The sequence below is a fragment of the Adiantum capillus-veneris genome, chromosome 25 (genome assembly GCF_014529385.1).
Source record: "Adiantum capillus-veneris isolate H3 chromosome 25, ASM1452938v2, whole genome shotgun sequence".
In the NCBI taxonomy this organism is placed as follows: Eukaryota; Viridiplantae; Streptophyta; class Polypodiopsida; order Polypodiales; family Pteridaceae; genus Adiantum; species Adiantum capillus-veneris.
Window position 1 is genome coordinate 1965157 of NC_140955.1, and position 72089 is coordinate 2037245.

General features: G+C 40.5%; 1 protein-coding gene across 1 annotated transcript; it reads left to right on the plus strand.

Moving 5' to 3' along the window:
* The first annotated feature begins 19753 nt into the window (after window positions 1-19753).
* LOC147424322 (uncharacterized) lies at window positions 19754-20221 on the plus strand. Its single transcript, XM_086500693.1, has one exon. It carries the CDS (start codon window positions 19754-19756, stop codon window positions 20219-20221), a length of 468 nt encoding a protein of 155 aa, XP_086356819.1.
* The last annotated feature ends 51868 nt before the right edge of the window (window positions 20222-72089 follow it).

Consider the following 72089-nt stretch of genomic DNA (forward strand, 5'->3'; position numbering starts at 1 on the left):
GGTAGAAACAGTCTGAATAGTGCAATTGAAAACAGTGGAAGCAGTCCAAATGGTGCAATTGGCATTAGCTATGGAAATAATCAACCATTACGTGAAGCTTAGCTGATGCTACAATAAACAAGTCTAGCATTAAAATAATGTTGCAAGAATAGTGTGTGTGTTTGTTTAAGATTGACTATCTAACGATAGTTTGATTTCACAAAATATTGAACCATACAATGGGACTAGAGACCAGTCAACGTGTAAATAACCAAACATAATGTAAGTAACCAAACATTATGTATACATTAGATAACAAGTAGTCTTAAAAATGATAAAGCTAAGACTACAATTGACATTTAGACTTGACATTGACATATAGTGTATCACATGTGAATATTATCAGAGAATCATATACAAGGGTTATCTATCACTAATAAAAATAATCAAACAATGTATGATCTTCTTTTATTGGTGCAGTGGTCATTGTAATTGCAAGGAAATCTCTTACCTGTCACCATCCAAGAAACACAAGTCCATTAGAACTGGCATTAGTTGGGAAGACAGGTGTCAACGACTCCCTCCCCTTGTTATTGGTGTCAAAAATTACAACAAAAACTAACAACATAACATATATCAAATATTATATTTAGAGAATGAGCCATTTATATATGATAATGTTTACATCATTTAGTTCCAAAAAAAATCGAACAGCAACTTCTTTTGTAAATTGGATCAATTCTCAAAAGTCGAGTCTAATGCCATCTCATTCGAGACCCCCCCTTGAGTATTAAGGCTCTTTTAACAATCATTGGACTGATTTCAAAGAAAATTACAACATTTGTTTCAAAAATTATGCATTTATCCACCAAGAAAGGATAGCATCAATAAGCACTTTACAATTGTTAATTCACCACTATATACTTACCTTCATCAAAAGTGAGTTCCTGCATATAAAGATAGAAGCATTAAAACTTTGTGTCCAAGACCAAGTTCATGTAAAGTTATTGTTGTTGGAATTCCAATCAACATTAGGGTGGCATTTAGAATTAAATAAAATTTGTGAAACTTGAGTCCCATATATATCACTATTAAAGCCCCAAAACACTGAAGTTTTATCTACAAGATACCATTGAATCTCAGTTTGAGACTACATCCAGCCAATGTGTACAATTTAAAAGTTAAAAACAATGAAGAATCATCTCAAAAATATGAGATATATATTAGGTATATATCACATGTTTAGTGTCTGTTTTATGGTAAATCATCATAGAATCATATATGTGTGTAAACATTCAAAACCAATACCTTCTCAATGGTAAAGCATTATGTTGATGCAAACAATTAAATATACAAAGTAGGTACAAGAGTACCTAACTGTCCAAACAGTTTCACCTACCTACCATGTTCTTGGGAGCATGGAGGATTGGATAGACTACGTATAGTTAAGAGAGTTGGTTTTTACTAGTATCGACAGTAAGTCATACTGTATCCTTCTTCTACTATGTTACGTCTATGAATACATTCCTTGTATCCTTGAACACAAGATAAAATAGTGCAAATCTAATAAAGTTGGGTATGGTAGCCCTAAAATGAAGTGACGATATCTTCAAGTCAAGCATAAGACGCACGGTTTCCCGCTTTCATCTATTTATGAGATGGTTAACAACCATATATACACTTGTCTATGTATGCAAACCAATGTGTAGAAATTCTGGCATCCATTCCTTAGTATCTTCTCATTATCTTAAAAAAAACCAATCAATGCCATCACCCCTAAGACTCTCACATGAGGTTGTAGGAAACCCAAGTAGTGACAATCATTTCTACAAACAAAGTTAGTTTTTTATGTGCAGTATATCCAGCCTCAAAAAATTAAGAGATATGAATTGGATTGGCATACCAACTTATCCCTATGTAATTGATGTCAATCTCCTGATATATAGCTACGCCAAAAAAGTCAATGTGTAAAAATTTTGTTCATTATGTTGAAAAATATCTAGTCACCTACATCTTGTATGAGACCCTCACATGAGGTTTTAGGAAAATCAAGTGATCATATGTGCCTATCCTCCATCGAGAGTTAACATCAAAGAAAATGATGTATGCTCAACTTGAAAAAAATATGAATCCAATCACAGGACAATATCCAATCCAAAACCGCTTCTAAAAGATATACCATATATAATGTCATTTATATTTATATATAGCTATAGTTGAGATACCCAAAGATAGTACCATATGTCATTGTACAAAGACATGTTTTAGGAACCAAACAACAACACAATTTGATGCTCAACATCGTATATCCAGTGAGTATAAGCCTCTAAGTCAGATTTAGATAATGGTAACAACAGTTGAAAAATATGCCAGTCTAAAGAGGTTACTACTTACATCAAAGAAAACCCTAAAAAGTTAGTCCACAATCAGTCCAAAATCATTGTGAAAGCCCAACATGAAAGCCAGCCAATTTAAGCAAAGAATTTGTGCTTAATTTGTCCATCCAAGGACTGTGCAAGGATCTATCAGAAAACCCTAGGACATGGCTTGAGAAGACAAGTGAGCATTGATTGGCCTGGGTGTATGTGTGCATGATGAATGAATTTACCAGTCCTTATGTATATGAAAAAGCCTAATCATAAGAAGTATAGTAAACAAGCATCATAATCAAGATTACTTTCATCAATTTATGAAGATAAAAAAGGCAAATGTACTTAGTAGATGCATAAGCACCTACTTGTATGCTACTCCAGATGTGGTATAGGCTTGACTTGGTGACGAGATGTTGATTCATGCCATCCAAATTTCAAATTTCATAGGGGGCCAAACACATCATTGAATATGTATCAAAGTTCCTTTGATTCTCAAGGGTTGCATGGTTGATGCCGCATCACTGTTCTCCTTCTGCATTGCGTGTGTGCGCGCGCGCGCGTGTGTGTGTGTGTGTGTGTGTGTGTGTGTGTGTGTGTGTGTGTGTGTGTGTGTGTGTGCCTTGAGCCGATTATGGCAAGTAGAACTGGAAGCTTGTAAAAGCCATGCAGCAGGGTAAGGAAGAGAGCAGGCGAGATGTATTCACACCGATGGAACCTTGCGAATGCAATTTTAGAATCATCCAGCGGGGACCCAACTAACTCTATTAAAGAAAGATCATATCTTCAGAGTGATTGCAAAGGATTGAACCAAGACGATGCCATAGGAAATTATGATACTTCATGTGTGCAGCGGATACTACAAGTCAGAACAAACCAATTAAATGTTCAAAGGATGTCGTTTTTAGAAGCTGGACACACCCTACGGAAACTCACTTCTCGGTAGATTATCATTTTTTTGTAATTATTCATTTATTGAGAAAACTCGACATTTCACCTTGTAAATATTGGGGCTTACAACAGTTTCCAGATTGTATCCCAGTTTTGATACTTAGATTGAGTAGATGGTTGATTTGGAACTTTAGGGCTTGAGAATTGTAAGGTATTTATACCACTTTTTGACCTTAATGAAAAACCTTTTGTCATTTTTAAAAAAAACAAGTTTTGAAGTCTGTGAGTGAGCGCACTGTGTACGAGAGAGAGTGTGAACTTCATCTTGACGCTACGTGTGCACCGGTGGTCGGAATCGAGTGCGGAGAAGTGCAGCGTGTTGTCCCCGATGAGAGCTACGCGCCGATACCTACATTGCGCACGTACGGTCCATTTTTGCAAGCTCCTTCTACGAGCTTTATCTGGTGATTTGGTGAGCATACGTTGTCCGATTTTGCATCGCAGCATATCCACACGTTCACATTGAGTAGAGCTACACCTTAGGCACTTTAGATTTCGGAAACGAAGACTTGAAAATTTCAGCCAGACATCCTACGTGATTTTGCACCGGGTGTTTTGGGTTGGGATTTTGGTTCATAGACCGTAGGAAGAGTGACCTATTGGTGTTAGCAGGGTCTCCTTCAAGCTCTGTGGTGTTTTGAGATTGTTTGATGGGTGTTCGGCTCTAGAAAGCGTTGTAGGAAGTTTCCTCTTATGCACTCTTGAAGGCTGTGACTTAGACATTGGGTAGAGACCTCTATAGGAATTAGTTAGGAGTCAGTCAAGTGTAGGTTGACACCTTATACTTGCTTCCACGTGCCTGCGGGTCGAGCTTCTTCCTTAGCTGACAAATCTTATTAGGTGAGTTCTCCCTGTGCTGACGTCCATCTCGCGGCGTATCCATCCAACATTGGCGCCGCTGCGGGGGACAAAAACCCTAGGTAGGTGACCGAGACTAGTCCTTGAGGATAGGGATTTTTGGCTTGCCAAGATTCTGGTTTTACATTTAGATAGGACCAAAGGGTGGAGGACTCTCTAGGTCTTAGAGGGAATCTAGGAAGTGTGTGTCTGGCCTAGATCCTTCGACTTAGGTAGATTTAGGTACACTAAGATAGTTTTAGGTATTAGTTGAGTTCTTGAGTAGGAGTTGGAGTGGTAGAAGCGGTGAGAGGAGAGCTTGAGAGTCCGGAGAGGCCAGAAAGCAACCAAAACACCATTATCATCATTTCACATGATGAGTAGGAGTAGAGTAAGTAGGACATCATGATTCAGGATCTAGAGCACTTCATGAATGTATACTTGCTTGGTAAATTCATCACAAGTTTGTAAAAGACGCAAAAGTGTGTTTGAAAGCCGAAGTGAAGCCCAGAGTTACTGTGAGTGTTTCTGATAGAGCTGCAGAGCATCAGGAGCATTTCTGTCAGGAAAAAAATTAATTTCAAGCCAGGAGACATCCTACGTGTAGGATGTCTACAGGCTAATCTGGTGGGAATTTTGGAATTTTGAGTTGACCAGTGTGTTCAAAAGGTGGGTTTTACCCTATTTGAATTGGAAAGTGGAAATTTGACCATATCTTGATAGGATAAGGCCAGATAGACTGAAATTGCCAGACATCCTACCCAAATTGTGCCAAAGCATTATTTTAAGACCAAAACTATATGATGGCTGTATGAGCATGATTTGCATGATATATTGAGTGACTGATAGGGGTTTCATCTCATTTGGGTGAGAAAATTTGGGTTCAAAGCAGACTTTAGCACTTTTGACTGAAAAAGGCAAGAACAGCTAAAATTGGGGACTTTTGAAATCCAAACCAAAATCTAAGCATACCACTGGGTTGCTGACATCAAGGGAAGTTGTGGATCAATTATGGGGTCAAACAGGCCAAAAAGACATCCTACGCATAGGATGTCTTTTGTGTGATTTTACACTCCAAACCTAATTTTGAGCATACCAAAGTGATCAGCAACTCAAGGGGAGCCTGTGTTTTGAATTTGAAGTCATTCTGACCAAAAAGACATCCTACGCGTAGGATGTCTAAAGCAAGAAATTAAAGACAGATACTGACAGTGGACATAGCAAGGTGTTGTATAGCCTGAGGCAAGCCCCCTAGTCAATTTTGGTCCAAATTGGAGTTGATTAGACTGATCAAGATCAGCAATAGGCTGTCGGAACAGATTTTGGATCTATTGACCAGCTTATAGGTGTCCAAATCAAAAAGTAAAAACAGATGTGGACTCAGCACAACAAGGGGAATCCATAGTGCAAAAAATCCAGGCAAAACAAAGCAGGAGACATCCTACGCGTAGGATGTCTACTGAGGCCTACTGAAGAGAAAATTTGACTGGGCTTAGACAGTGAGATTCCATTTGGCTTAAAGGTTCCAGAACTTCTTTCAGAAGTGAATTTGGACCTTGTTTGTCCATTTGACGGAGCAAAGACTGAATTCAGACTTTTTCATGTAAATTGAGCAACATCCGAGGGAAGTATAGTTCCAGATTAGCAGACCTAATCCAGAACATCAGCAGTGTATAAAATACAGTAGTGGTTGAGATTAACTCTCCAGTTATACCAATCATTACTAAGATAACCTCTAGCAGATAAATGCTTTGATTCGATTTTGCCAAAATTAAACGCTTGTGTACAGGTATATTCAGCAGCAAAGCAAGAAGTTGTGCAGGGACTGATCCTTTGCCAGGTGAGTGGCTGGATTTGTGGTAAATTGCATTGAAAAGTTTGATGAATTTAAGATCAAGAAGATACATTTTTAGAGACTAGAAGGTGGCAGGTGACCAAGGTAGCTTAGTGTCCACCGAGGAGAGTGTAACTCAAACAAGGCTAGATCCTCTAGCACCGATTATTGAGGAAGGTAGTGATACTGATACTTCGTCAGACAAATCTTTCTTCATGATGGGTAGTCAACAGCTAGGAGGATTCACCTATGATGGACCAATGCCAGGAGGAAGCACCTCCCTAAATCCTTTGAATGATTCCAAGCTCACTGTGATCTTCTTAGAGGGAACAAACTTGAGGGGAGCCCTAGTCTATTCTGACTATCGAGGACGCAAGTGCATTTGTATCGAAGAGAGGCCGGCTCAGAGATTGGAGATAATTCGAGTCTATGATGATGGAGATAGATTCTGAGATGAAAAGGGGAACCACTATCTGATAGTCAGTAACCCTGAAGATTACAACTCTTCTCAATTCTTATTGGATCCGAATTGGACCCTATTTCTCTTCTCAAATGCTATTGGACCCCAATTCTCTTCTTAATTCCTATTGGACCCCAATTTTCTTCTTAGTTCTTATCTCTTAACTTTATCTTTCAATCAAGTTAGTCCCTTTTTCTCTTAGTTCTCGATCTAAATCAGTTCCCACGCGGATTTTGACAAAGAAGTATAAAAATAATCTTAATCTTTTTGGAAAGATATAGGGATGACGTAATTTCTTATCCAAAATATCCTTGTCTTTTCATTTTGGAGTGAAGTCTCGTTGTCCGCATGAATTCTTTGTCGGTCTTGCTTTTTCTAAATTATTTTCTAGGTTGAAAAAGTTCTGAATGGCTCTAGGGTTTAGGGAGGGACCTTACAAAATCCCCAACAAAAAGAAAGAGTTGTGCTCAGCTTGGGACATGCTTTAGAGAATAGTTAGACTCGATCTTCGGTCAACTTATGATTGAATATGGTCAGTAACTTTAGGGTATTTAGATTAAAGGACAGTGAAGCTAGTATGGACCTTGAATAATACATTTCTCTTCCATTTTTAGCGCTGACTCAAAAGTCTTAATCATAAAGAATTTTTAATGACTCGGGGTTACTTTAATTAGTGAGTGTGATCTTACTCAACAAGGTATTTTTCCTTTGGTGTGACCGGATTGTGTTTCTCTTGTTAGGTATGAAGATCATTTCTTCACTTCGCTCTCTATCTAGCCTTAATATGCTTTGTAAAAATCTTACCATTCTTACCTAAACTTTAACTTTTTTCTGTTTTGAGTGTTGACTCATTTCTCTATTGATATCATCCAACTTATACCGTGTTCTTAACAGTTAAGGATTTCATATTGATCTTTCAATTAAATCTTGCAATATCTCCTCCCTTGTCTACCCAATTTATTTCTCCATCCTTATTTCTCTTATATCTATAGCTTACTGTCTCTTTTATTTATGTCTCTTTATTGTTGGTACAAGTAATGGTAACATGAACTTATACAATACGTTTTATGTAGATAGCTCATTAAAGCACAAATTGGCAGTTGAGTCAAGGGAAAAAAAAGCAATACACAAATGGCTCTTCAAAATCTGTTGACCAATGGGATTCAAGAGGATCAAGAACGAGCTTTCTTCTTGAGAAAAATTTCTCTCAAGAGCTTCGAGAAGACTTAGCTTCACAATATGCTCAAGATCTTCTGCATTGCTCTGAGATAAACATACTATGGAAAAAAATTAAGATATAACATATTTCCAAGAGGAAAAAAAGTTTGGAATATCCAAAAGATATTTATTGATGATTTGGTTGATTGGGATGGGAATTTTGAAATTAGTGTTGGAAAAAGAAAAGCTAGGCCTAGTCAAATATTACAAGGTAACCCACCATGGAGGTGACAATATGCCTTTAGCTATAATGAGTCACAGAATGAGTATGCTTGTCCGCCTCATTCTAGAGATACTATTGTGTGTTTGTGATAAGACTTGGGTAGATTCCAACTAAGTTAAGTAAAAATTCACAACAATCTGGTTAGTGTTTGAGTTTGGTTTTGGTACATATGTATACCCCACATATGTATAGTTGTCATGTGCAGTGGAATAATGTTGTCGATAAGGATCTAGCAATCGCATTATTATATCCCTATGAAAACCTTGCCTTTATGTGGTGAATGGGGGGTGAATGATGAATTTGTTGTGTTAATGAATGATTCCTTCTCAAAATGAATGTAGAGAGATGTGGAGAGAGAGAGAGAGAGAGAGAGAGAGAGAGAGAGGGAGAGAGAGAGAAGAAGGACACATCGATGGGGTGCCAAACCCTCCCAAGGGTCCCCCAATCCATTACGAGATTGGTATTTGTACATCATGCATGGACAACAATCACTAAGAATTGACATCGCCTTGATAACTCCTCATTGATAACTCCTCAAAAGAGGTACCTTTAGGGATTATTTGATGTAGCCATTGTAGATCTTTGATTTGGGCTACATATAATCACCGATGGAGATTAATTAGGAGGCCAACAATGTCCTAGATCATAAGGTTACCTTGGCTGAAAATTGTTTGCACAAAAACACAACAGATCTAGGGTTTATTTGCCTCTTGTATATACATCAATGATACCTTTGGAAATGGGCTGAATCTACAACATGTGGAGTCACCATTAGAGCCAAGAATTGGGCTGAAGTCAAAGAGATCCAATGGGCTGAAATATGGCCTAAACTATCGGGGGTAGATTTGAAGTGTTTTGGTGGTGGATGAGAAGTTTATGTTACCTTGGCTGAAAATTGTCCTCACAAAAATGCAGTAGATCTAGGGTTTATTTTCCTCTTGTACATACCAATGATGCCTTTGACAATGGACTGAATCTATAGCACTATGGAGTCACCATCAAAGCCAAGTAATGGGCTGAAGTCAAAGAGAGCCAATGGGATAAAATCTGGCCTAAATTGTTGAGGGCGGATTTGGGGTATTTAGGATGAGAAATCTCTGTTTATTTGGCTGAAAATTGTCCGCATAAAAGCGCAGTATATCTAGGGTTTATTTGCCTCTTGTACACACAATGATGCCTTTGACAATGGGCTGAATCTACAAAAATGTGGAGTCACCATCGGAGCTAGGGAATGGGCTGAAGTCAAAGAGATCCAATGTGTTAAAGTTTGTCCTAAACTGTCAAGGGCGGATTTGGGGTGTTTTGGATGAGAAATTTCTGTTTACTTGGCTGAAAACTGTCCGCACAAAAGCACAGTAGATCTAGGATTTATTTGCCTCTTATATACACCAATGATGCCTTTGATAATGGGCTGAGTCTTCAGCAATGTGGAGTCACCATCGGAGCTAGGGAATGGACAAGTATTTGATGGGGTAAAATTTGGCCTAAACTGTCGAGGGCAGATTTTGAGTGTTTTGGATGAGAGGTTTTTGTTACCTTGGCTGAAAATTGTCTGCACAAAAAAGCAATAGATCTAGGGTTTATTTTCCTCTCGTATACACCAATGATGCCTTTGATAATGGGTTAAATCTACACCAATGTGGAGTCACCATTAGAGCGAAGGAATGGGCTAAAGTCAAAGAGATCCGATGGGATGAAATCTGGCCTATACTATCGGGAAAGATTTGGAATGTTTTGGACATAGTTACCCAAAACGGGAAATTGAAACACAAAAAGAAAACGACAACATGCATGAAATTCCATTACCTATTTTAGATATCCACATCTAAAATATGGAACAAGAAATTGGGATGGAAACGGGACCTGAAAATATTGGCCATTCCCTATAACTATGGTTTTGGATGGGAAGTTTCTGCTACCTCAATTGAAATTTGTCCACACAAAAACGTAGTAGATCTGGGGTTTCTTTGCCTCTTATAAACACCAATAATGCCTTTGACAATGGGCTAAATCTATATCAATGTGGAATGGGTTGAAATTAAAGAAATCTGATGGGCTTATATAAATGTTGAATAATGGAAGGTGATAATGCAAAATTTGATCCCTTCTTTGACAAAAGTGTTTGTGTAGGAGTCACATTTTGCATTATCTTCTACAATGTATGTATGTATATAATATGCTCTATGGTCTTGACAGTAGGTCTACTTGTCAAGAATTGCACGATACAAATTTGTACACCTTGCATAGAGAGAGTCAATGGCAGCTTCTAGAGACATGAAGGTGTATAATGTAGAAAATTCTTGTGAGAATCCATGTAAAGATCCCCAACCCACCTATACCGCGATCGGGATGGGATCCTTGACAGGTGTCTAGGTCTAATAAAAATCACCGTCTCTAAACAAGAAAAATTCAAGGAATAGCCCTTTACCATTGACAATGGCTTGGTTCTATAGCCTTAGAAGAAGACCTAGTCCTGTCTCGCAGGGGAAACGGGACAACATATTAAAAGTCCAAAACTATTTCGGCCCTATAACTTCCACAAGTTGAGCTAAGGTATCCTCAACCAATGCTTTTTTCCCCCTAATAGATATGAGGGCATAGCCGATGGTGGACTCCTCTTCCAAGTGAAGAAGTTTTCTAAAAGGCTTTAGAGCACAGAGATGGATAGTTACCTGACTAATCAGATCCACCTTTCCATGATTGACAACCTTAGTCAATCCCCACTTACCACCCCACACTCACACATGATTCATTTATTTTCTAATTACTATCACATTGTTTTAACATTTAAAATAATGGTTTCTTTTAACGTTCCGTCACAGTAATTCCTTTAATCAAGTATTAAAGACAACATTGAAAGCATTCTTTTTAGAAAACAGACATCTTAAAACTTAAGACATGGTACTGTCGATCAAAACATTGTCCATAATAACCATGACCAGTACTCTTCTTGTCTCAAGATCACCTAAGGGTGAAAAAACAACACCCATTCCTTATTCACAAATCCGGAGTAGATAAACCCCCACCCAAGGTTCTGGGTGCCCATACACCAAACCAGTTTCCCATACAACTGGGCATCTCCCCTAGGATAAAAAATGATATCCTAACTTATGTAGAAACAGCAAGACATGCACGGAGTAGAAACTCATCGTTCATGGGGGTAACCGACTTATCCGTGGTTGGAAAGCCATCATTATCATCAATTTATACCAAGGATCCAGGGGTGTCTTGAGACAAGTTGTCTTAAGGATGATCAATCATATCTTTCCTAATTCAACCAGTTTTAACCCAAACAATTCTTTCCTACATTATAAACAAATGCACGTTGGAATTTACATTCCGTTTTTGGTCAATTATTCATTTTCTGATTCTTACTCACGCCTTACATATGCAATACTAACTTATAAAAGAACTTAAACTATTTAAAAACTTAATTGAATAATGAGAAACCCACCTGGGACTGATCGGCCATCTGCTGCTGTGCTGGCACCTAAAGACTCTCCTCTGTAGGCCTACTACTAGGCCCAGCTTCATCGTCATGCAACGCTCTAGTTATTTTTAGAGCTCTGCCCTCATCATCAAATGTAGAATTGGCTCAGGTCCTTTTAGGTGCCATAACTTCTTATCCATGGATTAACCAACTAGAGTTTTTCTCTCTAGTGATTTTTTAGTAGAGATCCCTCTAGATGAGAGAGAATTTTCCAGGACTTCAAGTCTGTTCAAAATGTGAAGCAAGGGGTCTTATTTATAGGTTTCTGGGCACTCATAAGCTCTTATAGGCTGAAAATGATAGTTTCTTGCAGCTCAAGCAGCCCTACAACTCAAGATGTCACCCCCTACTACTAATTGTGTCCCTGCAGGTCAGTGATGACCCCTCCCATTATCTATCAGCTTTAAAATATCAATTTTGCTATATTTTGATCTATTTTTGCTTAATTGGTAAATATGTGATAAATATCTGGGAGCCTTTAGTAAAGTCTATGCTTAAATGATTACCACAACCATTCAATTTTTCTTAATAATTTAATTTACATTGAATCTTTCGAAAGGACTAGCGGGGTCAGTTTTTGTCCGAATTTAAATCTAAAAATTTATAGCCTGGGGTTTGTTGTACTTAAGATTCCAAAACTACCATTTTTAATTGATTTTGAAATAGTGCTTTACCTGTTTGTAAGTCCAATGCTTTCCCCTAAAAATTTGAGTTCATCCCTCTGCAGCTAGAAAGGTGGAGACCTTACAATCACCCCAAGTTAAGAATTTGAGATGCCCTCATCTCAACCAAAATTAAGAAAGTCTTTGAGAAAAAGAGGTTTCATTTTTCCAAGTGGCATCCTTGGTGGAATAATCTTTCCACTTTACCAAGTGTTCCTGATTACTCTACGAATTCTTTCTAGTTTCAAGGATTCAATCCGGTTGGAGTTCACTTGCTAGTCAAATTTTCCCCAAGAAACTCTCAGTGTTGAGCTCATCTTAAAAACCTTTACAAACCAATTGTATCATCTGAAAAATCAAATTAAATCCATTCTATAAAAGATTCATTTATCCACCTTGTCAACATGAACGCGCTTGATCTAACTGACCATTCAGAGCAATCAACGTTCGACAAGTATCATGTATTCAAGCTTTGCCCATCTGAGTGCTCTCGGCGTGTTCTTGCCATGTTGAGCAATCTGCATTCAGCACAAGCTTCCACTATTGCACTAGAGGTACCCCCTCTGTGCTCTAACGTGGTTGACCAACAATATGTAAAGGGTTTTAAGAAGTATCATACCAAGAGTTCTTTTTGGCTTCCTATTAGTTTCGTACATTAATACTTTCATATCTAGGTCATTTTTCAAGGAAGGCTATCGTGTGCACAAAGAATGTGAGTTGGTTTCTTAAGAACTATATCAAGCTCAAGTCTTTTCATACTATCAAGAACTTCTCTCTTATTTGCTAGATCAACCCTTTATTTCTTGATTGAATACTAACTTAACTTTAGTTTCCTTAAGTAATTTTGGAAAAGAAAATCATGTATACCATTATAATATATAAGTAACTCAAAGTTTTACATTGTTGATTTATAGTGGTTTACAAAGCTCTAGGATTGCTAGCTCTGGCCAAGCAGGTGTGAGGTCCCCACCCCGTCGTCTCAAACGACGGATTTGTTGGTAAACCTGGTGGCCACTAGATCTACAGCGGAAGCAAACAAGTGGTTTATGGTTCATCTAGCGGACGATCTCTCGTCACAAATTGAGTCGAGTTCAAGCCTACTAGCATCGAGATCTAGTTCCACCCCAAAGGGGCAGCGTGATTAATTTATCTAGCGATCCTAAGATCCACCTTCCAAGAGGAGAGAAATCCCAAGTGCCTTTTGCCCCATGTTTCAGAGGCACATACACTTGAGGCTTCGCCGCTCTTGGGGCAATGAGTAATACTAGCGTTGATTTATAACACTATGGGGACGGAGATTTCTCGACCAATCAGGACCATCCTTCTCATAGGCATTGGCAACCCGAGCCAAGCACCCACTTTCCACCCCATACTCACACTTCCTTTGTTACCTAAATACTACCACACATGGTTGTTCAACACATAAGTTCCTTGTTTATTTTCCAATTCACAAGTTCTTTAATACAGCCCTTCAACCAGTATTCCAAAGCGGCACCAAGATAGTAACTCTAGTAAAATTTTTACTCAAAGCTTATTCATTCAAAGAATTCCAATGTTCTGGAGGTACAACATCCCCCCTCCAGCGAGATTTTACTCCTCCCGTTGTCGCCTAGCTACCCATACAAGTAGGTATGTCCACCGCATAGAATGCACGACATGGACATTCCCACCGTATATAACGAAAGACGTGGGTTCCCACTGCAAAGAACGCAAGTCGTGGGTATCCACCGCAAAGAACGCAAGTCGTGGATAGAGGCCCTAAGCTAGTAACTCTAGCTACTGCGAAATCATCGCGAGCCACCCCCTGTGATCAATAGGGGGATCAAGACTAGTTTCAACATTGGAAATAGAAATGAACAGGCCGAGCTAAATTTTTCCTAGCAGACATGCTTTCCTATCTCAAACAGTATATCCAAGAACCATCCTTTCCTACTTAGAATTTAATATGCCTTTCAATTCAAATGTCGAGGTTTCCGTTGGACTTCTCCAACATGTTTAGGGATATGTTCTTTCCTAACTTATCGTATGCAATGTTAAATTAAACAAACTTGAATTAAAATGTGACCTATCTCCACAATTTCCTCGTCATTGCTCCGTGAGTTGCCTGGCCGGTACTTGGTCGACCATGGGAGCCTTTCCCTTCCCATTCGTGTTGCTTGTCCCAGCCTTGCGGTCATGGGAACCACCGAAACGAGTTCTATTTACCGGGGCCATTTTATACTCACTACTTAAATTGACAACTTGGAAAAAAAAAAGATAATTTTTGAGAGTAATATACGACCAAAATGACAGATTAGTTTCAATAAGCAAATCCCTTTATACGAGAGGTTTGATTACTTCAAGATAGCACCTTACTTGTTCTATGGGAATTGGCCCTAAGGTTAATTATTTGGCCTAGATAGTTAAGAATTTCAGGTTTCTTCTCAACCTATTTACTAGAGATGAATTCGGCATGCTTAATCACTTCCTAATGCAAGTAGAGGTTTGCAGATTTACCGTATGCATAGGTGAGAGGGTTTCTCCCTTCTTAGTGATTAATGATGGATTAATTTTACTAATTACATCCTAATCCATGAGCTAATTGATTCTAATTTAGTTGTTTAAACATTGTGTGGCAATAGAAAGCAGTTGACCATCTCTACCTCAATGCCGACTTGTTCTTAATTACAATGGTGACTAGCGGTTGATTTCTTAATCATGCATTAATCTATGATAAGAGAGACTAACTGCTTGCATAATTACTAATTAGATTAAGATGTATGCAATAGATCAATGATACGGAGAATTAGAGAGTATCCATTGAGTAATTTAGCTAGGGTTATGCACAATAGATGCGGGATTAAGAGAATATTGGAGAGAATTGCAACAAGCATGAATTAAATTGGATATTACCGAGATTAGGCTGAATTCCTCTCAAAATTATGATGCAATGGATTCCTCGAGACGAGAAACAGGCAGCAATTTCCTCCTTAGCTCTTCTTCCAAAGACAATGTCTGCCGCCCGGTAGCACCTCCCCAAGGTATGTGTGTGTGTAGTAGTGCGTGTGTCTACTTAGTGTGTGTGCGTGTGTGAGAATGTGTGTGTGTGTGTGTGTGTGTGAGCACACTCTCATATAGGCTCTCCCAAGCTGAAATTCGAACCAGGCTACTAAATACATCTGAGGGAGTACTCACCTTATGCAAGGCAACTTAGTTGCATGCTTACCAAGTGTCCAATTTGCTTGGTTTAACTCACATGCTCTCTCTCTCTCTCTCTCTCTCTCTCTCTCTCTCTCTCTCTCTCTCTCTCTCTCTCTCTCTCTCTTGCATGGGAATATCCCACGAGCCCCTCTTGTGTGTGAGGGCGCCCCCTTGCTGCCAGATTGGGCTCCCAGTGCCCAGGGGTCGGTTCCCACACAGCCTCGAGCCCCGGTGCCTCCTCGCACAACATTAGGAAAATTAATTTTAACCTAAGACGGGCAATTCAAATCAGATTTTAATGCTGAAACTTGTTGTACTAAGCTAGATCTAAGGTGCATAATCCCGAGTACCTGCCATATTTAGCAGCCCTCGGCGTCTGGAAATGCATTTTTCCAAATTTGTGATACGGGTGCAGTTTTTCGAGACGGTTAAAACTAGATGGGTTGGGTGACCAAAAACTTACTATTTTAGGAAAATTTTTACAAAAATTATTTTAATTCACTTTTGTAAGCTTTACGACATTCTAAACATCATGGCACCGACAGGTTTTTGAAAAACTGCTAAAAAAAGTAACTTTTTGCACTAAGGTTATTTTGTGATACAACGGTGCTCTTTAGCTCGGGGTCAGAGATCTTACAACGGGTGGCTCTTTTATCTTCCTCATTCATAAGGTTGGTTTTCCCATGATTGCATAAGATATGGCTCCTCTTGCTCTTCCTTTACCTCGTCCTCCATTTCTACCTCCTCTTATATTATCTCCTTGATTTGGAGGAATGGCTCTAGCAGTAGTTCGAGGGTTTTTCTCTTTTGGACAATTATTTCTATAGTGTCCCATTTGATTACATCCATAGCACCTAGCGTTTGGAAAGGTTTGCTCCAAGTTCACTGCTGCTGCAAGTTCACTACTGCAGCTGCTCCAAGTTGTTGATATCCTTGGTTGAAAGTTTCCCTAGCTCTTCCCCTAAAGTTATTAATTCCATTGCAGTTCCTTGTAGAGTTGTTTCCTTCGGCTCCAAGAGGCTTAGCCCTGAGAAGGGTATCCTGTATTGATGTAGGCCTCATGGCTTCGAGACGTGTACTCAGGGGTTTATTGAGGGCTTAATAGAAACGGGCAATTTGTTGCTCCATGGTCATCTGAGGAGCTTAGCTTCGTAAAGACACAAACTTGGTGTAGTACTCCTCTAATGAAAGTCCTAATTGGCATAGACCAAAGAATTCATTCATGTTGATAGCTTGATGTGCAGGAGGGAGATAGCGTTCTTTAATTGCCTGCTTTATTTTCTCCCAAGATGGACTACTCGTGGGATTATCTCTGCAATGTTGCTTCCACCAAAGTTTGGCATCTCCACTGAGACGGAACATACCCAACATTGTTTGGTTTTTCTGAGCAGTTCCTGCAGTTTTAAAATAGTCATCCATAGCATCTAACCATGCTTCGGCATCTCGCTCTAAATTGGGTCCCTCTCCCTTGAAAGTAGGGAGTTGGAACTTTCTTTAGTAGTCATCTTTTCTCTTGAGCAACAGTGTAAAGGCTATTTACACGAGTATTTTCCTGAGATTAAATTAGTGGAATTTGGTACCAAATGAAATCTCTCTTACTTATGCTTTTAACTTATTTGCACACAGGATAAAGACAATTGCCAAGCCATAAACAAAATTGCTTATAGCATACCCATGAGAACCATAATATGTACAAGAGTTAATACAATCCATGAAGATCCTACTATATACAAGGGTGACGACAATCCTATACTAGAATCTTGTGGACTTTGGGTGGATCAGATATAGAATCAAAATATACAACATCTTTTGGTCCATTAAAACTAGGGCCTACACCTATGGGTTTGATTCCTTTAGACACCTGATCAAACACCACTGATCATCTATTACAAGGGTTTCCTCTGGATTCTCCGTTCCAATGAAAGAGTGTACTTCAATCACTTGAAGATCTTCAGCCCATTTGAGTCTCTTCATACTTAGTTCTAAACCTTCTAACTCTCCCACATCAATGAAGAAAATTCCACCAGATCCTGACCAGCTGATCCTCCAAGTGAAAGGAGCAAATCTCTTATCTAGCCATTTCATCACGCTTTTTTGCATTGAATAGTGTCGGGATAGGCAAGGCTCTCCTAAACCTAATGTTGAAATCCATGATTTGCCGTAGGCCTGATGAAAATCTTCCTGCAAAGATGGGGATAATTCTCTCTCTATCTTTCTCTCCCTCTTTTTAATTAAATATGTCTTTAATTTCAATTTGTCAGAGATCCCTTATTTCAACCTAATACCTTAAACTTTTGTTTAGGTCCTAGACTTTAATTAACACACGCTCCGATACCACTTGTAAAGATCCCCAACCGACCTATACCAAGATCGGGATGGGATCCTTGACAGGTCTCTAGGTTTGATAAAAATCAGAGTCTCTAAACAAGAAAAATCCAAGGAATAGACCTTTACCATTGACAATGGCTTGGGTCTATAGCCTTAGAAGAAGACCTAGTCCTGTCTCGCAGGGGAAACGGGACAACATATTAAAAGTCCAAAACTATTTCGGCCCTATAACTTCCACAAGTTGAGCTAAGGTATCCTCAACCAACGCTTTTTCCCCCCTAACAGATGTAAGGGCACAGCCGCTCGTGGACTCCTCTTTCAAGTGAAGAAGTTTTCTAAATACTTTTAGTGCGCAGAGATGGATAGTTACCTGACTAATCACATCCCCCCGTCCATGATTGACAACCTTAGTCAATCTCCACTTACCACCCCGCACTCACACATGATTCATTTATTTTCTAATTACTATCACATTGTTTTAGCATTTAAAATAATGGTTTCCTTTCACATTCTGTCACAGTAATTCCTTTAATCAAGTATTAAAGACAACATTAAAAGCATTCTTTTAGAAAACATACATCTTTAAACTTAATACATTGTACTGTCAATCAAAACATTGTCCATAATAACCATGACCAGTACTCTTCTTGTCTCAAGATCACCTAAGGGTGAAAAAATGGCACCCATTCCTTATTCACAAATCCGGAGTGGATAAACCTCCACCCAAGGTTCCGGGTGCCTATACACCAAACCACTTGCCCATACAACCACACGGCTCCCCTAGGATAAAAAATGGTATCTTAACTTATGTAGAAACATCAAGACATGACACGGAGTAGAAACTCATCGTTCATGGGGGTAACCGACTTATCCGTGGGCTGGAAAGCCATCCTTATCATCAATTGACACCAAGGAGTCGGAGGTGTCTTGAGACAAGCTGTCTTAAGGATGATCAATCATATCTTTCTTAATTCAACCAGTTTTAACCCAAACAATTCTTTCCTACATTATAAACAAATGCATGTTGGAATTTACATTCCATTTTTAGTCAATTATTTATATTTTGATTCTTATTCACTCCTTACATATGCAATGCTAACTTATAGAAGAACTTAAACTATTTAAAGACTTAATTGAATAATGAAAAACCCACCTGGGACTGATGGGCCATCTGCTGCTGCACTGACGCCTGAAGACTCTCCTCTGTAGGCCTACTACTAGCCCCAGCTTCATCGTCGTGCAACACTCTAGTTCTTTTTAGAGCTCTACCCTCATCATCATATGTAGAATTGGCGCAGGTCCTTTTAGGTGCCATAACTTCTTATCCGTGGATTAACCAACTAGAGTTTTGCTCTCTAGTGATTTTTTAGTAGAGATCCCTCTAGATGAGAGAGAATTTGCCAGGACTCTGAGTCTGTTCAAAATGTGAACCAAGGGGTCTTATTTATAGGTTTCTGGGCACTCATAGGCTGAAAATGGCAGCTTCTTGCAGCTCAAGATGGCACCCCCTGCTGCTAATTGTGTCCCTGGCAGGTCAGTGATGACCCCTCCCATTACCTGTCAGCTTTAAAATATTAATCTGCTATATTTTGACCTATTTTTACTTAATTGGTAAATATCTGGTAAATATCTGGGAGCCTTTAGTAAAGTCTATGCTTAAATGATTAGTGTAGCCATTCAATTTTTCTTAATAATTTAATTTATATTGAATCTTTCGAAAGGACTGTCAGTTTTTGTCCGAAATTCCAATTTCTAGCCCGAGGTTTGTTGTGCTTAAGATTTTAAAAATACCATTTTTAATTTCTTTTGAAATAGTGCTTTACCTGTTTGTAAGTCCAATGCTTTCCCCTAAAAATTTGAGTTCATCCCTCTCCAGCTAGAAAGGTGGAGACCTTACTATCCACTTGGTGTTGTTCGTGTCAAGGGAGAATCAACCTACGACATCATTCAAAAGGAGATCACAGAGGACGAGCTATTTGAAGAAACTTTTCACTTTGTTTTAGAAGGATCTATAGTTATCAATACAAAACAAGAAGACAAGTATCTTGTGGAGAATGGATTGGTTTATCTAAAGCGGAAGGCCATCAAAAGGCGGAGATGAGCAACAAAATGTCCATCCTTTACTGTTACTCCTACTCTTTCAGGAGTAAGGGAAAGCTATAGTGGTTCACAGGATTCCAACCAGTCTTGGAAGTGATCATGGAAGCACTTTCAATGACGGGATGGTTTCTTTCAAAAGTGCTACCTTGCAAAATAATTTGCTTGTCCATAAAGAAGAGCTAGATAAATGTGAGAAAGAGTGTACAAGGGAACATTCAAAGCTAAAGAATATTCCAGTTGCAAGGCATGACAACTTTGAGCTAAAAATTGAGGAGCTCAATGGAAAAGCCATCATACAACTATGGTGCAACGAATGTGGAGAGGCTTATGGTATAGGTTCCTCGGATGGGAAGCTTGTAGCTTACACATGCTTGGAGAACTTCTTACGAACACATATATTTAGCAAGATACATGAGAAAATGTATCATTCAAAGAGGGGTATACTCAAGGTAGCGATTAAAGAAGGAGCAACAACGGAGGATGATGCTAGTTGCATTCTTCATGCATTAGAAGTGATGAAATCCTTCAACAATAAGGAGAATGGTATGTATTTTTGTTTATCATATATTGTTATTGATTGGGGCATGTAAAGTTTCCTCTTGATAACATATTTTTCAAATATATAACATGTTATGTAGGTGTATCTTTTGAGCTTGTCAAAGGGACACTTCTTGGGAGCAAAGATAAGAAGCTTGTAAGAATACAATGCACTTATGATAGCACTTGGCTACCACTATGTACTCCTTGTTCATATCTACATACTATAATGATGGATCGTGCACTATCAAAGACACATACAATGGGCATTAAAAAAGAAGCCGTCCTATAATTCCTGCTCTTATAGGGCTTTGAGGTTGACCCAAAAAAGCTAGTGGAAAAGATGAAAAGTAGAAATCATTGAGTTCCTTCTTGTTCTCAAAATTTATTGATGCAAATGAGGAGAGTTCTTTTTCAAGTCATAATTGTAAGTATGCTCGAGCTACATCATCCTTTCCAATTGATCCTTGACCATATTATGCTGCGGATTTTGGAATGACACAATATGGGGGCTAAGGTGGTGCATGTCAAGTCACTAATTCATTATCATAAAAATGGTAGAGAATGGTTTTGTGAGCCTCAAACTCACACTAGAATCATTCATGGTTCTCAACAGTTTATGGTTAATGGCTGTTTTTTACATGAAAAATGTGAAAGAATATCAAAAGATGGAACCCCATTTCCAAGTTTGATGTGTCATTTTTGCAAGTATATTCCAAAGTGTAATGGATTTTGTTTATGATATTTTAGACAATAATCTTCCTCAATAAAAGAGGAAACAAAGTAACCAAGACTGGAATATGCCTAGACTATCTCACTAAGCAAGAAGTGAAAAAGGAGCACGCATCTACAAATTAAGAAAGAACTAAGGGATAGCTTATGACAACTTTGGTAAACACATAAAAGGATAGCATCATTGTCAGTTAGAGTGAGATCATTGAAGGAGGCTAGCAACGAAATTTTGCAAAGGAAAGATATTTGCTGCTTTTGTAATAATGTTATTGAGGCACATAGGTTTGGAAAGTTTGGAGAAAAACCAGCACAATGGGATTTTTTGCAAGATATTTCTCAAAATCTTGTACGAACAAAATAAGGAAAGAGATTTAAAAATCATCAAAAGCTATGTTTGAAATGGTAAGAATATGGGGAGGGCCAAGGCTACATGAATTTCTAGGCCAAAACCTAGGTGGCCCTTCTATGAGCACTACAAAGCGCAAAGGAAGGAAGGCTTTAAAGTTCTTGCCCGCCGGCGTGCATGAATATATTCTTGAGCATATAGCAAAAATATATGAAAATGAGAAGATATAGCATGGGATTACCTATGAGTACCATTCATTATTGTTGAAGATGAAATTGTTCTTAAGCGTTGCATCATGTATGGATCACATACATGGAATTTTTTGAATAATTTGTATGTAATTACAATCAAAGGGTTAGACTTATGTAAACATGATATCTTTGTGCAGATGGAATGCAAAGAATGATATCCTTTTTGAATTTTGTGGCCCAAAAGGTGATAAGCACCAATGCATAGGAAAGCTCTTAAGCGGATTGACTATATTTGAAACTTTGGCATTTGACATGGTTAATTGGATTTCATACAGAAGATGTTGCTTCATGAAGTAAATTGATATCACTCCAGCCTTAGGAATCCCTTGATGCAATATAATATGGAGGTTTTAAGTGTGATTAGTGTTGAGCAAGAGCTTGGAAGGCAAAGGAGTGCACGCTAGAATTGTAGGAGCACCTAACCTGATGAATAAGATAACCAACGTGCAATAGGTTCAAGCCTATAATTAATAAAGGATGATATACAACTGATGCAATGTGTATAAACAAGAGAGACTACATTTGCCTACAAAATTGATAGGCCACAAGTGTAGATCTTTCCTCCTATGTCATCTTTGTTGGTGAGGCAATAGATGGATATGAAAATATTATCAACGCCTTCCAAAAAAATGAGATTGGTCATTATGGACGAGTTATGTTAGCCAATCCCCTTCATGAACAGCTTCCATGGCTTGCATTGGTTGTGCACTCTACATGCAACAAGTTTGATGCTATCTTTGTAAGGAATCAATGGATAGAAGTATAATGATTTTGGAAAATTTACCTTACAGACAAAATAGGTCCAATTATTGGTCATGCCTCAAATGGTGAAAATCATAGTTGCAAATTGATGATTGAGGTACACATGGTATTTGCTTCAAAATAGATTGGTTTGACCGGAATATATCAAATCAATCAAGATGTTTATGGGCTTCATGATCAAGATTTCATTCATAGTGGAAAGAATCTTGCGAATTCTCTTGATAATGCTAGCCGTTCCTTAACTATTGGTGATGTTTGGATCACCTTGAATCATATCGCATTGGTATAGGGCTCATTTCCTTTGGATAGGCATCATTTAAGAGATAGTGATCTATCACAAGAAGATAGACAAAAGGGTGCCTACTTAAGGATTAGTTTATCTCATGTAACCTCTCTTTATGAGATTTGTAATATTTCATATAATAACTAAAATTTCTAACATTCAGTGAAATTGTATCAATTGATTATGTACATTGTGTTCTTTCAGTATTTGTATATCTTAAGTTATTAAATTTAAACTCCCTAACACAATCATGCACTCCCAGTGTGCAAGGGAACACCGTCGATCAACATTTCCAAAAACAAGCAATAGGGGGACCCTACAACACATATTGCACAACGGCACCCGATGGGGTCAGCCGGCCAGGTCAAAACTGATCCCTATAGTCCGTGGTGCACGGGTTCTTTTTTTTGCACCGGTTGATCCCCCAAAGCATTGTTGTGCAATGTGGGCATCCTTCCACCTCCGTACGGTCCCCTTATTTTGACAAAAGTTTATCCATGGTGTCCCCCTGGCCGGCATGAGTTTTTGTGGTGGCCGTTTCGTGCACACGTTGCAAAAATTAAAAAAATTAGACAATATAAACAAAAAATATATACATTACAAAATGTTGGCAAAATAGAGAAGAAAAGATAAATTATTCTTTATAATTGCTTTGGTAAGTACATCATGGCTGATTAGTTTTTATACAAATTACATCTATGGGTATGAGACAAATGGCTAACCTAACACCAAGGATTTTTACAATTTCTTCTAGGTTTTTTGCCCCTTGACCTAGGCCTAAGGCACAATGGGAGAGGATTGACCCAAGGTGCTTGCCTGTAAAGGCATACAAGGTCGCCTCCCAATCCACCAATATACAATTGTTAGCATTAAGGGTGAGGGAACCCATGGGCACCTTGCAAGAACCTCCAGTTTGCATTGCAAACTTATCAACATGGTATGCGGTCTGCAAAACATTTTAAAGGACTTTAACACTTGTTGTAAGGAAACATAAACAATCGTTTAGGTTTAAAAATATTTACCTCACTTTCCTCATCCATTTCTTCAAGCGTTTTCCTCGTAAGGTCTATGCTAGAGAAATCATCTCCACATACTTGCCACCATTTGCACCAACTTTTTTCATTTTCATTGGGGAGGAAGGAGAGGCTTGCTAGATGACTTTGGTCTTCAAAGTCAATTTGAAATTTGACCATCTCTTCCTTTCCACTTGGATCCTTCACACCTACATAGATAGCAAGCACTAAGAGCGACTCATCTTCTTTGAGTCCTAGTGTTTTAGCAATGTCGTCAAGGATCCATTCAAGACACACTATGGCATATTCTTCCATGTTGGATCCATTCAAGACACACTATGGCATATTCTTCCATGTGTTGCACCATGTAGTCAAGAAATCTTTGGAACACCTCTGCATGCAGATTGGCACTGGCCTACATGTCGATCATTTCCCACTGACTGGTTCATGTGCTCAATTCACAACGCCTACCTTTTCCAATTGTGCAAGAAGTGCATCACAAGATGTTGCCATGAATTGTCTTCAAGAGTCAATGACCTAAAAAAAACTAGATGAGCTTCGCGTGAAAGCTATAGCTTCTATCTACGCTCAGAAAAGAAGAAAAAAAGAGTTTTTTGATAAGCATGTACGCTCAAAAGAGTTTAAAATAGGAGAATATGTCCTTGTCTATACATTGAAACAACATGGAAAAAAATTAAAAAAGTGAGGGATGTGACCCTTGGTGATCACAGATATATCGCCAAGTGGGGTTGTCAAGCTTGCTACATGTATTGGATGGTGAAGAAATGCCTAATTGGACTAGTGGTGCTCGACTTAAAAAGTATCATCTACCACTAACCTGTTAAGTATGGAGCCTGATTTACCCTTGTAATTTTTTGTGGTAAAAGCGCACATTTGTAAGGCCCCCATTATGAGGAGAGGCCATCGTGCGTGAAGGAAAATCACTCACCGGAAACCAAAATTTTCACGGACAAGAATCAGGGGCAACTTTAAAGGCCTCGGGGACGGAGACCCCTGAGACTTTTTTTTTTCGCCGGAATATTATGGCCGGACGGCGGCCGGAAAGTGGTCGAAAAACAACCGGTCGGTTGGCCGGTGGCCGGTAGTAAATGGCCGATGGCCAGTGGTCGGAAGTCAATGGCTGGTGGCCGGTGGTCGGAAGTCAATGGCCGGTGGCCGGTGGCCGAATTCAAAAGCGGACTTGTCTTCTCAAGGGCGGACACACATGGGCGGATTGGAGGGTCCGATTTGGACTTATTCGCACAAGGGCGGCTACACATGGCTGTCTCTCATAAGAGAAGGCAACCCTTTTGGCCTATAAAAGGAGGCCATTTCTACACACATTTCATAGTGTGAAGTTGATGCAACAAGGTGAGTGTGAGGTGGTGAGAGTGAAGCAAGGCGGGAGCTCCATTAAGGGTATAATCCATTTGTAAACTACTTCTTGTTTTGAAGTACTAAAGCCATTGAGTGGCTGCTTTCCCATGGACGTAGCCCACATTGGGTGAACCACGTATATCGTGTGTACTCTCTCTCTCTCTCTACTCTATAATCTCGTGTATATAAATCTGTCTCTCTCCATTAAGTAATCTACTCAATTATCTATTTAGCTACGTCTTATTTCCTAACATAACCCAAAAAATGCGTCAACAAATAGATGCAAAAAAGAAACAATCTCAAGAAAAGCAGTGCATAGTTAAAGAAGCTCAAGACAAAGCCAAGGAGCGCATGGTAAAATGGAAGCTTCTACGACAAAAACAACTGCAAGGACCATCAAAGTGACAGATTTTGATGAGGATAATATGGTAGATCCAACAATAAAAGTCACCAAGCTTGGAGGCAATCAAGTGGAGACCAGTGCAATCCTAAAGGAAATCTTATTTGTACAACCTGTACAAGAAGCTTACACTTGGGAAAGATATTCAACCAACTCAACATGACATTCAAAGTTATTTAGAGCATTCAATCAAGGCAATGGGATGGACGGTGATACATGTGCAAATTAAGCAGTATCTCTATCCGCATAAGTTTTATGTGGTAGAAGATAATCTAGCACAACCTTTATTATTGCTCAGTCAACCATGGGAGAGAAAGTACAATGTACAAATTGGTTGGAGCTTTGATACAATCAACATTCAACCCGCAAAAGAAAACCAAGTGGTTCCATTTGCAGCAAAACAAAAAAACAAACCATTGGTAGTGGACCTAAAAGCTAAAGGCAACAACCCTTCCTTACAACAACAGATCAGCAATGGATTCCAAAGAGCAAAACAAAGGAGATGTGACTATTGTAATGTTGAGCATCGAGGAGAGTCCAAGGGATCTATCCGGAAAACCCCACCAAGCAACAACACCATTACAATCACAAATAGCACTTAAGCAAGTCTGGGCTAAGAAGGTAGAGGTTGCATAATTTAAGCAGACCAAGCTTACAACTACTTCAATAACGACAAATGGTAAACCTTGAAAACACACTCAATGGTATGATTAGGTATGGGTACTAAAGAAGTTGATTTTGCACGAGGTAATCTAATGCAAATCTGGATTCCAAATTGAAACAACAAGGAACTCCCTTCGGTACACAAACCCCTCAGATCCCACCAACACCTAAGCCCTCTTCCCAAAGACAAAACGTGAAGCAGATTTGGGTACCCCAAAAATTAGAGCCAACTTCAAAACGACCAACTCAATCTTGGATACTTAAACAAAGGCCAACAAAAATGACATATGTGGATCTTGGATTCAAACAAGAATGTCAGCAAAAGTGGCAACACAGACCAGGAGTACACAAGCACCCATTGTCAATCAAACAATGAGTGACACAATTAGAACTATTATTATTTCACCGCTCTCCTATTGATGCTGACATAACAAGAAACCTCAACATCAATTGCCAATAAGAAAATTTCTTATACCCTCCTCTCGCACAACATTATATTTTCCCATGCATTGACCGAGCATGCGTATAGGAATGCACTACATGGCCTACATTAGCATAGATTGATACCTATGCACAACACATATCCTAGGGCAATACACTATTGTCCGGGAGGACTCCAACTAGGAGGGGGGAGGCATTCTCAATGCGAACCTGACAAACTAAGAAAGTTCTAAAAAGGCATTGTTTTCTATGTTTTTAAATTTTTTTGCATTTGATTGTAGAAAATTTTTGGTGAACCCAAGTATATATGCCCTTATCTAATGTGATTCTACAGAGATATGAGGACAAACCCCAAAAATGAGTCTCTAGGTGTGTGTATATTGGTATCAATAGAAGTTTTTATGTACAACATTGAGAAAATGGAGCCATACGGACAAAAATATCACAAATGATTTTACATAGAGGTTGCTTTTTATTTATTGGTATTTGTTGGGTTATTTTAGTTATTTCTCTTATATTTTTGTAAATTATCTGGAGAAAAACAAAGAAAAGCAGAAAAATTTAGTGAGATGGAGACGGAATGACAAAAGAAAAATACAAGAGTGATTAGTTAGTCAAGGGCAACGTATAGTGAAGTCTAGGTGCAATTATGGAAAAAGTTGCGAAAAGCCTGATCCGACCAATTTTTGAACTAAATGATAATTTTTTTGGAAATGGGGAAAACGGAGTCCAAATGGAAATTTTTTTGAGCCTAAAGTGCATTTCAAGACAAGATAGGACCACATGTCAAATTTTGTGGCAAGTGGCCCGGGGCCCCCAATATAAGATATTTTGGGCCGCACTTACTACCTCAGGTTAACCCTAGGCTATATGAACACGTCAATTCCCTCCTATGTTGTTTTAGGTTAGCTAGCAAAACCATGACTTCTCGAAGCCTACAGAAGTCAATCTAGAACGTCATCAGATTGGAACCAAACTTCATAAATAGACACTCCTCGAGCTTATCTACAGCCCATGTAATTGCCTCCATGATCAAAATAGGTATCCTACTATATCTACAAGCTTGGGTGATCAAGCTTAAGAAGAATCATCGGGTAAAGTCATCTCCAAAGGCCAAAATATATTTTGGAGGCTGAAATGCCAAAGAGGAAGTTTCTATGCTAAATATTTGACTTTTGAAGATGAAAACTAGCAATTAGGGCTTAGGGCACTAGCACACAATGTCTTTCCCATGCATCAAAACCTAATTTTGGCATTCTAGACATCATACGCATATGATGTTTGGCTGACACTTTTATACATGCAAATGTTATTTTTTCCACAACAGCCTCTTCACCATGCATCATACAGCTAACCTACCAAGTCTCATGCAAATTGAACCACATCAAGCAATAATTTAGCCAAACATATTTGGACCACATCAAGCCACCCTTTAGCCAAAAGCTGCTAATTTGGTGTCCTTGGGAAAAATAGGAACTTATCCATAGGAAAAAGGCTCCAAACTCAAAGAAACTTGACACAAAGCATGTACATAGCATATACATCATACCCTTATGCTCAAATATCGATTTTACAAGATTAGACATCATATGCATATGATGTCTAGACCTTTCATAGAGGGGTTTTTTCAACAATTTGGGTATCCAGAATTATATATCATGGCACACATAGCCTCTGCACCAAGTTTGGGCACCATTGGACATGTTTTGATCATCATACTTCTCATTTTTCTAATCAAAGAGTCAAAAACACCTACTATGGCCTTGGGCACATGACACTTGTCCAAATTCATACTTGCACACATCAGAGTAATGTACACATGATAAGCAAGCTATACATCAAGTTTGAACCAAAAAAGCCAACCTAGACATCATACGCGTATGATGTCTAGACGAGGATTTTATTTTTGTGAGCTTTCATCTTCAAGCTTTTACAATTGTAACTTATTTTTTGAGCTTTTCAATGCTCACATTACAACAATGATATCTTTAAATGTCATTGTGACATGAAAGTCTATATTACATAGTGCAATCCTGCAATTAGCAAACAATTACATGTGTTATGAAAGCATGCCTATGCTCAAGCAAAATGTAGCTTTAAAAGAAACACCATTTGTATTTATTTTTGAGTTTGACATAAAATTTAAATCTTAAAAATTTTCCAGAGTCTCCTTTGTACATAGCCCTTTTATAAAAAAAAAATTGGTACACCCTTTCTCGGGCTCCCACATGGGATTCCCATCACATAATGTATTTTTCCAAAAAACCGTCCACCACATCTTGGGCTCCCACGTGGGATTTAATGATTTTCTTACACATGAACTGAAACACATTCTAAATAGTGTCAAATTAATTGAGCTTAATATCACACTACATAGGAAACCTCCAATCACATAGCCTAATAACATGATTACGAAAAGGCCATGTCTACAACAGATAAACAACACAAATGAAAACATAAAAATGCAATGTATAGAGAGAGTAACCTACCAAATCAACTAAAGAACTTTCTAAGACAAACTACATTCCAGCACTTGTATGTCATGCATCTCAAACCACATAGTCACCAAAATGCCATGTCTATGTGATATGGATGCCATGTACATAAAATGCATAAATCAAAACATCAAAATGCAGTGTCTAAAGAGAGTTCCATAAACCATGTGTGCACCCCACAATCAACATTTCACTGGTCCACATGCCATGTTAGATAGACATCTCTCATAGAGCTCATCATCTAGCTCTAGATACATGCAGTGCCTCATATCCTCTGCACAAGCTCGGCCCAAACCACCACATCCTGCAAACAAGTCCAAAACAAGTCCAAAACATAGTATGTGGGGAAGACTAAATCATCCATCATGTAGCTACAATCTACTAGAAACAATCTATCAGTAATTTTCTCCCTTGCCTCTCTATCATAGCATGGCACGGGATGCCCAACACGATACCAAAGACACATGGTAAGATCAAGCACTGCATAAACAAATAACTCAAAGAATGAATGAATTTGTTACTATCATTGTTAGTTGTTGTGAAATTAAACAAGGAAAATAAGTTTGCTATATGACTGCCTCTCTAGTGAGAGGATGTCGATAGGCCTTCTTATTGCACATCGGGGTCCATGTGCGTAGTAGCACAAGCCCTACCCTCGTAGCATCTACAATAAAATCTCCAATATGCTCTACCATACACATGGTGACCAAAAACCCCTCATCGGTCAAAAACTCATGTGCAACATCGAAGCACCCCGTCTTTGTTCCATTTGCGAACACTCGTGCCCTCTACAAAATAGATTAATGGTATGTTAACATACGATCATAGTTAGCTCTAAGGTACTAGTCAAAAGAGTAGTTACTTACCCAATGGGATTGGTCCTAGACCATCCACAAGTAAATTTGTGGTAAAATCTGCAAAGATAAGCCTAGCAATCTCACAACACGGGGCACACCATCTCTAATGTATAGATTTGTGTTTTGTGTTGCAAAACATTTATTGATGCTAAAAGAAAGTCAAACATCAATCACGTTGGTGCAGCCAAAGTTTGTTCAAGATGGGAAGTGTGCAATGATAGGCTAAGGCAACACGCAAGATCAATGCAGAAGGCTAGAGAAGGTATGAAGTCCATGGGCATCCAAGGGTAGAGAAGGTGTATGCTGAATGCCGCTTTCTAGGCCAAAAGGGCTCAAAAAATGGTCCAAATGGGATAGAAAGTAAAGGTATCCAAAGTGCTCTATGAGTGTCCTAGAATGTAGTGTTTGAGGTGCTCTAGAAGCCGGTCCAGATGGCTTATCAAACGGAGCCCCGCTGTGCAAAATATTACAGTTCAAAGTTAGAAGGTTTAGCATACCCCGACGGATAGGGCACCTGGGGATAGATGGCTAGAGAAAATGTTAGTAGATAGATGTTTAAAGCTTGAGTTGTGGAGCATGCATGCCTTTCTAGGTTGCGGATCAGAGTTCTGGATAGCAAGTTATGGACACTTGAAGTTTTGATGGGGGGCGAGTTACGGTGCCGATTTGACCGCATTGGCATTAGGAAAATTTTGAACTCATTTTTGGGCCTTTTAAGAGTGCCACATCATCAAAGTTGTACAAAAGAAAGCAACCCGGTAGACCCCTCTAAATATTGCTTAGAACCCCATGATATGACCTATCATTGAAAAGTTCTTGAAAAATGGATTCTAAAGAGCCAAGGTCCGAAAAGTTTGGATGACTTCTATGAAAGTTATGCCATTTTTTTTCAATCAGCTAGGTCTTTTTACCGTTATGGTAATCTAAAATCACCTTTTTCTAGATCTACATGAAGGCAATGTCCGATACGTACATGCATGCTATATATCAATAGATAGCATTTGAAGAGTAGATTCTAAATATCCAACCTCCGACAAGTTTGGATCTTATTTGCAAAAAATTTACCGATTCCCACTTTTTGAAAGCTATGCCACATCAACAATTCTTACAAGGCCCATTTTTGAGTCCAAACTTTTCCTTATGGAGCCATGTCGTCTGGCATTTTTTGGGCCTCGACAGGGTTTTAGAGGATAGCATGCATTGAGTGAATCCAATAGGAATTGACAACTTGTCAATCGGGTGCCTGGATTGGGAGATATGACTAGTCAAAGTATGGTCGAGTTTTCGGTAATGCAATGCCCATAGATGGTTTTTTAGTCTTTTGATTGCATCGGTGGTGGGCCCATCGAAACCAAGAGGGGGCCAAGATGAGGGGATTTGAAGTAGGGGAGAAGCGCTTTTGGCTGGATGTTTCGGCTTAGGAATTGGAGCATGGGGGAGGAAGTTACAAGTGATTGAATGTGGTACCATGGGGGGTTTTTTCTAAGTGAAGTTTTTGGAAAGGGTGCCTTCGGAGACGATTTATGAACTGCTGACATGTGGCATGGAATGAACCCATAACCACTGGCAACTTCTTAGTGTGGGGGGTATATGACCTAGCGCATGGCGTCACAGTGAGCATGAGTAGAGAGAGAAAGAGAGAGAGAGAGGGAGGGGGGGGGGGGGGAGGTGAGAGATCCCCTTTGGCATGGAGCTATGACGGGCACTGTGCGGTGGCGTAGTCAGGTGGGGCACGATAGATTTTGGCCAGCGACGATGCCTGTGGTGGTCCGGCAGGTTGGTGCAATTGATGACATGGCAGGGCTGGCGGTCATTCCTGCCTCCCCTTAGGGAGCCCCCTTTTGGAAGCAAGGAAAGCCTCACCACTAGCGATATAGCTAGTGGTAAGGGGCAATTCCATAGAGAGAGAGAGAGAGAGAGAGAGAGAGAGAGAGAGAGAGATTTAATTATCCATCCATGGAGGTCAGATATGACCCATGGGACCAAAACAAAAGCATTACATATGTTCTTTTGGGGTGGAAGCGTTAGATACATATTAGTTAGGGACTAAGGGTCCATTAGAGGTAAAGGAAAAAGGGGAAAAAAGGAATGGATAAGAACAAAACAAAACCTAAGGGGGGTCATGTGGAGGGGGAGCTGGATTGGGAGTTTGAAACTCCTGAATGATGGCTTTCCCGCCACGGTAGACTGCCCATTCACCTTGTTTACGAGCTTCATGCATCTTTTTGAGCTCGCTTGCTTTACGCTTGAGTTGATTTGCATTCAATTCCTCAGTGATCCAAAGCTTTGTCCCCTTGAGATGATAGGATTGACGTAGCAACCTCATCGGTTCTTCTTTGTTCTTGAAAGTGAGGATGCATTGGCCATGGGGCACACACCTATGTGTGTCGTTGATCCAAGAGATAGTGTCAGGTTCGATGTTGATTGGTTGAAGAAAGTCATTGAGCTTGATGATGGATTCTTTGAGGGTATCCTCCTCGGTGCACCATGGAGAGGAGAGTCCTCCAATCCTAATCTTTAGGGAAAGGGATTCTTGTATCCGGCATTCTTGTAAGGCAGCATGTATTTCGCTGTCAATCTTCTTATGCATTGCCTCATTGGCTTCTTTCTGGGCTGTCTTGACAGTCACAGTGAGAGAAGCTTCAACTTCGAGTTTCTTTGCGAGCAAAGTTTCACTCTCCTTAGCCTTTGTGTCCTCAAGCTTAATCAAGCGTTTTTTCAGTTCAGCATTCTCCAAAACAAGTTCTTGGATCTGAGCCTCTAAAGCCGTGACCTTGCGCCTTGGCGAGCGGCAGGATCCTTGTTGGGCACATGTGCCACACACCAAGAAAACTCTTGCGTGTGCCGGAAATTGGTGTGCTGAAAGAAGTCATGGCTATGCAAAAACCTTTGGGTCTATGGCCAAGCTATGCTTTGTGAGAAAAACCTGATGTGGGACCCCACTCTTGCGGACTTCCAAAAATGACCTTAATTCTTAATGGTTCTTTAGATTGCCGACAAGTCAAAAAGACAAAGCTGCAAACTGTCGGCCCCCTGTTGGCTCGTAGCGCAATACGCAACTAGCAGAGCGTTGTTTGGATCTGTTGTCCGAGGTCGGGGGAGGAAGCTGGCTTGTGCAGTACCAAAAAGGCAGGTCGATGAGGGTCGCAGTTGTAGGCAGCTTCAGCGTAGGACAGAGAGAGGGGGAGAGAGAGAGAGTCTCTTGAACCTTGAGCGAGAGAGCCGAACCACTGTTGCAGCAGGTCTAACCATTGTTGCAACAAAGCCGGGCCGTAGCAGGTCGCATCAAAGCACTCAGGCTGGGCATGGGGGCTGGGCTTGTGTGCTAATGCCCCCCACAGGGCTGCCCTCGCCCATGGGAGACATGCAAAGTTTTGACTAGCAGAAACGAGGCTAGGGTAGAGAGACAGAGCTAGGGTAGTGAGAGAGAGAGAGAGAGAGAGAGATTATAGTCTTACAGGGAAACGAGGCTAGGACAGAGAGAGAGAGAGAGATAGGGAGAGAGTGTGTGTGTTTGAAGGCAAGAAGGAGAAGATGAACGGGTGGGGTTGACAAAGAGATCTCCGCAAATCCGATCAGATGCAAAGGATAGGAGGGCACAGTTTGAGGAGGGGCCACTCCAAGGTCGGATAAAGAAAGGGAGTCAAAGGAGGGAGAGTCAAATGAAGAATTTCCAAAGGCAAAGGTAGAGGAAGAGGGGGTCCCGGTGAAGTCAAAGTCCAAATTGGCCAAGGAGGGCAGTCAAAGGTGGGAAAGAATGGAAATAAAAAAATTTAAAAAAACTAATGCCAAGGGGCACTAGCGACATCCCTAGTGCACCCCTCCCAAATGCAAAAGAAGAGAGCAAGAGAAGATGAAAATGAGGTGCTCCCTCCTTCCAAAAAATGCCAAATTAAAGTGCTGGATGGGCCAATTAGAAAGCACTTTCCAAAGTTGAAGACCCCCACTATAAAAGCCATTTTTTAAATGAAATGGGGTCTTTTTTGTTCCGTTTTGAAGTCTGTAGAGTGGAATTTCTCGACAGAGGAGTGTGCCTGTCAATCCCCTTATAACTTTTCTTGAAAATGGCCATTGTGATGGATTGCAAGCTTTTTACATGCCTCTTGAAGTATAATCAAGCCACTATTGCCATGTTTTGTTGTCATTTTCCCTTCCCGCCTTCTCTTTCTCCTCCTCTTGTGTTCCCCCACGGTGCCGGAAGTATGGATGTATCTACCGCCCCGGACCGGTGGTGCTTTGTGTGAGAGAGTGAGATTGAGTGTCTGTGTGTATGTGTGCAAGGGTGGAGACCGATCGTGGTAGTAGGTGTGCATTGTGTGGTGGACTTGTGGAGTGTGAAAGCATTGGAAAAGAGAATGCGGTGATCTGCTAGCATAAAGTGTGTTTTTTGAGAGGATAGGGGTGTTGTGGATACCCTTAGCTATAGAGAGGCCTTTGTTTTTGTGTTGGGCGTGTTACCCCATTAATCCAACCACCAAGGACAAATATTTGCCTCCCACGTGGTCACATTCCTCTCTAGAAAAGAGGGAGAATAATTTCAATTTTTATGTGTTTCTTGAAAAGGATTGTTCTCTAAATTTGTGTAGATGGATAGTTCAATGCGTAGAGGAGAAGAAATTGGATGCCACCACATTATTAACTAGAGAGTGGATAAATGTGCGTGATGAGAATACAATGACACAAACTATTCAAAATGAGGATATTGTAGATCTTTAGACGTAGTGAGACTCGTGAGGTGTAAAATAATCTTCTTTTTACAATAAATTACATCATATCAAACAAGAATATATAAACATCACACCAAGTATATTTGTATCAAATGAGAAACAAAGTATTTGATTACCTCTCGGGAGTGATCTTTGATGGTTTCAAAAAATATAGCTTATCACTAGTGATCTTCAACATGCCAAGTTCATCCCATTTATTGCTAAATAGAAACTTAAAAAACTCATCCCGATTAAGAGGATTGTTACCATGTACATGTGGTAGTGATGTGTGTGAACACACTTAGGACCATCGAGGCATTTTTTCCCTCACTAGGAGGTTTTTCCCCCCGTGCATTGTATATACATCTATCACTCTAGGGCTATCTTATCTTTCCTTTGGACACTAAGTAATACACTCTCTATTGTGTACCTTAAGCTTCCTTCATCTTCTTTAAGTTGTGTGTGTTTTCTTGCAACACTAATTCTAACAATTGGTAGCAGAGCAGGTTGCATCCTCTCGGGCTTAGTTGCCAGCAGCTCCATCACACGCTTGCTTACTCTCTCCAATTTTTGTGAGCTTTGGCTAGTGTTTGCAGGTCGACAAAATTTTTGAGCAAGATCAAGGAGCTCAGTCTACTAAAGTTTTTTGAATTAGGGCTGCCTCTGTATCCACTACAAGCAGTATTGCACATGCTATTTTGACATTTTGTGCATAAATTCTGTTAGTGTCATTTTTTTCATAATAGGCCCCTTACAGTCTTCTATGGTTTGTGCTATATAGCATGTGTTGTTCCCGCTTTGTTTCTTCTCTTTTTAGACATTGTTCACATTAGGTGCAGGCATTCTTCATGACCGACAACAACAAGATGTGTTCAAGATGTTTGTTGTTGAGGACAAATTGGATGGGGACAATTACCCTATACGGGCTTACAGGGTGCATCATGTTCTTGTGTCAAAGGGTGTCTAGAATATTGTGCAGGGCAATGATGTACATCCTGGTTCTGAGAATGTAGGCGATGTTGAGGATGTTGCAGGTCTTGCTACAAGGACTACTGCTGTTAGAGTTGTTTTTCCTATGGCAAAACAAGCTCATTGTTGGGATGTAGAATATGTGCATCATGCATTGATTCTGTTGTCTCTGAAGCACACTATTACTCCTCACATTCATTTATCAAAATCTACAAAACATGCTTGGAATATTATGGCAGGTCTTTATGCAAGTCGCAAATGAGGAAAAAATTGCATTGCTGCGTAAAGAGCTGGAGTCAAAGATTATGCATGAGGAAGATGATATGGACACTTTCCTTGCTGGTGTCAAGGATATCAATGAGCAACTTGTTGTTGCAGGTGAAGTTATTTTTGACAGTTCTCTTTTGCAGACTATTCTTGATGCCTTGTTGGATTCTTGCCAGACTTTTGCTAGTACTTGGAGACTTATGACCCAAGGAAATCTTAAAGTTTTCAAGTTTGATGCATTATGCGCATTGCTATTGTTGCAAGAGTCTCTTTCTAGAAAAAATAGGACTACACAGCGTACAATTGAACAGGCCTTTATTGATGCTCAAAGAAAAGGTAGTAACAACAATGCATCCACTTCTTATGGTTCTTCTGTGAGTGGAAAATCACCTGTTTCTATTGCTTTTGTTGGCAGCATTTGTATGGAAATTCTAGTGATAATGGCAAAAAGAAGATGCGTTGCCATTATTATAAAGATAATGATCACTTGATCAGCAGTGTCCTAAGTTGAAGACCAAAGAGGCTAAGAAGAAAGAGGATGGTTCCACTGCAAATGTTGGTTTCACTACAAATGCAATTATTGTTGAGTCTTCTATGAAAGGAGACTATGATGCTGATGTTGATGCAGAATGGGTTTTCAGTGCAAAGTGTACCTATGTCCATGATGCATGCATGTTAGTTGCTACATATTCACATGTGTGGTGTTTTGATAGTGGTACTACAAAGCACATTACCTCACATCCTGATTTGTTCACCTCTCTTGAGTCTGTCTCTCATGGGAATTCAGTTACTTGTGCCAACAATGCCTCTTATCTGGTTCAACTAGTTAAAAAGATTGTGCTTACTATTGCAAATGGTAGTTCTTTCACACTTTTTGATGCACTTTATGTACCTGGGATCAAGAAGAATCTTTTGTCTGTATCTTCACTTGCTAGACTTGGTCTTGTAGTCAAATTTGTGGATGACAGATGTACAGTATATGATCTCAGTTTTGGTGATCAAATTGTTGCATCTGGCATTTTATGCCGTGGGTTGTATAAGCTCAACTTGTATGATAAGGGTGGGAAGAATTTTACAACTGTAGTTGTAAATTCAAAGGCTATTACAGATCCAAAACTTTGGAATGTACGTTTTGGTCCTCTGAATTTTGTCAATTTGCTGGGTTGCACAAATCTAATATGGTTGCTTCTTTGCCACCTCTTGAAGCACCTATCAAACATGTCTATGAAGGCTGTATTTTGGGTAAGATGCAGCGTTCTAAGTTTCCAAAGGATATTTTAGTTAGGGCCACATGCAGGTCGCAACTTGTGCATATTGATGTTTGTGGGCCCATGCAAACTCCATCCTTGGTCAATTACCTTTACTTCGTGACTTTTATTGATGATTACTCCATGCATGCATGAGTATATCCTCTTAAAGCAAAGTCCAAAGTGTTTATGTGCTTGAAACAATTTTTGGCTATGGCTAAAAATGTCTCGAGATGTACTATGGGCGCCCTCTGTTCCGATCGAGGGGGGGAGTATATGTCTCATCAATTTAATGCATTTTGGGCTAGTTGTGGGATAAAACACCAAGTACAATACCTTATATGCCTCAACAAAATGGTGTTTTTGAGAGGAAAAATAGGTCTCTATGGAATTGGCATGATGTATGGTCAAAAGTCAAGCTTTACAGCATTTTTTTTGGCTTGAGGCCATCATGTGTGCCACTTATGTACTTAAGAGGTGTCCTACAATAGCTTTGCAGTCTATGACTCCATATGAAGCATGGCATGATAGAAAGCCTTCTATTGAGCACATGCATGTTTTTGGTTGTTTGACATATGAATACACTCCCTATTGTGTGCCTTGAGCTTCCTTCGTCTTCTCCAAGCTATGTGTGTTTTCCTACAACCCTAATTCCAACAAGGATTAGCAATTGATAGATACTTGTATCCCTATCTTTCAATCGCTCCTCCTCCACCTTTGTGGCCTTCCCTGACCACTTCTTCCTCTCAACATCATTTAATCCAAGTACATCAAGCTTTGCTTTTTCTTTGGACATACCAATATGTTGAAGTCATCTTAAAACACAATACCTTATTGAAACTATGAAAAAGACAGACATTTCTCCAAAAAAATGTAGTGTAGGTATCACCATCCACACAAGCTGAGAGATCAATCCACATGGACTGTTGTACCATGGTGCAACACCATGGTAGTATCTTGCCTCCACGGTCATTTGAACCCTTGCGCATTCTCTCATGTCGGGTGTCAATTTGTCAAGAATTGAATCTTTTTTTCCATGCCAAACTTTTGAAACATATAGACTTCATGAGTGATGTTTGGCATGACATGCCAAACATTTCTAGGGCGCATGACATGCGCCCTAGAAATGTTGTAAAAGAAAAAACAAAATGATGAAGACAAAGATTATTACTAGGCTTGAGAGTCGGTATAGCAATTAGTACACTTACACATTGGAGGTGTCAAGTGCAAGTAGAAACTCCGCTTCTTTGGATTTGATCAGCTCAAGAAATTGGCAACAAACACTAACATGGTATTGAGCATTGTCAAAGTACTCTATCACACAACAAAAACAATCATAATTTGAAAAAAGAAAGCGAAACATGTAGAAGATGAAAAAGACAAAAAACAAAAGATCTTACTTTCTTTGATTCTCCTCCACCACCAAGTTCTCAACCTATGGTTTCCATCTCAAATCAAAAACTTTTTTCCTTCAAGCTCTTGACACTCTCTCCCAAGTGTGCTCTCAAACTCATCATGTATGTCCCACCAAAGTGGTCCTCATTCCTCCAAATTGGCAGTAGTTACTAGTATGGTATCTCCTCTAAAATCCCCAACCGACGCAAGAAAGTGTCCCATAGTTTCCAAATACCCAACAAAATCAAAGGAGGAGATGAGCCATTCTAAATCATCTCTAGCAAACCTAACAGGTTCATGCACAACAAGTCGACAAAGAGTAATAGGAGGAGGCAATGTCCTCTTCTTAACATAAAATTGACTTGGAACATCCTTCATCAACTGTTGGAATTAGGGTTGCAGACAAACACAGACAGCTTGGAGAAGACGAAGGAAGCTCAAGGCACACAATAGAGAGTGTATAACTTAGTGTGAAATGGAAAGATAGATAGCCCTAGAGTGATGGGCGTATATACAATGCACGGGGGAAAAAACCTCCTAAAGAGGGAAAAAATGCCCTGGCGGTCCTAGTGTGTTCACACACATCACTACCACATGTATATGGTAACAAATCCCCCCTGGAGTGATGGGGTGAACGAGAGCTGGCACATGAGTAAAGGGAAGTTCCATGCCCTAAGGACAAGATCAGTCCACAAAGGGGAGTAAGCCCAAAGCTTTGCAGAAAGCTTCAAGCTTCTCACGAGACAATGCCTTTGTGAAAAGATCTGCAAGGTTGTCTTGTGTTGGCACATAAGCCAAGCTGATATCTCCTGCTGAGAGCCTCTCCCTGACATAGTGGTAATGCACCTCAATGTGCTTTGTGCGATCATGAAAAATTGGGTTCCTCGCAACTGCCAATGCGCTCTGACTGTCAGTGTAGATAGTGTTGGCAGTGTCCTGTCCAACACCCAAATCAGCCATAAGGCGTCTGAGCCATACACACTCAACCGTAGCTGTGAAGACTGCCCTGTACTCAGCCTCACAACTCTAAGTGGCCACACTAGGTTGCTTCTTGCTCAACCATGATATACATAAACTGCCAAGCATGAAACAAAAACCACTTTTGGACACTCACGTGTCAAAACAACTAGCCCAATCTGAGTCCGAAAAAGCATGTAAGTCTGACGGCAATGATCCCCCCTTGGGATAAAACAAGCCAAGATGTAAAGTGCCACTAAGGTAGCGGAAAATCCTCTTGACAGCCTGCCAATTCTTAGACCCTGGGCTATGCATAAATCTGCTGACCTGTGAGACTGCAAACTGAATATCCGACCTCGTGTTGCATACATAAATGAGGCAGCCAACACAGTTTGGTAAAGAGTGACATCAGCAGGATCTCCAACATCATGTAGACTCAACTTCAAACCTGTTTCCATGGGAGTGGCAATAGGTTTGCAATCCTCAAGTCCAAACTTACATAGCAATGTCTCTATGTAACTTTTCTGAGACAAGGCAATACCACCATCACACTGCTTAAACTGTATACCCAAATAATGATGCAACAGCCCCAAATCTTTCATCTTGAAAGTAGCATTCAAATCAGCCTTAAATTCAGAAATATGTCTCTCATTTGGTCCAATGATCAACAAATCATCAACATAAAGAACCACAATGAGAAGTACGTCACCCTCACGCTTTACATACAATGTGCTTTCTGTTGGATTGTTACGAAAGCCTTGTTTGACCAAATGAGTGTCAGCTTTCTCATACCAAGCACGAGGAGATTGCTTTCTCATACCAAATGAGTGTCAGCTTTCTCATACCAAGCACGAGGAGATTGCTTCAACCCATACAAAGCGTTGATACATTTTCACACTTTCTCCTCTTGTCCTTTTATGACAAAATCGCGAGGCTGCGTTACATAAACTTTCTCAAATATGTCACCATTCAAGAAAACAGTAACAATGTCTGATTGATGTACATCCCAACCAAAATGAGCTGCCAATGCACATAGAAAACGCACAGTAGTCATACGACAAGTGGGAGCAAAAGTCTCTTCATAATCTATGCCTTTTTGCTATGCATAACCCTTTGCAACAAGTCGAGCCTTATGGCGATCGATCTCACCATCCGGCTTGCGTTTCAACTTGTAAACCCACTTCGTACCAATGGCCTTTTTGCCAGGAGGCAAATCACATAAAGTCCATGTGTCATTTTCTATAAGTGCATCATATACTGATTGCATGGCAACCATCCAATTTTTTGAATTCTGTGCTTCATCAAAAGACAGAGGCTCCTCAACATCATGTAAACTAGACACAGCCAAAGCATAACAATCTGATGCATAAGATGCATGGCGAGAGCCTAAACGAGTACGACTAGACAAAGGTGCATCCACTTTACTGTCACGCAAAGTCCAACCATTTTGGCATACCTCTAGCCTGCTCATTTTCAGCCCTTTCCTCATCAAGTACATCATGTACATCTGCATCAGTAATAGGCTGATCTAAAACATTTTCAGAAACCCCCATAGGCTGTACATTTGCCTCATTGGAACTTACATTCGTATTTCCACCACTGAAAAGAGGCAACAAAATGTCATAAATGTCTTGTGAGATTACATTACTGTCTCTAGTACATGACAGCAAGGGCTGAACAGAATCTTCCACAAACACTACATCCCGAGAAACAAGAATAGGTTTTGTTTGCGGATGATACAACCTGTAACCTTTGCTTTCAGCACTATAACCAACAAAAATACATTTGACAGCCTTATCATCCAATTTTCTGCACTGCACTTGTGGCACCAAAGCATATGCCAAACAACCAAAAACACGCATGTGCTCAATAGAAGGCTTTCTATCATGACATGCTTCATATGGAGTAATAGACTGCAAAGCTTTCGTAGGACACCTGTTAAGTACATAAGTGGCACACATGATGGCCTCAAGCCAAAAAGAATGCGGCAATGCTTGACTTTTGACCATACATCGTGCCATTTTTGTTAGTGACCTATTTTTCCTCTCAGCAACACCATTTTGCTAAGGTGTATAAGGCACTATACATTGGTGTTTTATCCCACGACTAGCCAGAAATGCATTAAATTCATGAGACATATACAACCCCCCTCGATCAGAACGAAGGGTGTCCATAGTACATTTCGAGACATTTTCAGCCATAGCCAGAAATTGTTTGAAGCACATAAAAACTTCGGACTTCGCTTTAAGCAGAAATACCCATGCATGCCTGGAGTAATCATCAATGAAAGTCATGAAGTACAGGTAATTGCCCAAGGACGGAGTTTGCATAGGCCCACAAACATCACTATGCACAAGCTGCAACCTGCATGTGGCCCGAACTGAACCATCCTTTGGAAACTTAAAACGCTGCATCTTACCCAAAATACAGCCTTCACAAACATGTTTGATAGGTGCTTCAAGAGGCGGAAAAGAAGCAACCATATCAGATTTCTGCAAACGCAGCAAACTGGCAAAATTCAGATGACCAAAACGTGCATGCCAAAGTTTTGCATCTGAAATAGCCCTTGAATCTGTGACAGCATTTGCAAAATTTTGTCCACACTTGTCATACAAAGTGAGCTTATACAGCCCACGGAACAAAAGCCCAGATGCAACAATTTCATCACCAAAATTTAGATCATGAACTGTACATCTGTCATCCAAAAATTTGACTACGAGTCCAAGTCTAGCAAGTGCGGATACAGACAAGAGATTCTTCTAAATCCCGTGTACATAAAGTGCATCAACAAGTGTGAAGGAACTGCCATCAGCAGCAGTGAGCACAATCTTTCCAACTCCCTGAACTGGATAAGAGGCATTGTTGGCACAAGTGACTGAATTCCCATGAGGGACAGACTCGAGAGAGTGAAACAATTCACGATGTGAGGTAATGTGCTTTGTAGCACCACTATCGAAATACCACCCATGTGAATCTACAACAACTGACAAGCATGCATCATGGACAGCAGGACTGTAAGTGCACTCTGCGCTAAAAGCCTATTCTGCATCAACATCAGCAACACAATCTCCTTTCATAGAAGACTCAAGCAACACAATCTCCTTTCATAGAAGACTCAACAATGGCTGCATTTGTAGTGGAACTAGCATTTGCAGTGGAACCACCCTCTTTCTTCTTAGCCTCTTTGGCCTTCAACTTAGGACACGACTTGATCAAGTGATCATTGGCTTTACAATAATGGCAACGCATCTTCTTTTTGCCCTTATCACCAGAATTGCTAGACGAAGTACTGCCAGCAGAAACATTAGGAACAGTATTTTTGCCACGCGCAGCAGAACCCTTTCTTTGAGAAGCAATAAAAGCCTGTTCAACTGCACGCTGCCTAGTCCTGTTTTTTCTGGAAAGTGACTCTTGCAACAGCAATGTGCATAATGCATCAAACTTGACAACTTCAGGATTTCCTTCTGTCATAAGTCTCCAAGTACTAGCAAAAGTCTGGTAGGAATCTGGTAAGGCATCAAGAACAGTTTGCACAAGGGAACTATCTGAAAAAACTTCACCTGCAGAAATAAGCTGCTCATTGATATCCTTGACACTAGCAAGGAAAGTGTCCATATCATCTTTCTCATGCATAATCTTCGACTCCAGCTCTTTACGCAGCAAAGCAATTTTAGCCTCATTGCGGCTTGCATAAAGACCTGCTAGAATATCCCAAGCCTGTTTTGCAGATTTTGCTGAACGTACGTGAGGAACAATGGTGCGCTTCACAGAAAACGCAATCAATGCATGAGCCTGCACATCCTTAACATCCCAACGAGCTTGTTCTGCCATAGGCAAAACAACTCTAACAGCTGCAATCCTTGCAGCAAGACCTACAACATCCTCAACATCGCCTACATCCTCAAAACCAGGACGTACATCAATGCCCTGCACAATGTTCCAGACACCCTTTGACACAAGAACATGTTGCATCATATAATCCCACATAGAGTAGTTGTCCCCATCCAACCTGTCCTCAGCAGCAAACATCTTGAACACATCTGTGTTGTTGTTGTCAGCCATGGTAAATGCTGCACCTGATGTGAAAACTGCCCGAAAATAGGAGAAACGGAGTGGGAACAATCTGTGCTATATAGCAAAAACCGTAGAAGACTATAAGGCACCTATTATGCAGAAAACGGCACTGACAGAAATTCTGCACAAAATGACGAAATAGCCTGTGCAGTACTGCCTGTAGTGGAAACGGAGGCCAAAATGAGCCCAAATCAAAATTCTGACCAGACCAATCTCTTTGAGCTCTCCCAAGATATTTGTCGACCTGCGAACGCTCGCCAAAGCTCACCGAAATCGGAGAGAATGAGCAGGCGTGTGCTGGAGCAGCTGGCGACTAAGCCCGCGAGGACGTGACCTGCTCTGATACCAATTGTTGGAATTAGGGTTGCAGAGAAACACACACAGCTTGGAGAAGACGAAGGAAGCTCAAGGCACACAATAGAGAGTGTATAACTTAGTGTGCAATGGAAAGATAGATAGCCCTAGAGTGATGGGCGTATATACAATGCACGGGGGAAAAAACCCTCTAAAGAGGGAAAAAATGCCCTGGCGATCCTAGTGTGTTCACACACATCACTACCACATGTATATGATAACATCAACCCTAGCAACATTTTCTTACCCTAGAATCACAAGCATATGATTTAAAAAAATTGGCTAGAGTCTCCTTTGTACCGAGACCACTTTTTCAGAAAATCCATCTACCGTTATAGGGATCTCACATGAGATTCAAAGGTTTTCTTACAGACCAAAACTGACAACATACTAAATGTGTCCACCAAGACATAGCAATGGCAATCAATACCAAAAATTTTGACCACCTTAAATGAGTCTCCCATGTGGGATTTAAGGCATTTCTTGCCAAAAAAAACCATCCACCCTATGTTGGGCTCCACAAGGGATTTAAGGGTTTTCCAGCATATATATATCATGATAAACATTCAAGAGTCCTCTTCTTCAGAGTCTTATTAAACATAAACAAAAAAAACCTCAAAAACTATACAAATCTCAAATCACTTTTTAGTACTTAACACATAAAATTAAAACAACCTTTGTATATTGAAAAATTTACCTGTGATTTTAACGTCCTCCTTGATGTTGTTTGAGTCTTCATCAATAGACACACCATTTAAGAGTACTTCTCTTTCATTTGGGAGGAGTGTCCAACTGTCTGACTCATGAGTATTCGTCTATTGGGAACACAATCTAACCTAAACTTCATGCTCACTCGACGAAAGTGAGGCTAGAGGTTTACTTTTCTTGGTGTTCCTTTTAGGTCACTACAAGAGGCTATTCATATTAGCGACACTCACATAGCGACGCCGACTGGGTTAAAAAAAATAGCAGAGAGTGCCCAAAAAGTCAGATCTCATATCTGAGTTTTTCGACGCCCTCAAGCAAGGAGCAGGTAACGCTCTCCCCTCTCTCTCTCTCTCTCTCTCTCTCTCTCTCTCTCTCTCTCTCTCTTTCTTCTCCACACACACACACACACACGAGGAGAGGAAGGAGAGCCACGTATGCTCCTTCCCTCTCCTCACTCTCATATTCCCTTCCCCTCTTTCTCTCTCCCTCTCTCTCTCTCTCTCTCTCTCTCTCTCACACACACACACACACATAGTGTTTTTGAAAGAGAGAGAGAGAGAGAGAGAGAGAGAGAGAGAGAGAGTACAAACATAAACAAAAACGCACACACACATACATAAACAAAGAATGCGCACACACATTGAGAGAGGAAAAGAGAGAGAGAGCATGCATAAACAAAAAACGCACACATTGAGAGAGAAAAAGAGAGAGAGAACATCCATAAACAAAAAACGCACACATTGAGAGAGGAAAAGAGAGAGAAAACATGCATAAACAAAAAAACGCACACACATTGAGAGAGAAAGAGAGAGAAACTAATTTAAAGTCGTAGGAAACTAATTAAAATTAAAAGACCTAAAGATCTAGCCGACGAGGAGTTGAACTCAAGACCTATTATTCAAGAGGGAAATGGCATAACCAATCTATCATACTTGGCATGGGTGATAGAAAGGTTATACCATTTATCTCTTTTTATTGGCACACACATCCACCGCACACACACAAGAAGAAGAGAGTTATAACGTCGTAGGAAACTATCCTAAAAGACGTTAAAGATTAGGTTAGATGTAGACTTGCGTTAAATTAGATTTAGGTTTATTTAAGTTAAATTAGATTAGATTTAGGTTTATTTTTAGTTAGATTTACATTTATTTACGCTAGATTTAGATTTACGTTATATTAGATTAGATTTAGGTCTCCATAGACTGCGATGCCTGCATAAAGCGGGTGAAGAAAGCCCTCAATGGAATATAGGGTATTGCTTCCTTTACTCATGGTGGGCTCCGTCGATCCAAAAGTACTGGTGAAATGTCTTCAGAAGATAGGGAAGAAGGTGGATCTTCAGAGCGGCAAGAGTCACTACATCCCCGAGAATGACCATCTAGACAACCTCTAGTCATTCAACAGCAACTTCAAAGTTAGTAACAAGAGAAAGAACGGTCCAAAGGGCCAATTGCTGTCGTCAGATGTGGATGGAGATGAGGCAGCGTCACCGCCGGAAGTTAACTCTCACATCTTTAGTGATGAGAATGCCAACTCTTGCTGAGTTATGTGAAAAATTATGTGTTAAATCAGTTTTAAGGTTCTTATAATCCCTGTTAGTTTAGTTCTTTGTTTTTAATATAACATAATTTACGTTAGATTTAGATTTATGTTATATTAGATTAAACTTAGGTGTATTTAGGTTTATTTAGGTTTACCCACACACACACACACACACACACACACACAAGAAGAAGAGAGTTTTAACGTCGTAGGAAACTATCCCAAAAGACGTTAAAGATTAGGTTAGATGTAGACTTATGTTAAATTAGATTTAGGTTTATTTTTAGTTAGATTTACGTTTATTTAGATTTACGCTTATTTACGTTAGATCGAGTCCATGCAAGAATTACTTACGGTTTAGGGTTTAGAGTTAGACGAACAGTGAAAAGATCTACTGTGAAAAGATGTTAAGATGTTGTGATGTGCTACAGCTAGAGAAGAGGCAAAGGGGTTTTGTCCACTACATGCAGTATCATGTAGACGTGGGTCTGTAGATTTCTTGTACCCACAAATATAGATATTGACCAATAAAGACGAGATTATAACCCGGTGGTTCTGATCTCCGTGCACCTCTAGACCGAGGTGTGCGGGGATTGGACATGACTAGAGAATGTGAGGTAGAGAGAGAGAGAGAGAGAGAGAGAGAGAGAGAGAGAGAGAGAGAGAGAGAGATAAGACGAAGAATGCCAATAGAATATTAAATTTGTTGTCCAGGTTATAAGATTTTTATCCTGATTATGAGTAGTGACGAGGATGTGGGACCGTCCAACCGAAACACCTATCTCTCAACGAGGGTCTTATGTCCTTGTAATCAATGCAAGCATGCTGTGCGACGGACAAGACGTGTTTCTTTGCAGCACGTTCGCAAATTTGGCGAGTTTGATCCATCTATTATAGATCGAGTTGTTGCCAATTATAACTCGTCGGACTCTGACCAACAAGCAGCAATCTTGCAACCCAATAGACGTGTTCGCAGGCGCTTTGGTCAAGTAGCATATGTGAGGCCACAAGATGTAGCCTCTGACAGCTCGGGGGATGATCATGCAGAGCACATTCCCAACGAGGCAATGTTTGAGCCCGAGATTGATGAAATGATCGAGACGATCATGGATTCATAAAGGCTTATCTATGATGATATGAAAAGTGAAGCCGATACGCCATTGTATAATGGAGCACGTATGTCTAGATTGAAAGCACTCCTGGTTCTTCTCAACATGCAGGCAAAGTTTGGATGGAGTGACACTAGCGTCACAGCGCTTTTCAGGTGATCTATTACAATTAGTTTACTTTAATAAAACTCTAAATGTATAATGATCTGATAGATTTTTACACGACTGTATCATATTTTTATGTTGTGTAGATTGCTTAAAGAGCACATACTACCAGCTGACAATGTGATGCCAGATTCCCGAGATGAAGCAAGAAAGGTTTTGCGAAACTTGGGGATGGATTACAATTCTATCCACGCTTGTCCTAATGATTGCATTCTTTTCAGAGGGGAATACATAGACATGGAGAAGTGTCCGAAATGTGATTCCGAAAGATATCGAGTAGATCTCCACGGGACAAAAATTCCACAAAAGGTTTTGCGACATTTTCCTCTGCTTCCTCGCATCAAGCATTTCTTCGACTGTAAGTCCATGGCCGCCCTAGCATCATGGCATGAGGAGAATAAATCTTCGGATGGTGTGCTACGAATTCTTGCAGATTGCGCAGCCTGGAAACATACAGATGGAACATGCTCGATTTTGCCAGGGAAGCTCGAAATTTGCGCTTAGGCCTGGCTATGGATGGAGTAAATCCATTTGTTCAAAGATCAACATCTTACAGTGTATGGCCCGTTGTCATCGTCAACTACAACATTCCCCTGTGGTTGACTACGAAGAAGGGGCACCTATGGCTAAGCTTGATTGTGCCAGGGCGATATAAAGTGGAGAATATGGATGTGTATCTTCGTCCACTATTGGAAGAGCTACAACAATTGTGGATTGGCATAGAGGTGGTGGATATGAGCCGACACACACGATGACGGAATGCTTTGATCAGAGGCATTCTAATGGGGACCATGCATGACTATCCCGGGCTAACAGAATGCTCAGGTGATCTATTGACACTCCTCACTCAGACACTGTAAATCTTGTTTTTTCCCATAGTTGATCTATTATCATGTGTATACATGCAGGGCTTCAAACAAGCGGATACAGAGCATGTGTCACATGTGGACCTAGACTGAATGCACGTAGGGCGCCCTCACTAAAGAAGCAAATCTACGAAGGTCATCAAGCGTATCTTCCAGAGAATCATGTGTTACGCGACGGCTTTTTGGGAAGAGAGCCACCAAGGATGTCTGCACAAGCATGGTTAGAGCAGAAGGAGATGTGCGATGACGGATTGCCTTCAGGGATGAAGAGACTATCTCTATGGTACGAGTTACCATACTGGCCCCGACTCATGATCAATCACTTGCTCGATCCAATGCACATATTCAAGAATGTGGGTAATCTACTATGGGACCATCTGACCGGCAAGAAAGATACTTTGGGAGCCAGAGTTGACCTGAGAAATGTGGATCGTATGGAGCAATATTGGCCGCAAACAGCGTCTGATGGATCGATAAAACTCCCTAAAGCACCATGAATTTTCACAGGAGCCGAAGAACGCAAAGTAAAAGAGACCATTCTATCTTTGCGGACCCCCACTGGCGTAATGCACTCGCTCCGAATGTGTTTTACTAAAGAAGGAAAGCTTACCGGTTTGAAGTCACACGATTGGCATAAAATGTGTCAGGTACGTTCATAGTGGACTTTAATATCATTGCATAAAATGTGGACTTTCATATCATTGCTGCACATACTTTACAGTTTATTTTACCGGTTGCCATTGAGGGATGTTTGTCTCTCAACATCCGTAACACAATCTACAAACTTGCAAAGCTGGTGCAATGGATCTCACAAAAGGAGATCAACGTAGACTCCATACCATTCGCCAAACTAAATGCTGCGGAGCTTGTGTGCATGTTTGAGAAACATTTTTCTACTACCATGCTAACCATTCAGGTGCATCTTCTTGTTCACATAGTTGATGAGGTGGAAATAGCTGGCACATTTCATTCCAGATGGATGTTCTTCTTAGAACGTTTCATGAAAACGCTTAAGGGATATGTGCGTCAAAAGGCACGTCCGGAGGGTAGCATGGCAGAAGGTTGGTTGGTATCAGAGTCCCTAGTGTACATTGGAGAGTGGCTAGACGGATTTGATAAAGCCCGGGACACGGTATGGCGAACCATAGATGATGAGCGCATATCTGGGATTGTCATGTGCAATCTCGGTGTTGAGAAGAAGATGACGGAAGATCTAGAGGCTAAAATCAACCGATTTTGCATGCTTCACAATCCAGTGATGCAAAAGTGGATTTCACAATACGAGGATGCAAAGCAAGAGCGACAAAGGGCTGAGGAAGAGTGGGAGTACTCTCGGGGTTGCGCGACCAAGGTATGTTTGCAATGTACGACTAGCTAGTGACTTTATTTCTAAACGTTTGAACGGCCACTCATAATCTTTATTCGTTGTAGTATAAGTCATACACAGCAGCATGGTGTAAAGGTCGACATTTTAGGGTGGAACGGATCGACAAAAAGCGTTTTACTCAAGATTGTGGAATCATGGCAAAATTTGAACAGTCTAGTCGACGACGTTCCTCTGATGCAGATCCTGTGGTGGCGGAACTCACTTACTTCGGCACGCTACAAGAGGTTTTGAGGATCGATTACAGAGGACTTTTTGTCGACTTGTTTGATGTGCAATGGTTCAAGATAATCATGGAGGGTCGCAACGCTACTGTGCGTAGAGGAGAGTCTGGTTTTCTTGAGGTGGATTCTACTAAGAAATGGACTGACCTAAGAGACACTTTCATACTACCCGAGCATTGTGAACAAGTAAGTATGTAAATAGTTAACATCCCCCTTTTACAAGTTATGTGCTTGAAAGCTCTCATGTAAGTTATGTGGCTCTGGCAGGTCTAGACACCGGCGCTCTAGTGGTGGCGGTGGCGGTTGTTGTGGGGATTCCGCCGCCGATGCCTCCACACCGCCTCGTGTTCGACGAGGCTCTTTACCCTCCCCTTCTTTGCCCGCCCCCACACCAACCACAGCATCACCATCTACGCCAGGTTTTGCGCGGCTGACTGTTCCTAGCAGCTACACACCTCTACCTACTCCGCCAGGAGCCACCCCACTCGACACTCCTCGCTTCGGGGCCCAGACGCCGGTGGAGACACCTGACGTCCTTACCCCCATCGACACGCCGCTAGAGACCCCTGCCGGGACACCCAGGTTCACGCGTCACCGGCCAGAGGGCTTGCCTTACTCCGTCGACTTCAGCGGCGGCATCATCATGGATGATGACGGCAAGAAGGTGATCTCGCGCATGCGTGGTCTTTGCTCGCAGTTGTTTAGACACTACATACTAAACAAATGGAGTGAAGTACCAAGTGATATAAAAAACAGAGTCATCAGCATACTTCATGATGAGTTTCCCGTTCCAACACGGGATCAACGCTTCAATGAAGACCTGATGAAGATTCGAATGCACGAAAACTGCAAACACAAGCGTTCCGAAGTGCAAAAAGCAATCAAGCATGGGTGGAACAGGCCAGATTGGCTGGCCAAAGAAGATTGGAAGAATGCGAAGAAAGCAGCGCGCGAGAATCCCGACAAGTGGAAGCAACAAAAGGATGCAGCCAGAGCGCGAGTAGAGGCAGGGAGCTCGCACCACTTGGGGAGCGGTGGATGGGCATCATTTGAGGCCGATTTTGTAAGTGTTTTCGCATTGCTCTTTATGTTCGATAGTTTAGGGTTTATGAGTTTTTTAATTCTAACATAATGAAATCTTTGTATGTTTTGACAGTGGTCGATGACAGGACGTGATCCCACACCGTACGAGCGCGAGTACGCAGGCAGGAAGGGCTTAAACGCCCTGATGGACATTCTCAATTCTCGCGGCGGCATAGTTAGTATTAGGGTTTACTCTTTTCTATTTTTTGTATTGTTTTATAAATGTCGTTATATGTTTATACTTACTGAAAGCTGTCTTATTGTCTTTTTTTGCAGAATCCGACAGATACGCCGCTTGGACGCGATGAGACGTCTGACTAGACGACGTCAGTTTAGCCGTAGCTAGATAGCATTAGTTTAGGGTTTCTCATAGCTTATGTATCATGAGACGGATTTTATACGTCTTTTTGAACCATGTATATTATTACATTTGTCACCGCAGTTCATTTTGCCAATCAATTCTTTATGCCTATGATGTTGTACAATTGTCATTATTACATTTTCCAATCAATTCATTTTGCCTATGATGTGTACAATTGTCAATTTTACGCTTGTCAATTTTGCAAACAATGCGTCTTGTGGGTGACTATTTTGGGTCTATTATCTACCCTTGCACTTTTTTTAAAAAGTGAATCAAGTACAATATGCTTGATGGGTGGCAGGGCATTCAATGCCCTGTCACCAAAAAAAATTTCTCTCCGGCGTCGCTATTTATGGCTCTAGAGCGTCGCTATAGACTTCTGTGTAACCGTCGCTATGACCGTCTCTATATAGCGACGCATATAGCGATGCCTATAGTGTCGCATATAGCGACGCTCTCGTAGCGACGCTATTAGCGACGGTTTTAGCGACGCCGGGGATTATAAAAACCCAGTGTATTTCCGTCGCTAACAGCGTCACAAGAGCACACAACCTCTTGTAGTGGGTGCCATCTATTTACACATCACAAAACAATGATTAGTTCTAATCTTATTCTATCTTTAGGGCACGATCTTTCTATAAATTTGTTGTAGAATAATAGGTTTTTCTATTTCTCTACTTTGATCAAGTTTATATATATATATATATCTAATAAATTTAGTATATATAATCTAGTTCCATCTTAGTAAAGTATATAGTTTATCATTTTATAATTTAGTTCTATCTTAGTTAAGTATACGGTATATAATTTAGTACTATACTAGTTTTATTACTAACTTTAAATTATATTAAATTCAATATATTTAGTATTAGATATAATGTAGTAAATACACTTATGTTATATATTATATAGTACTCTATGTAATATGTAGTATATATATATATATATGATATATTACAATATAGTACTATAAGCTTAGTTTATACTATATATACTTATGTTATATACAATATAATACAATATGTAGTATATATTATATATTATATACTAGTCTTCTATACTTAGTATACAATGTACAATATACTTACATTATTGTAAATATACTATATACAATGTACAAATTACTTACGTAATTTAAATATCCCAATTCATGCTTCCTTGCTCAAAAAATTTGAAAATAAAGGGAGAGGCAAAGCTCCTCCATCATCCGCGCGCAAAAAAGTATGGATTCATTAAGTTTTTCTTTCAAATGGTCAAGCAAGAATGTAAAAGAATTCAAATCTATGAAATTGTTGCTATGTATTTATAGAGAAATAAGAAAAAGGGGGGAACAGAGCCCCCCTCCCCCGCCCCCCCTTTTCTTTTTGCTTTGCAAATACATGCAACGATTTTCATGAATTAAAAAGAGGGGGAGGGGGGGGGGGGCATTCATCTACAGCCACATGGATGATGGGGGGGCTGCCCCCCGCCTCCCCCCCTCCCCTCTCTTTTTCTTTTGCTAACATCTTATGGCGGTGAATGACGTTGATGCTCTACAAATGCAAGCAATGATGGGCTCACACCAATTATGGACGATGACAATAGAAATAGTTCCTCACTTATCATCACTCTTCTTGCTAGCATACATAATGGCATAGTATGAAGATGGAGAAGATGGAAATCTTAAGCATTGAAGCATGGCTCTTGGTTGAATTTGCATTCCATAGCCAAGAGTGTTGGTGTAGGCTCTCAACTTCTCTACTAACTTGGAGAAGGATATGGAGCTCTTGCACTTTGCACTTCACACAATGAGAGTGTATGTGTGTGTGGAAGAGTATACCCCCCAAGCTATCCCCCTTCTTGCTTTGGTAGACCCCCTCTTCTAGCTTAACATGGAAGCTCATTAGACCCTTGAAAGCCTAGCCAATCACATGCAGAGTGCATATCAAGCAAGAATGCTAGCCTTGGGACAAGTGTCCCCCTTTCACCTTTAAGAGAGAGGACTTGATAAATGCATAAACAATTAATTAAATTAACTAAATTATCATTGGACCCCTTGGGAGGCCAACCAATAGGCTTTAGGCACACTATGAGGGCAACATGAGGAGGATATTGACAAGTGCCCTATTTTCTTTCTTTGTACCAAGCATTCCTTGTCTAAGGGTGTGTGTGTTCTCTCTCTAGTCCCTACAATGAGGGCTCGTCCCCCCTTGTGTAATGGAAATGGCCTGTGAACTTTGAGAATAGTTGAATTAAGAGAATTCGATTGAGCATTTTTGTGAGACTACTTTGAGAACATAGAGGGTGATCTTAATTGATGGTAGAAACATACAGATAGACCTTAATCAACTTGGCATGACCATAATTTTTCAAGAGAGAGTATTAGTGAACATGACAATAGTTGAGGACCAGATTTACTTGGAGCCGGTCCCCCCTCCAAAAGACGTTTGTATAATAGATTCTCCCATCAAGAGAGACTTGGTACAATACAATATTTGTGTTCCTTGTGACCTTGGTGATGCTATGAAGATGGGAAGCTTCATCATCACGAGCATAACATAAACTTTTTAAAAGCATTAATCATTCTCGGCCTCAGTCTAAGGCTTCAAACACCTTCGAAGGTGGAGAGAGCTAGTGAGGAATGCGGATAGGGAAGATTCTTCATAGGAGAAACAAATAGTTCCTCACTTATCATCACTCTTCTTGCTTAGCATAGCATAATAGCATAGTAATGAAGATGAAGAAGATGGAAATCTTAAGCATTGAATCATGGCTCTTGGTTGGATTTGCATTCTATAGCCAAGAGTGTTGGAATCGGCTCTCAACTTCTCAACAAGATTGGAGAAGGAGATGGAGCTCTTGCACTTTGCACTTCACACAATGAGTGTGTGTGTGTGTGTGTGTGTGTGTGTGTGTGGGAGAGTATACCCCCTCTCATGCTTGGTCCACCTCTCTCTCTCTCTCTCTCTCTCTCTCTCTCTCTCTCTCTCTCTCTCGTATTATTCAATTATATCATTTGGACATGTGTCCTCTTTTCCTCTTTGAGAGAAAGAACTTAATTATTTATTTTTATGCATCTAAATTCACATTGGACCCCCTTAAATCCTATCCAATAGGATTCAAGCACATCATGAGGGCCACATGTGGAGGATCTTGGCATGTGTCTCATGTTTGAATTGAACACTCCAAGCACTAGCCATTTAAACGTGGAAATAGTTTATGCCTCTTGAGAGTTTATGTTTGAATTGAACACTTCAAGAACCTTAGTCATTTAAGCACAACAAGCACCTCATGTTTGGGTAGGATTCCCACCTCAAGGTCAACCCTAGCTTGCCTAAGGTCAAAGGACTTTTTAACACTAACCTTTGGAGGTCTTTAATGAAGCTAACCCTAAGGTCTTTTAAGTTCCATTAGATGCACATTGCTCTTTGATAGACTACCTCTTTTTGGACCCCTATTGAGATGTAACCATCTATCCTCTTGGTCCCTTGGTGAGGTAAATCTAAAGGCACTTATTGCACAATGCTCTTTGGTAGACCTTCTCCTTTTGGACCCCTATTGAGATGCAACCATTTCTCCTTTTGGTCCCCTGTTGAGATACGTTTAGAAGCACATATCTATATCCTAACTCTTGTTTCCCTTTTATCTTCCCATAAAAAATGATCAGTTTAATATAAGAAAATCATTTGGTAAAGTTAGATACTATATTTTATGACATACCTTTCTCTTGAAATCATAGCCGTCCTCTACTATGAGGTAGAGAAGATAAAACCTAGTCATTAGTCCTAGCGGGTAGAGGATCCCTTCTTACCCTATGACATCACTCCAGAATGGGTGACTAATCCATTTGGTTCTCGGGAGACTTGGCTTCCACAAGCATGAATACTCTTTAGTCCATATTATACTTCCAAAGTAGAGTGACAAGTTCTACTTGGTGTTTGGGAGACGTCGTCAGCACAAACATGATCCTAAGCATGCATACTTCTTAAATTTTGTTCACAATAAAAAAAGAGAATGAGTCATATAATACAAAAACATTGTTTATTTAAAATGTATTTTCATTTGCTTACTCTAGTGTAGCATTGTAAGCATTGACAAGGTTCATATTATCCTTAAGCTAGGTTCCTTGCATCCATCTAGCATCTTTAAAAGGATAATTTTTAAACTAGATAATAGCTGATTGGATACTATACTCTTTCTTAGAACCTTGTCTTCATGTTGTCGAAGAATCAATTCGAGCTGCAATACCTCTTCTTGATCTTTGATGTCTGGCGGGTCCTCCATTATTGGTTCTTTTGGTGGATCTCCTTTGTAAGGCTTGAATAGGCTCACATGGTTAGCATTGTGAATGATCCAATGGTTGGGCAACTTTAACTAATAATCCATCTCACTGATTGGCTTAAGAATTTCAAAAGAAAGGACCATAGTATCTTTTTGCTAGTTTAGCATAATACTCTTGGTGGCTCGTACAATTCTTGCCCATAGTATGCCTTAGATGAGCGTTGAGAAACTTTAGCCAGATCCAATCATTTTTCTTAAAGGCTAAGGCTGTTCTGTGCTTATTAGCAGCAGCCCTTTTTTCCTTGGTTGTGAGATGGATATAACCTTTTTAGTCTTTGGAAAATATTCTTGTAAGTCTTGGCTATATTCATCAGCAACAAAGATCTTTCCATATACTTTAAGTAGTAAGGGACTTTGGATCTTTCCTATTTAGCCTCGAAAGATAGTTTCCCCATAGAAGTATGTACAATGTCATTGTGTGTATACTCTATAAGAGATAGGTACTTCTTTCAGTGAGAACGTTGATCTACTTTTATGACATACGCTTTTAGTAGATCAAGAATCATTAGATTAGTTACTTCACTTTGGTCATCCATTTTTGATGGATAGGCCAAAAGAGAAATTTAATCTAATTCCTAGATTCTCAAAGAGACCCTTCCAGAAATTACTGGTCTCTAGGATCTTTGTTCGACACTATGGATGTTGGCAAGCCATGATACTTGAAAATTCGGGATCTAAAGAGGGTTGTCATTTGATGTGCCTTAATAGTCTTTTTGACGTGCATAGAATGTGTTTTCTTGCTAAGCATGTCGACTAAAACAATCCAAGTTGCTTCCCTTGGTCAAATTTTGACTTTTGGCATACCACAAGCATCACATTGGACCTCAAGTAGCTTTGAGGTATTTGTAAGCATAAGGACTGGTTGGGAGGAGGTAAGACTCTCTTTCAGCTTGCCAAAAGCATTTTGTTCTTTAGCAATCCATGAGTACTTAACGTTCTTCTTTGTTAAGTCATGCAATGGTCCTGATATTTGAGAGAATTTTGCTATGAGGTGTCTATAGTATGCAGACATACCAATAAAGCTTCTCAGATCATGTAGATTCCTTGGATTAGGCCATGCTTTTATTACCTTTAACTTTGGTGGATCTATACGAATACCATCTTTAGAGATAATGTGACCTAAATATTGAATCTCTTGTAGGAAAATTTCATTTTTCTTTTGATTAATAAAAAGCTTATTCTCTCTAACAACTTGAAAGATTACCTGGAGGTGTCAATTGTACTCTTCAAGAGAATTTGATTGGCCTGAATATTTTTGTCCATCATGAGTTTGAATGCAACTGGAGAGCATTTGTCAGGCCAAAACTTGTAACTTATCAAATAGACCTTCTACCCGCGGCATGGGAAATCTTTTTTTTTAATAGTGATTCTATTTAGTGCTCTATAGTCGACACACGTGTGATATGTGCCATCTTTCTTTTGCACAATTCATGCACTTGCCTCATGATCTCCTCTTGTTGAGCTTGTGAAACTCAAAAAGGAGGTTTATTAGGTGGTGAGCTTCCTCTACTAGAGTCTCTATTGCATGGTCATCATCCCCTTGTTTTGGAGGTAGCTCACTAGAGATGTCATCAATTAAAACATCTTGGAATCCATTTAGGAAATTAGACAACTTACAAATTCTCTAACAAAAATCATATACACAAAAGTAGAGCTTTTCGTTGACTTATCAAAAGCAAGCGTATTTACAAGGGATATGGTGTTCCCCGACTCATTAGAATCTATGTACATGTTGTTTTCCATGTAGGTGAAGTAGATTCTCCTTTCAGGGAACTTCATGGTGGCAACCATGCGATTGAACCATGGTGCCCTTAGGATAACATCTTCATGTTGGAGAGGAGAGATTAAAAATTCTTCTTTGTTGATGTAGCTTTGGACATGAAGTCTCTACTTCCCAATCAAGGGAGTAGTGGAGACTTGCTGTCCCTTGAAAGCTACATCGACAGTTATAATATCTTCCATCTCAAAAGCTTGAATGCCCAACTTAGTGGCCAACTCCATTGATATGAAGTTGTGAGTAGAGCCAGGGTCAAAGAGAATAAGGGCATCATGCTCCCTTACTTATCCCCAAGCATAGGAGAGGGGTGAGCCTTTGCAATGAGTGTCCTCTTTTGGAGCTTCAACCATGAAGCTCTAGGAGTCTCATTGCGTACATTTCTTCTGGGGCAAGAACGATAACCATGTCCTTGCTCCCCATACTTAAAGAATTTATAATCTTTACGAAAAGCCTCTAATCCTTTGGAAGAGAGCTTATTTTCACCTTTGTAAGCTCCTTTCCCCGTGCCCTTATTGTTGTTGGTGTTGGTGTTGCCTTGGGAAGAGTTTTGAGCATTGCTCTTCCCTTTAGCTTCATTTCAATCCTTGTTTTCCATGAGCTTGAAATTTCTTCTCATCCCTTCCACGTGTGCACCATATCCCACATAGTGGGCTCAACAAACTGATAATAGATCCCAGTCCCACTTACCCTAATATATTTAACAAAATCAACCATTAATAGGCTACTTCAGGACCTCTCTTCTTAATCAAGAAAAGAGAAACCAAATGCTCTAATACCAATGTAATCGAAATGGCCTATGAACTTTGAGCATAGCGGAATTAAGAGAATTAGAGTGAGCATTTTTATGAGATTACTTTGAGAACATACAGGATGAACTTAATTGAAGGTAGCAACATAAACATAGACCTTAATTAACTTGGCATGAACAATACTTTTGCAAGAGAGAGTATTAGTGAACATGACAATAGTTAAGGACCGGATTTACTTGGAGCCAGTCCCCCCTCCAAAAGGCGTTTGTATTATAGATTCTCCCATCAAGAGAGACTTGGTACAATACAATCTTTGTGTTCCTTTGTGATCTTGGTGATGCTATGAAGATGGAAAGCTTCATGCATCACAAGCATAACATAAACTTTGTAAAAGCATTACCATCCCCAGCCTCAATCCCAAGGGCTCAAACACCTTCGAAGGTGGAGAGATCTAGTGGGGAAGAGGAAGAAGAATCATTCATAGGAGAAACAAATAGTTCCTCACTTATCATCACTCTTCTTGATTAGCATAGCATAATAGCATAGTAATGAAGACGAAGAAGATGGCAAGCTTAAGCATTGAAGCATGGATCTTGGTTGGATTTACATTCCATATCCAAGAGTGTTGGTGTAGGCTCTCAACTTCTCAACAAGCTTGGAGAAGGAGATGGAGCTCTTGCACTTTGCACTTCACACAATGAGAGTGTGTGTGTGTGGGAGAGTATACCCCCTCTCATGCTTGGTCCACCTCTCTCTCTCTCTCTCTCTCTCTCTCTCTCTCTCTCTCTCTCTCTCTCTCTCTCTCTCAGCTTGGGAAAGGTTCCCACAAACACTTTAAGCACTTTAGTTAGCAAGCATGACAAAGCACCTCATGCTTGGGTAGGATTCCCACCTCAAGGTCAACCCTAGCTTGCCTAAGGTCAAAGGACTTTTTAACACTAACCTTTGGAGGTCTTTAATGAAGCTAAGCCTAAGGTCTTTTAAGCTCCATTAGATGCATGTTTCTCTTTGATAGACTACCTCCTTTTGGACCCCTATTGACATGTAACCATCTCTCCTCTCGGTCCCTTGTTGAGGTAAATCTAGAAGCACTTATTGCACATTGCTCTTTGGTAGACCGTCTCCTTTTGGACCTCTATCGAGATGCAATCATTCCTCCTTTTGGTCCCCTATTAAGATAGATATAGAAGCACATATCTATATCCTAACTCTTGTTCCTCTTTTATCTTCCCATATTAAATGATCATTTTAATATAAGAAAATCATCTGGTAAAGTTAGATATTATATTTTATTACACCTTGTGTAGTGATATGCATTGACTTTTTAACATCTTACCCCCTCAAGCACCTTAGTCATGGAGCACCTTAGAACCTTAGTCCTTAAGCACATCATATCCTTAGTCATTAGGGACCTCAAGAACCTCAGGATCCTCAAGCACCAGCACGAAAAGCATCTCAAGCTTGGGCAGGATTACCACCTCAAGCACAACCCTAGCTAACCTAAGGTCAAAGGATTGTTAACACTAACTATTGGAGATCTTTAATGAATATAACCCTAGGATCTTCAAGCTCCATTATCTAGCCTTGCTCTTTGACAGATCATCTCATTTGGACCCCTTTACCATTGGCCTCGTGTTGAGATAGACCGGTAAGCACATGTCTATATTCTAACCCTTGTTCCTGTCTATTCTCCCACATTAAATGATCAGTTTAATATGAGAAAATCATTTGGGTTGGTTAGATATTACATTTTATGACATATTGTATTTTTGATAGAGCATTAACATTATAATGTTTTATTATCCATAGATGTAGATCACGATAGAATTATAGTGAGAGAGAAAGAAAGAGAAGATTGCCAAGACATTGTGTGTGTGTGTGTGTGTGTGTGTGTGTGTGTGTGTGTGTGTGTGAGAGAGAGAGAGAGAGAGAGATGATGATGTTTAGAGAGAGAGAGACGGGAGACGATGCACGTGATGTTCAATCAATTGCGCTCACATTTGTGTGTGAGTGGCTTTTCATTTATAGAGTTTGAGGCGGCACCGTTCCGGTGCTCGCCACTTTTATAATATTAAAATCAAAACCCCTCCTCTTCTTTTCGTATGCCGTTGTTTTGGATCCTTTGTGATTCTTTTGTGCAACTGCCACACCTTTTAATCAGTACACCTTTTATTTAAGCTTGTGTACCTATTAAGAAGGTATAGAAGCTTAGTTTTTTTTTTTAAGGCCAAATCAAAAGTTAGTTCATCAATGTCACTATTATTCTCCTCCCCTTCTACTTTCAGAAGGTTGGATTGATACTCTTGTGCTTTCTGCTTATGGAAAGCACGTTTCCAACAGTCTTCACAATAGTGACCTTGTTTATAACAATATGTGCAAGTTATATTACATGAGCGGGGAGTAGGTGTTGAACTTTGTGAGGTAGTGGGACTTGGAATTCTAAAAGAGCTTGATGAGGGTTCTTTGCAGGTAACATTTCTCTTGCAAAAGGATGGTGAAGAAAATCTGGTGCTTTTGGAGAACATGACTAGTGATGACGTAGTCGTACTAGGTCTAGGTGTTTTTTGCATAGTATCCTCTTGGAGGATCCGGCCAATAAGAACCAGTAATGTGAGACCAATGATACTGCTTTGAGTAGTTAAGAATGGTCCAAGTGGATGGTAGAGCGCTAAGTAACATTGTAGCATTTTGTGAATCAGTAAAACTTAGGCCTGTAGTAGTAGGCTCATCAAGTAGACATTGCCACTCATCCAAAAAGGTTGGAATGCTACCGTCTTCAAGCAGCAAGCAATTTACTAATTTGGGATGGGCGGTGACTTATGAAGCAATGTTTGTGTGAGCATATAGCATTTTTAAGCGCTCCCAAATTGCATTAGCAATCGGCAAACAATGCACTAATTGAATTATTGTATCACCTATACATAACATGATGTTGGACATGGCTTTATTATCTAGTCTTTGCCACGCGGCAATGTTAGCCGCATTAGTAGCATGAGTATTTGGGGCAACACTTCCAAGAATTACATGAGCCGCATAAAGTGGTGCCATTTACCACATTCCAAATTTTTTCATGGACGAGAAACATTTGCATGCAGATCGCCCAAGAACGGTAATTAGTGTTGTTTGTAAGGCGATCGAGTTTATATGTTGTGTATGATTTTGAAGATGCACTTGCAGCCATGATGCATTAACAAGGTGAAACCCTCACTACAACAAAATAAGGTGTCGTCGACGCAGATATCGACGCAGCGCGTCGCTGTGAAACCAGTCGCTATTTGCGACGCAGGTATAGACGTGTATAGAGACGCAGATTGCCACGCATATAGCGACGCAGATTGCCACGCACATAGCGACGACCATAACATATAAAAAAATTCTTGGGCAGAGGGTAGGTAGCCTGGCATGTGCCCAGTTAAAAGATGGACATAGCCACAGCCAGACTTCCTGCCCTCTACCCAAGAAAGCGAGCAGCACCAAAATATCAACCATGCTCCCGCACGCAAAAATTTCGGCAGAGTTCCCTTTGTTTTTACATAAACTTTTCAAAAAAAACCATATCATGTATACGCCTCCTACATGCTATCCATGTAGGATCTCACATGAGATTTAAGGCAATGAAAGACAACCGTACCAACTGAAAAGCATAACCATAACGAACCATAACCATAACTTAAAAGCATAACCATAACGAACCATAACCATAACTTAAAACCATAATCGGCTATAACCACTTTGATCAAAACCATAATGCAGATAACCATAACCATAAACAAAATTAACAATAACCATAAGCATAACCAGAAAGAGAAACAATAACTGTCTATACAATGACAACGACAATAATCATAACCATAAGGGAAACAATAACTGTCTGAACACTAACTGTTTGTACAAAAAAGAGACACAGAAGCGTGTCTATGTCTCACAAAGCATATATATGAAATCTGGTCCACTAATGACTAGGCGTCGCAACCTGCACATAGGACAACTCACAAAATTAGTATTGATATTACTTCACATATACTGACTTAATTAAATCAACTTACACATATTAACGTCTCACCTCAAGCGATCAGCGAGACTGTAAGGCCTCCTAGTCTACAGGCTCTTCTGAAGCTGCAAGATCATTCAGTACTTCATAGATACCTCTGCGATATCCATCTGACTCCTCCTCGCGTGTCGGAGCTCGATGCATCGCAAGATTCTGAGTTTATACAAAAATCAAAGTAATAAGAATACATGATTCATCGCGTTTTAAAAAACGCCATAGTTAAGATTGGATTAGAAACTCACAAACTCATAGCAAAAGGTGTCAAGCCTCCGCTACCAAGATGAGATGTCCCCCTAGTCATATGTCGTACCTGCGCGGCCTCACGCTGCTGTCTGAACCGCGTGGCCGCTGTCCGCTCATCCTCCCTGATCTGCAGCCACGTCTCGTGTGGGATGCCCGAAGGCTTCGGCGAGCCGGTCCTGAAAGCCTTTCGAGATGCATCTCGTCGATGTTTCAAGGTGTCCCGTGCAACATGCTTGATCCACCGCACCGGAACAACGGAAGAACGCGGAGCATGCTGGTACTCTCTCAGGATGGTCTCCACTATGTAAGTGACTTTTTCCTTTTCTTGCTGATCCCAAGATGTCAGAATGCTGGTCGAAAACTGCAGCTCCACGAGCTGGCGAACCCGCTGTCGCATCTCAGTCCCGACTCTATCCATGTCAGGGTGAAAGCATGTTAACGTGTCGCGCTTTTTGTGCTAGTTAGCAGTTTCAGGTTAGCATGTTTTAAAAAAGCTGGGCGTCTGGTAAAATTTTTACAATTCGTATCAAAATTTGTCGGAGGTTGTACATTTGGATTCCTTGTTTCAAGAGCTTTCTACTGATATATCATATGTCATAGATCTTGGAGATGTAGCTCATGTTATTGTACTAGTTAGAATATGTCAAAATTGTGCTAGTTAGCATTGTCCGGGACACCAAAAAGCATGACAAGTTAACATGCTTATACTCGTCAACAGAACCATCTCCCCGTACAGTATAGAGCTTGAAGTCACTAGGATCGTGTGCCCCCCAAGGTGTCCGAGGTGTGCCAAGAGGTGTGTCGAGAGGTGTGCCTGGGTAGGACGGGGGTCGTGAGCGAGGAGGGGTCGAAGCATCTGTGGACCCTCCTCCACAACAACCACCACCTCCACCTGACGATTGCCGAGATCGGAGAGTACGCCTGTGCTGCAGAGATGAGGACGTACCCGCCTCTACTCCACCCCTAGGTGTCGAAGCGGTCGTGATAGGAGAAGAAGGCGTCGTACCCATAGGCGTCCTGAACCCCATAGGCATCCCCCACCTAGGTGTCGGACCCTCAGGGTGTGAAGCCCGGAGGCATAGTACCCGTGCCTCTGGCTACCCAGTACTGAGAAGCCTCTGCCATCTGAGCAGGCGTCATCCATGTAACGAAGCCTATGAATACATCTGCACTCATGGAAGCGGGATCTAGAATCTCGTCTACCATACTAAAGTCCTGCACAAAGAAAGTAAATAAAGCGTCAGAACACAGTTGTTTAAATTAACTTTAAGCTTAATTTTAAATCAAAGTCTTCACACAAACACTGAAAGGCGTAGGCCTCGACGAGTGAGGCATCATTGATAAGATCTTGCATCGTATCATCGTCTATCTCTAATTGCAAACATAACTCTGCCCCAACTCGTTAAGGCAGATTGTCTTCATCCATTGCATCTTCATCTACAAGTGTCAATTCTGGCTCGTCTGCATCATCCCTCGTATATATGTCAGCTTCCTCTGCCATACCTTCGTCCATCTCATCTAATGTCACAGTAGTATGGACGTCGTGTGTCTGACTTTCCTCCAGGAGATCTTGCCCTTCAAATACTTGTTTATTTCTTGGAGCAACCTGAACCACAAACCACCATTGTCGCTCTCGAGGGTCCGGTACAAAGACCACTTGCTCGCAATGTTCGGGGAGAGCAAATGTGTCACTCGCATCTGTCCAAATATTTGTAGAATCTATTTGCACAAGTTTGTTTCCATCTCTGCGTACCGTTGCATTGCGACCAGAAGTAATCACCTTGAACCACTTCACGTCCAACAAAAACATCTCAAACCGCCTGAAGCTTACTTTCAGGATATCTGACACCAGACCAGAGTAATCCAGGTTGCTAGTGCTCTCATTCGTGTCTCTAGAACTGGCCCTGCTCTTCTGCATGAAACTAATCATTACCCCACTGTCAAACATGTTTCTTCTGTTGTCAATTTGTTGTGTTACGAAATGCTTTCCATGTGACCACAGTGCCATGTATGTATGATACTTCTAGTCACATCCAATAGCCATCTCTTCCTCTTCTAGAGATATGGGTTCTCCGATCTGTCGAGCTGCTCTCACTGTCTTGTCCAACCATGCCATTGTAGGGAATTCAGGTAGAGGAGCGAGATAGTCTGGCAAGGGTAAGCCTCTAGTCGTTCGACTTCGCTTGAAATCCTGTCGCTCTAGATTGCGTCTCTCTTTCTCTTCTTCGTACCTTTCAAGCCATTTTTTCATCAGCGTTGAATTTAGTATACAGAACTTCATGATCTTTTCTCGCATGGCCAGGTTCATTTTCTTCGGCACCCCTTGCCCTTGCGGCTCCTCTCCCACCAGTCTTGCATCCTCCTCATCGCTCCACATTCGAGGCATTTCTGGGTCAGAAACGGATAGAAATTCGGTCGTCAATATAAGAGACTCTTGCACCAGCCATCCTTCTGCCATGCTCCCCTCTGGACGCGCTTTTTGGAGAACAAAACCCTTAAGTGTTTTCATTAACCGCTCTAGAAAGAACATCCAACGGCTGTGGAATGTACCTGCCACTGCAACCTCATCTACTACATGGACGAGCAAGTGCATTTGGATAGTTAGGCAGCTCGTGGGTAGATACTTCTCCTTGGAAGAGATCCACCGCACTAGCTCTGAAATCTTGTATATGCAGGTCCGCACTTCCTCCGTTAAACACCCCTTGATCGCAATTGGAAGAATGAATTGCAACAACTTATGTCAGTCGTGCGATTTCAACCCTGACAGTTGATCGTCACGGGTGAATGTTGTCTTGAGACATCGCATATATCCTGTTGGCGTCCTGAACTCTGAAATCACCCTTTTCACTTGTCGCTCTTCGTTTTTTAGCAATACCCATGGCGCTCTTGGAAGTTTTGTTTGACCAGCTGCATTGGTGAAAGGCCACAGCTCTGGCATCTTTTCAACCGTCTGCAAATCATCTCATGAAGCTCGATTGTCTTTCATTCCCATGATTGTCTTCCAGAGGAGCTCTCCCACATTCTTGAATATATGCATTGGATCCAGCAAATGGTTAATTAGTAGATCACCCCAGTACGGCAACGTATGGAGAATGGACAAACGTTTCATTCTTGGAACAGGTTGCCGCTCATGTTGCTCCCATCGGCGACGCCACTCTTGTACATGCATAGGACGACATTCGACGCAACCAAGCTGGCCTTCGCGCAAGTGATGGCCATCTGGAAGATAACGGTGGTGGCCTTGATAAATTGTCTTTCGAAGAGCGGTAGAATAGCGCACATCCAAAGACTGCCCGCAAACTGGACATGCATTGTATCCCGAAGTTGTTAGTCCTGCATATATCAAAGCATGAATCAGGCCAAGGCAAAGGGCTTGTGAATAGCGAGAATTTTGTAAATCAATAACCATTACCAGAAGCTTCTCCGTATCCTGGTCAATTATGCATCGTCCACATAAGAAGTCCATGGATCCTTGCATGATGTTGTCCTACTGGTTCAACCGCATCTGCTATGTCGATCCCATGACATAACTCCTGGAGCTCGTCAACTAGTGGAGCTAGATAAACATCCATGTTTTTTGCCTTGAACTTACCAGTACAATCAAGCTTAAAATCAAATGACCCTTCTTGATAGCAAGCCACGGCGGGAGGTTGTAATTGATAAGGCACACAGGCCAAGTGCTCCATGACGAGCTTCTCAAGCCAAATGGATTGACTCCATCCATTGCCATGCCCAAACGCAAATTGTGTGGTTCACTCTTAAAATGTGGACAGGTATCTTTAATGTGCCTCCAAGCCTTCGAATCAACGGGCACCCTAAATGTTGCGTCAGTGGATCTATTCGTAAAATGCCACCGCATCAACTTTGCAATGGAACCACAACGAAACATGTTTTTTATCCTAGGAGTAATAGGGAAATTCCGCAACACTTTAGCTGGCACTGTCTCGCCAACTGCATCTTGTTTGTAGCGCATTGCTCCGCACTTAGGAAACGACAGACAATCTGCGAATTCATTGCAAAAAAGAATGTAATCATTTGGACATGCATGAATCTTGTTGTAGTCCAAGCCAACTGAGGTCAAAAGTTGCTTTGCGTCTGGCCTAGAGGGGGGCATTTCATTGCCAGCCGGGAGAAGTTGCTCCCGCAATAACCTGTTTAAGCCACATTAAATTAAAAAGCTCTCCGAGCACATCACCGTTGCAATCTAAAAATCTCTTTTGTAAATTATGTACCTAAACAAAGCAGTGACGCTTGCATCTGACCACCCATACACTGACTGAAGATTCAAAAACGCCAGACAAGTACGAAGCACAGATATTTTAGGGCATTCATAGATTGGTTGACGTGCCAACTTCCTCAACATGTCTTCAGGAGATAAGCGCACGACTTCTGGTGCTGCTTCGTTCGCGTTCTCCTCGCTTGTCTGGAAGAAGACATCCAGCATCTCCTCCATGCCGTCATCTTCTGTCTGTAAGCCCTTTTCTGCTTCCATCCATGGCTCTATATTGGTCGGACCTTCACGCATAATCTTTTTTCTCTCTCTCTCTCTCAGATGTAGGTGCTATGTCGCGAAAATCAATGCCCGTTCCGTAGGAGTCGTATCGCAGATTCTGTACGGTTTCTCTAGCAAACTCTCTGTACTTGTGCACATGCTCATTACATATCCTATGCTTGCACAGGATTTGATACTTGCAGAGCGTGCACGAGCATGCAATCTTTTCCTCCATGTTAGTTGATGACGTTGCCATCTACAATGATTATGAATGTTGTTTATATATATATATATATATATATATATATATATATATATATATATATATATATATATATATATATACTCCTCACAATGATACTTGCAGAGCGTGCACGAGCATGCAATTTTTTCCTGCATGTTAGTTGATGACGTTGCCATCTACAATGATTATGAATGTTGTTTTAATATATATATATATATATATATATATATATATATATATATACTCCTCACAATGTAAACTACCTCGCATTCTCTAGTCTTGCCCAATCTCCGTACACCTCGGTCCAGAGGTGTACGGAGATCAGGACCACCGGGTCAAAATCTCGTCTTTATTGGTCAAATCCTATATGGGTAGACACATACGTGCACTACCAATGTGTACATGGCAATGCATGTAGCAGGCAAAAACCCTTTGCCTCTTTTAGTTCCATTGTTTCTTCTCTGTCTACGTACCCTATCTCTCGTTCTTTCTCTCTCGATCTCGCTCTCCCTATCTCTCTTTCTCTCTCTCTCGATCTCACTCTCGCTATCTCTCTTTCTCTCTCTATTTCCCTATTTTCCTATCTCTCTCTATTTCTCTATTTTCTTATTTCTCTGTCATAACTCCTGGAGCTCCACTTCCCTCTCTCTCTCTCTCTCTCTCTCTCTCTCTCTCTCTCTCTCTCTCTCTCCTGCACACACACACACGATGTAGAGGTAGAGAGAGAGAGAGGGGTTGGGAAGGGTGAAGATGGACATAATGCCTGCGCAGCAGGTTTCAGCCAAGACCCGAGCAGGCGAAAATGGCCCCTGCGCGCAGGTTTCGCTTTTTTTTCCCAAATTTTTTTGCGTCGCTATACGTGTGGCGAATAAAAGCCTTTCCACGCGTATATCGACACACACTGCAACGTGTATAGCGACGCCCGCTAATGTCGTCGATATACGTGTGGAAAAGCATGGCCGTCGATATATACGCGTAGATATCTTCATTTAGTGTTGTAGTACCTTATGACAAATAGCTTAAAAATTTGGCAACTTTGTCGCTAGGATAGCCTTGAAATAGCGAAAGTTACAACACGAGACGTATGCGCTAGTGTTTGTGTTTTATTCAATCAAGACAAAAATGATTAAGGAGTTTAGAATGGTTAACCGATTTTTTCAAAGCCGTATTGGTGTTGATCCGTTTTGTCGTCGTATCCTTGCACCGTAATCGAAGAGTATCAAGACAAAAAGCGCGAGAAACTCTTCTTATGCAAAATGTAGTATTATAATAATAATGTAATAACACATAAAGGATAAGGCACGATAGAAAAAAAAACAAGGTGAAAGCTCACTTGGCATTCTAAAAGAATAAAATGGAAGAAAAGTTAAGTCATTCAAGGCTGCTTAAAATGAAAAGACCCATTGACAAACTGATTTCAATTATTCACAATCTGTGAAATGAAAAGACCCATCAACAACTAAACAATAGAAGATTTCAATCATTCACATGAAAAGGTAGGTCCAATCAGTTCATGTTGAAAATAATATAAGATGAACAAAGACAAAAAAAACTAAACAAGGCAAAGTCTTAAAAAATCCTTTAAAGCTATGAAATGAAAAGGACCGATTTGACAAACTTCATCAACATATAAGATGAGTGTCTATTGTTGGCACTAAAAACATTGGAAGGATGCCTACTTGAACTCAACACTAAGGCTTCTTTTAGAAAGCCAAAAAAAAAGCAAAACAAGAGGAAAGTAACTTAGGCCAATGATACCGTAGTGTATTTCTGATAGGACATTATCATTATAATGTTTTATTATCCACAAGCTTAGATCACGATAGCATTATAGTGAGAGAAAGAAAGAGAAGATTGCCTCTGTGTGTGTGTGTGTGAGAGAGAGAGAGAGAGAGAGAGAGAGGAGACGATGCACATTTGTGTGCGAGTGGCTTTTCATTTATAGGGTTTGAGACGGCACAGTTGCAGTGCTCGTCACTTTTATAATATTAAAATTACAACATAACCATGTAACGGAGAGCGAGTTCAAGATGGGGACTAGGCAATCGAGCAAGAGCTCGCACACACACATTAAAGCTTGCCTGAGCACATGCATACCGGGAGAGTGCATGGAGGCTCTACCCACCCTCACACTACAGCAGACCTGCGTGCAGACTAAAGCAAGGTAGCTGGTCACTACCCACCACAACGATCAAGGGAAGTAGGTGCCAGCCTGGTCGCACACTTGGACAAACAGGACGTCAGGAGGAAGCAAGCAGCGGTTGTACGAGCCGCTTCTGGGGATGCATGGGGCAGCAGCAGACAAAGACAGTTTGGGAGCTCGCACACCTAGGTGCAGAAAACAGATCGCAATTGGGGATACTAGTGGGCTCGATTGCAGGTGGTAGCCGAGAGAGAGAGAGAGAGAGAGAGAGAGACATTGGATTGATGGAAACTGCTTTTCCTTCCATGTGTATGCTTTGGTCTACGTAAATACACTCCTTCATGCCAAGGTTGTTCTCACACAAAAGTTTTATGTAAGTAAATCCACTCCTCGATGCAAATCTTCCTCCAATTTCATTTAGGAAATACGCTAGCTTTGACTATACATATGACTTGCTGAAGTGTTAAAAAGCACTCACAACTTTAGCATCAACTAGGAGTTTTAGGCGATTATAGGTCATGTTAGCCATTACACGAATAAGTGCAGCAAAAGTTTACAAAATGGCATGATGCCCACATCCATATGGTGGCCCCTAATGATATATACACTCTCATGATATAGACATGTAAGTGATATTGAATATGTCACAATCATCCATCACACATATCATACTCTTCACTCTTCATTTGCGCCTCCTGTAGAGTGAAATAAATGGGGAGAGAGAGAGAGAGAGAGAGAGAGAGAGAGAGAGAGTCATAATGCATGAAGTTATTCCTAAGTTTCTGTTTGAATACCTAAACTAACCTATACAGAGGAGCCTTGGATGGTGGGCTCGATGGGTGTGCACATATATTCCAAAAAAAAGAGAAAAAACTAGAGGGGATCTCGATGGGTATTTATGTGATTAATATATGCAAGTGACAACACTATGCTCCATAGCAACTATATTTGCGGCTATTTTAGCAGTTATATATATATACACACACACACATACACATATATACAATTTTTTATAATAACAATGAAGTCTAATCAAGTGAATGGTTCTTAGTCTCAATATTCTACTCTATAGCTATCTTTATTTAATCTTTTTTTTTTGTATATGTAAAAGGTAAGAATGTCCAATTTGGTGCTGTAAATATGTACCACCGCACTTAAGACTTCAAGGCAAAGTTGGAGTGTTGGTCGTATTTATCTCCATGGAAATCCTGGACTATATATTGCACTTCCGACGGAAACCATGTGATACCCTAGGGACACTGTTTCATAAGACCCCTTCCAAAGAAACTTTATAGCCTTGCCAAACAGGTAAACACCCATACTACATTGTGACATGTAGAAGATTCTCCATAAATGCTCATGATTGGCCCCAAGAGCTGCTCTTGCCAATGATCCTTCAAGTGCCACATCTATTGAGGTGGCACAAATGTATAATTGATGCGTGACCTTGAGACTATGGAATCTTGGACGTCAGTATTTCACATTATCTTTGATTTGGAGCTTTCAAGATGCCATTAATTGGTCCAAGGCTCTAGCTTAGAAGAATCTATGTCTGTTGGTGCATTTGGACCAAGGTTGGCTAGGCATTGTGTCATATTGTCCATGACACTATTGATGGTTCTCTCAAAGCTGGGGGGGTTCACCGTTCAATACCCCCTATATAACGTGCATTCACGGACTATTAAAAAAACCCCTCTTTTAACATGTCGAAATGAATAAAATGATCCTTTATTTTAGGAGTTTTTTCAAAAATTGAATATAAAACCCCCTTATTTTAATGTATCTCTATTAAATTGTCAAAAAAAATATCATTTTAAACCCCTCCTATCGAACTCACGTTATACATTAATATGATTACATAGTGCACCCCCCGAGTTTCAAAGTGAGAGAGCACTGCTATAATCACTCTGTCAAAAAAGCTCTTCCTTTTCAACTAACTCTCCACTATAGACAATATCTCGTTGAGCCCCAATGTGCATATATAGGTGTCCATAAGAGTCTGTATCTTCATCTTAGGCTCTTTGAGTTTTCATTGATCCATAATGTCTATCATCAAAACATATAATATGCTATTTGAGTTTAGGGAATATCTAGCATTTATACAACTTTTACACAACATTTAAATCATTTATACGACATTTAAACAACGTTTAAACAGTGCAAGGTGTCCTCCAATGGAACCACCGATACTTCTAGCCAGGCAATATGGCCCATGCCAAGAGCTCACATTGAACTAGCTTACAAAGCAAGGCATCATTCAAAGCTCCCGACACTTTGAGACTAATAATATGACTGATACCAAGAGCTTGCATCATCAACTAAAACCCCCAACACTCCCACCCTAGCAATAGGATTGATGCCAAGAACTCACATTGAACTAGCCTATAAGCACGTATACATCTCTCACAAACACATAGAAAGCAGGCTACTAGTTTGCCATCGACACTTATAGCCCAAAGTAGGATTGTCATGCCAATGACAAGACTAATATAGAACTACCCATAAAGCAATTGTGATCACTGTTCTCAATCCTGACACTTTTGGCCCAACAATAGGACCGATGCCAAAGCAAAATGAGTGACCATGTCATAACTCAAAGTAGTGAACCAAATCTGTATGACAACATTTTTGGCCTAATAATAGGACCAATGGAAAAGATGTGTGTGGCACACTACTTGTAAAACAAGTGTCAGAAAAATAAGTGTCGATCTAGCTTGCCAAGTGAGCTATTTAGCTCTTGATTTTGAAGACAAAACACTTTCTTATGTACAATGACTACATCAAAGACAATCCAAATGCAAGAAAACTAGGTCGATCAAGGCCATACGAGAGGCATTGAGTGAAAAATTTGATTCACACGTCAAACAA

Excerpts from the sequence above, each read along its gene's own strand:
- LOC147424322 (XM_086500693.1), top strand. The coding sequence starts at position 19,754 with ATGGTTTCTTTCAAAAGTGCTACCTTGCAAAATAATTTGCTTGTCCAT.